At 35.6% G+C, this 51,692-nt stretch overlaps 5 protein-coding genes, 1 long non-coding RNA gene and 1 pseudogene across 9 annotated transcripts; 4 read left to right on the top strand and 3 right to left on the bottom strand.

The window, feature by feature from the left end:
• The first annotated feature begins 20,791 nt into the window (after positions 1–20,791).
• LOC113278129 lies at positions 20,792–21,315 on the top strand. Its single transcript, XR_003325309.1, has 2 exons — positions 20,792–20,921; positions 21,037–21,315. It is a non-coding gene; the product is annotated as an uncharacterized LOC113278129 (long non-coding RNA).
• A 1,316-nt stretch (positions 21,316–22,631) lies between these two features.
• On the top strand, positions 22,632–25,829 carry LOC113280038 (F-box/kelch-repeat protein At3g06240-like). Its single transcript, XM_026528677.1, has 3 exons — positions 22,632–23,002; positions 23,861–24,176; positions 24,991–25,829. Exons 1-3 carry the CDS (start codon positions 22,931–22,933, stop codon positions 25,827–25,829), a joined length of 1,227 nt encoding a protein of 408 aa, XP_026384462.1. The 5' UTR covers positions 22,632–22,930.
• Positions 25,830–28,862: 3,033 nt separating this feature from the next.
• Positions 28,863–31,830, top strand: LOC113283641 (glycerol-3-phosphate dehydrogenase [NAD(+)] 2, chloroplastic). Of its 2 annotated transcripts, XM_026532971.1 has the most exons (9): positions 28,866–29,358; positions 29,539–29,675; positions 29,772–29,877; positions 29,989–30,190; positions 30,292–30,379; positions 30,455–30,602; positions 30,775–30,924; positions 31,028–31,177; positions 31,332–31,830. In XM_026532971.1, exons 1-9 carry the CDS (start codon positions 28,924–28,926, stop codon positions 31,344–31,346), a joined length of 1,431 nt encoding a protein of 476 aa, XP_026388756.1. In that variant the 5' UTR covers positions 28,866–28,923; the 3' UTR covers positions 31,347–31,830. The 2 variants fall into 2 exon arrangements, with proteins under 2 accessions (XP_026388757.1, XP_026388756.1); XM_026532972.1 differs by lacking the exon at positions 31,332–31,830 and having other exon boundaries at positions 28,863–29,358; positions 30,855–30,924; positions 31,028–31,169.
• A 2,043-nt stretch (positions 31,831–33,873) lies between these two features.
• On the bottom strand, positions 33,874–38,228 carry LOC113278128 (protein pleiotropic regulator PRL2-like). 3 transcript variants are annotated; one of them, XM_026527052.1, is made up of 9 exons: positions 38,088–38,228; positions 36,830–37,081; positions 36,457–36,602; positions 35,592–35,660; positions 35,401–35,485; positions 35,075–35,167; positions 34,777–34,840; positions 34,578–34,660; positions 33,874–34,102 (listed from the first exon to the last, which is right to left on the bottom strand). In XM_026527052.1, the coding sequence occupies exons 4-9, from the start codon at positions 35,615–35,617 to the stop codon at positions 34,004–34,006; spliced, it is 450 nt and encodes a 149-aa protein (XP_026382837.1). In that variant the 5' UTR covers positions 35,618–35,660; positions 36,457–36,602; positions 36,830–37,081; positions 38,088–38,228; the 3' UTR covers positions 33,874–34,003. The 3 variants fall into 3 exon arrangements, with proteins under 3 accessions (XP_026382837.1, XP_026382836.1, XP_026382835.1); XM_026527051.1 differs by having other exon boundaries at positions 36,457–37,081; XM_026527050.1 differs by lacking the exons at positions 36,457–36,602; positions 36,830–37,081; positions 38,088–38,228 and adding an exon at positions 36,206–36,310.
• A 4,421-nt stretch (positions 38,229–42,649) lies between these two features.
• LOC113283640 (pentatricopeptide repeat-containing protein At2g40720) lies at positions 42,650–45,288 on the top strand. The gene has a single exon (XM_026532970.1). The coding sequence runs from the start codon at positions 42,675–42,677 to the stop codon at positions 45,243–45,245; it is 2,571 nt and encodes an 856-aa protein (XP_026388755.1). The 5' UTR covers positions 42,650–42,674; the 3' UTR covers positions 45,246–45,288.
• Positions 45,289–45,423: 135 nt separating this feature from the next.
• Positions 45,424–47,031, bottom strand: LOC113280037 (annotated as a pseudogene).
• A 1,055-nt stretch (positions 47,032–48,086) lies between these two features.
• On the bottom strand, positions 48,087–50,171 carry LOC113280036 (salutaridinol 7-O-acetyltransferase-like). Its single transcript, XM_026528675.1, has 2 exons — positions 49,391–50,171; positions 48,087–48,568 (listed from the first exon to the last, which is right to left on the bottom strand). Exons 1-2 carry the CDS (start codon positions 50,169–50,171, stop codon positions 48,087–48,089), a joined length of 1,263 nt encoding a protein of 420 aa, XP_026384460.1.
• Between the last annotated feature and the right edge of the window lie 1,521 nt (positions 50,172–51,692).

The following is a 51,692-nucleotide window of genomic DNA, read 5'->3' as shown; positions in this document are numbered from 1 at the left end:
GTCCGAGCAACGAACTTTTACTACCACTTTCAAAATTACAACAAAATGGCGCCGCCGACGCGGACTTGTGTATAGATTTTTTTTTATTTTTTTTAGGTTTATTTTTTTTTATTATTTGTTCCTTTTTACTTTGTCTTTTTTTCTTTGATTTACAGGTTCGAAGTGGAGCACTAAGGACTTGGAGAGGAAAAAGCTTAAAGCGAAAAGCGAAAAGAGAAGAAAAAAAGGACAATTTTAGGATTTAATTTTTAATTTTTTTTAGAGTGTGTGAGGAAAACTGTAATTTTTTATTTATTTATTTTGGACTTTGGACTTTAAACAATTGGACTTTATTTTTTTAACCCTACGGAAGGGTATTATTATTAAAAAAAATATATATATAAACTGTGTGCAGGGAAGGACGACTTAAATTGGCTAAGCTGGTATGGGTCTCTGTTTCGATTTAAATTGGCTAGAATCATGGATCTGAAGCATCATAGTTTTGGCGGGAAAATGGGTTTTAATGGAACAGAATTAGGGTTGATGTTTTGAAGCTGCTGTACTAAGACTCAGTCGCTGAAATTTCATGGTACGTCTTGATTAAGCTTTACAGGAATGGTATGATCATTATTTTGGATTAGAATTGGCTGGAACTTCAATTTGAATCACACGGGGAGTTACGGGTTTCTTTTTAAAATCCGAGAGCTTATGTGAAGAATTACAGGGAGTTTTGGCGAGATTAAATCGCTGGGGTTGACTTAGAATATCCTGTTTTGACTAAACAGGAGTGGTAATGGTGTTCGAATTGAAAATATTGGGCTGTCCACGTGGCTTGAAGTAAAACATTGAAGATATTGTTTTCTCGAGGATATATCGAGTATACTTATCAGTTAAGATATTTTTGGAGGATTTCGTGCGCTGTAATTAATCAGACTCAATCAAGATACGTGGAACTTCGTGTTTGGAGTGTGTAGTCTTTCAACAGACGTGAGAATGAGATAAAAAAAGGGAACTATTCCCATGAAGAATAATGAAAGTTATTGCGAGATATTGTGGAGTAATTACGAATATTTTGAAGCACTGTGAGTATAAATAGAGTTTCCTGGGAGCAGATAAGATCATCGAGAGTTTGGGGCAGAGACTGAGTGTAAAATAGGAGGTTGCAGAGTGAATCATCACCTGCAGGAAGAATAAGCCACGAAGAAAATAAGACTGCAAACTGCAGTCATTATTTCTAGTGTCTTATTTTTCCAACATCCTAGCGTCTTAAATTTTGTAACAGTCTATTGTAACAAGTAGCTTCAGTTTGCAACAAATATTGTAACAGTGATTTCTGTAACGCCTATACAGCGTTGTAGATTCATTTTTTATTAATAAAAACACCATTTGAGCTATAAATCATATTTTTTGAGTGTGTTTTTATCATGAGAAGCTAGATCACAACACTGGGTCGACGGAGGAAGCCGGACTTCATACATGGGTGAATTTGTTTTAGCTTTTATTTGACTTTTGCACTTAATTAAAATAGAATTATGATTTGAAAAAATTAGTTATTATTTTATTAGATGGGTCATGCTTGCTTAGATGTTTGATGTCCCATGCTTACAATTTATAACTAATTTTTGGAGAATCTACCTTGGCAAGAATAAGAGTCGACGTTGTTTTATTTGTCGAGCGATAATTGTTTGAGAATGAAAAATTGAACCTATTGATATGAGTTTGGCCGAATCCTAGACCCAATAACTCTCTATTTTATTCCTTTAAAATTAATCTTAACAAGTCTTAGAGTTCGAATCCTATTTACTAAAAATACAAAGAAAAATCAAAAAGTTTATCAATAGGCAGGATAAAAAGTAGTCACAAACATCTTCGTATCATCGTTTGTGATTCCAAAATATCTTGTTTCGCTACCATACGATTAAAATTATTGTGAGGTGATTGATATTTCAGTTTGTTTCTTCGGGAATATAAGTCCGGTAAATCAATTGGTTCCTGTTCACCTTGATTTTTCAAAAGACGAAACAAAACTCATAGGTTTATCTGTGGGAGACAGATTTATCTATTCATTAGATTTTTCTGTGTGAGACAGATTGTTTTATCAAGTCTTCGACTTTGGGTCGTACCAACTCTTAGTTGTGGGTGAGATCAGCTAAGGGAATCAAGTGCGCAGAGTCCTGCTGGGATTCAAAGACGTAATGAGCGCAACTGTACCTTGATCAGTGTGAGATTGGTTAGGGCTCAACTACATTCCAGTCTGAAGTTAACTTGGAGTAGGCTAGTGTATGTAGCGGCTTAATACAGTGTGGTGTTAAAATCTGTACTAGGTCCCAGGGTTTTTCTGCACTTGCGGTTTCCTCGTTAACAAATCTTCTGGTGTCTGTGTTATTTATTTTCCGCATTATATTTGTTTATATAACTGAAATATCACAAGTTGTGTATAAGTTCAACCAATTTTGATCCAACCTTTGGTTGTTGATTAAATTGATTAACACTTGGATATTGGTTTTTGATACCGTCCAAGTTATTTCTTATATTCAACCGGGTTCGTAAATTCATATTTGTTTGATTGCAGGTTGAATTGAGAAATTGAGATATAACTCTTTGATATACTTTTCTTAAGATTGAGTCTGACTGTCTAGTTGATTATCTTGAAAGTATATTGGAGTTAGTCCATACAGATTTCTAAGCGAAATATTGGGTGTGGTTGTTAGACCCCTGTTTTTTCAATTGGTATCAGAGCAGGCAAACACTATAAACATGATAAGTTTGTGTTTGACTAATCCCTAAAGTCTGTCCCTATGGGAAATTTCTTTGCGAAACTTGCTCTAGGCATCTGTAACGCACGCCAGAATTTCTTAAAGACTGTTCAGAGTTTATTATCAATTAGACCTCTGGTCTCTCACGATAATCTTGTACCATCTAAGACTTTGGAAAACTAAGATGATGAGAAACAATCTAAAGAAAAAATTAAAAGTTCTTCTAAGAAAAATCGTTCGAGAAAACGTGGTCAACGTTCAAAGATATGAAATCTCACTAGATTAACTCTTAATCTTTTTAAGGAATACTATCGTGAAGGATCAATTGACAAAGATCTATTTAGATCTTTTGAAAGAGTTTTTAAATTCTTAGGAAAGCTTAATTCGATTGGGGAAAAGAATCGTTTTGATAAAAATATTTGTACCTGTCAAATCATGTATTCATGATGTACGAACTATGCTTACTACCAACTCATGTGAAATTGATAAAAAAAAATTATGGTAAGTTCGGTGTAGGTTCTAATTGTCAGAAAACGTCATTCCTTGATCATAAGAAAAATGATTTAAAAAATTCCATTAACCCTGAGTATCATCATTACTATGATTATACTTCTGGTACATTTCAAAAATATCAACCGGAAAAGTTGCACGAGGATCTCTCTTCACATCTAGCCTCTTGGTAACAAGTTTGGCTCTACCCCATTTGTATATAACTTGAGATGGGAAAAGTAACGATTTGATTATTGTTTGTGTTTGTGTTTGGGTTAATTTATTTTTAATCTTTTTCTCTGAGAAAAATTCTTTGACAAGTTTTTTTCTATACCCAAGGTTAATTAAAGTGATGTAGTTTTTTCTACTATCCTTTTACTGCACTATACGAATCCTTTCATTGTGCGAACCTTGGCTGTGGAACGCTTTAAGAAATTCTGCTTTCTTTTTGCGGGTCGCGGTTCATGAACGGGTCCAAGCCCATTTTTGGATATATAAGAAGTATGGTATGCGTACCTTTCTTCTTCCTTCTCTAGTCCGCATACATGAACTTTTCTAGAGTTCATGTATCATCTCTATTAAAATTCATCTCTGGAGATTCAAAAGTGCATGACTAAGGGTTTTATTCATCATCAAGGAGCAAATCAAGTAAGTTCTTCCTTCTCCTTGTACTCTCAATTTCTAGGTCTCGTGGGAAATTTCAAGGTTTCAAAGTAGGTTTCAAAAAACTTGGATTCATCATCTTCTAGCATGACTATACCTCATAATCAAGATTCTATTAGAATTAGATTTGTCAATGATTCTAGTAGTAAGACCTTTGAAAGGATTTCTTCTAGTGGTTTCATTCTAGAAAAGAAATTGGATATGGTTAGCGGTCATAAAGAAGATTTGGTTTGTTTTGAAAAATTTAATCTTGGAAACATCTTTAATGGTCTTTGTGAAGGATTTGACACTCTCACTAGAATCTTCTATGATATCATGCATGATGTTGAGCTTGATGAGATGGAATTCAAGACCATGATAAATAGAGAAAGGATTCTTGTTAACAGAGAAGTGATTTCAAGGATTACCAAAATTCCTTTGGGTAATTTTATCCTTCAGACCAAGGGAAGAAAGACCATCTTATGAAACCATTTCTAATGGTATTTGTGGAAAGAATCTTGATTGGATTGAAGGAAAATTTCCTACTAATTATCTTAGTTTTGCTTTGATGTCTTTTTGAAAACTTGGTATATCTAATCATTGTCCCTCCACAGTTGAGAATTCTCGGTGGAGTCGTGAGTTTGCGGAGTTAGTATATTTCCTTGAATTGGGTTCTAAAAGTCTTGATATTTGTGGATTCATTATTCTCCAAATGCTCTCAATGGCATCATCCAACAAGAAGTTAGGCTTTCCTTGATTAATTGAGAAAATTTGTTGAGCATATTCTATTGCTCCTATTGGAAACTCCATTGAAACTCCCAAGATTGTTCGTCCTTTTACTTTCAAACGTATGAAGGAGAATGCTTGTAAAAGGCAAAGATGCGGTTCCCTTGACGGTTCTTGCGATCCTATCACTTTGAGTCTTTTTCATCTAATTCACAAGGGTGTCTGTAAGATCAATTCCGAGGTAAAATGCTTTCAAGAACAATTACGTTGGATTGCCACTAAGTTTCCCGAGATCAAAAAAGATATGGATAGGATTCAAGCCTCTTGGATGGTTTCCGATGATGATTAAAATCTCTATATGTTGTTATTTTATCTAGGAAACTTATTATGAGAATTTATTCTTGTGTTTTAAGAAGGATAACCAGGGTTTGGAATAACAATTATTGTGAGTACACATAGCTATTTCCAATGATTTTCATCTGGCAATGTTTTTAGATTTATTTATTTAAATTTTAAAGTTTATTTAGAAAAATGATTTTGCAGTATTAATCTTTATGGTTTTATATATTGCAACTTGTTACGGGATATGTGTGTTAGCGTCCGTGAACTATGATTGTCCCATATTTGCTCAAAAGTTAAGTATATCATATGTCTTTATGCAAATATTGATAAAATAATAGAATGAACTTTTGACAACAAAAGTTAAGCCTATTATGTCATTATGCAAATATTGATGGAAGATAGGATGAACTTTTGTATACAAATATTAAGTCTATTACATGTCTTTATGCAAATACTGATGCAAAATAGAATGAATCTTTGAATATTCCGCAGTATTGGTATTTCCCCGATCCACATCTTTGTGTAAGTACTGTGCGGCTCCGTAAGTTCTCTTATGTGAGCATTTCCGATTAAATTAATCATGGGTTCTCTTGTGGTTAATTTAATTGAGTATTTTGGATACAAATTCATGTTTCATGTGATTTGTTAATGTCCAAAGAAATCATTATTTTCTTGTGAAAGTAAGGTCGCTCTTGTTGTTCTTTCGGAAATGACATTTTATGGGGGAGAGTTCTTAATTGAACTTGTGCTTAATTGCCAAATTTTTGCGGGGAATGCGGCTGTGGAATATTTTAGGAGTTTTCTTGTATCTTTATAAATCCTTTATGAATATACTAGTTTCGGCTATGTGAAATCATCTAAACAAAGTTTATATGTTCTCTTTTGGTCATGAAGTATCTCTATTGAAATTTCATTAGGATTCCACTAGTCTTCATACATTTGCCAATTTTTATTGACAAAAAGGGGGAGAATTAATGTGTATTTCACACTACAAATACATATGATTTACAGATCATTATGTAAGGGGGAGTGGTTTTCATGTGAGATGAAGTATTGACTAAGGGGGAGTGATACATATCACTTTAGTATTATTGTCAAAGTTGTGATATAATTGGACTTTGATGTTGTGTAATAATACTATGACACTGTATGACAATGATTGAGAGCTATTGTTTTCTCTTTGTTATAGTTACGGATCTTCAACAACTATGATGTTGAATTGAACGCGTTCAGAATCACTGGAGTACTTGGAAGTGACGAAGATTTCAAGTAATGTTGAAGAACCAAGGAATTCAAGCATTTGGATTGAGAGCTACAAAGTTTATTTATTTTGTATTCCATATGTATTGATAGTTTAGTCACTAAAATTGACAAAGGGGGAGATTGTTAAAGCATTGCTCGGTCGAACTCGCAAGCATTGTTATCTCAAGCTTATTTGTCAAGTTTAGTTGCCAAAACTATATAAGTCTTGATTTCTAGTCTACTTATAGATAAGTCTCGGATTAGGATATAAAGTGTAGTTGAGCATTAGACTTCACGACGTTCATCGATTGAATACGAAGAACTACTAAGGGGAGATTGTGGAACTTCATCAACAAAAGGTATGTGGATACTTGAACTCATCTATCAATCAAAAATCTATCTACTATATATCCTATTTGATACAAAAGTCATATATCTATATAGACTTCAATTATGCACATTTGATATTCCGAATCCTGTTGGTACGCTTTCACTTTAACCAAGTTCATCTTATATTCTTAACGAAAGTCAAAAGATGATCATGTGAAAATCGCCTGGTAACATCTTACATGATTTGTGTGAGACAGACATTTGATCACTAGTGGAAAATAGCAGTTTCGCAACCGTCAAAGCAAGTCATAGATACGAGTTAAATGACTTTCTTTGGCAGTCTGGGAAAGGGTCGCTGTTTGAGCGTCTTTTTTTATCTATGACTAGGCAATGGGGGTCGTGGAAAAACTTGCATAAATGACCGATTCTAACGGTTCAATGGTTAAGGCTGACTGTTGTCCGTCGTGGATATACTTTTTAATATAAAAAAATAATGATTCAGAATTGGCTAATGCCTACACTGAATCTGTCTTGGCTGAGTAAATCTGACCAAATCTCAAAATGAAACTCAAATGAGAACTCAAACCACACTAAAATTCAAATCAAACCTGCACTCATACATCCAAATAATCTTTCCATTTCACATTCATTGATTCACTAGGTTCAAAATTACAAAAAAAAAAGATGTAATGCTTTATTAACATTTGAATCCAATTTACACTTAAGGCAAAAAAACAACCAAAACTTCTAATAAAATAAGTAAAATGATAATGCTTTCTTACAATTGGGTGCAAACTAACCAAGATGACCATGTAGGCTTCAATGTTTCCTCGCTGAAGCCGCCTCACAAACTATAGATCGACATGTTTGTCTCCCTACTTGCTTCAAATCTGAACTACCTGGAAAAGAAACAATAATGACAATGACTCAAGTCTATTTTTTCCTGTGGTAAACATATACACAAGGAAAACCACCATGCATCAACACCAACAAAACAGAGAAAAATATAACCAATAGCTCTACAACAAACCTGCATTAGCATCTCGACTGAAGCGAATTCAAATACCGGCCCCAATAAATAATGTTTGTCCTGAGGTACTAATCTACTTACCACCATATACAAGACCTTTGAACCTAATTAAACAACAGAAATGGAATTACATAAAAGAAACTTTAACAAAAAAATATTCCATAAAGATATATTTCTTGCGAAAATAGGGAAACTGCATGATGCAAGGAATACAAGTATGTAGCTAGTGCATTTGTTGAAGTGGGGTAACCTAAAAAAACATTTTGCTATACCAATAATCATGTGATTCCGTAAAAGTTCAACGACATTTAGCTAGTTGAGTAATATAATTGAATTGGCCATAGAAAATCTAGGAACACAACAAAATACAACAGGGGAGTTAGGGAATGATACATACCCACAAGCTTATTTCACCAATTATTGGGTCCAAAGACCTTGTTGAATTTTCTCCTGCAAAGAGCTGTCGGCTCAATGAACAGTTTGCAACGTGATAAAGATACCTTGTTGAATTGATCCTACAAATAACTGTCGGCTCCCTCAGAACCTGATCCGATTGCTTTTATATGACATTGCAGAATGTGCCATGTAGTATCTCCAAACATAGGCTTCCAGTTTACAAGTTGTTTAAAAAAATACTGATCTGGGTATGCTAAACCAGCAAATGCAAGAGCAATATTTGGCAGGTCATCCTAATTCCTAAATGGACTTGCAGTAAATAAATATCATTAGCACATACAGGTCACCCAGCTATCACTGATCTACCATAATCTACGAAACAACAAAACGAAGAACCATGGATAGTATATTGCACCTAAAAAAATAAACCATAAATACGAAACAACAAGCAGTAGTGCTACTTCAAGCCTACAAACAAGTAAAATCAGGATCAGAGAGAGCATTTTTATTACAATATATTGAAGTTATGTACATATTAGACACTTCTGACATGAAAATCTAACCTGCGAAGTTGGAGTTCAGAGAGCCCTGGTACGACATAGTCAGCTAAGACAGTTCGCTGATATAAACTCATATCTTCATGAACCGTATGTTCCAATGGTTGTTGACAACAAGGAGTTTGGGAATGATGCTGAATTTCTCAAAGGCATTGTCACCTAGGATGTCTTCTTTTTGATTAGTTGTAAGAATAACTAGTGCTTTGAATAGCGAAGATTTTGACTACACATAGCTATTTTTGTTTTCATCTTCTTATGTTTATTTTTTAGGTTTATTTCCTTAAATTCTAAAAATATTTGGAGGATGATGATTATTGCAATATTTTCTTGGTTTGTTATATTGCAATATTTTTATGGGATATGTATTGTTTGCGTCCATGAACTTGAAGGTCCCATATTGCGGTCAAAAGTAAAGTCGTCCATGAATTGGTATTCATATTGATGAAAGGACGAATGGACTTTTGACATATACAAAATTTATGCCTATGCAATCATGAATTTGATGGAAAATAGGATTAAATCTTTTGTGTGACAAGGATAAAGTCTATTATGTTGTTATGCATATAATGATGAAAAAATAAAATAGATCCTTGTATGTTAACCACGGTATTGATCTTCATTGATCCATCTTTCTATGTTTTACCGTGAAGGCTCCATTGTGTATCTTGTGTTGAGCACCTTACAACTAAGTCGATTAACCTTGGCTTTGTTGGTTGTTCCGTAAGATGCTATATGTTGAGCATTATGAATTAAATTAATTAACCTTGGTGATTTAGTTTTGTACTCCATAAATTTTCTTTCTTATGTTGAGTACATGTGCGGTTAAGATGGTCATGTTCCATGATAATCTTAGTCGGGGTTTCATAGTCTCTTATGTTGAGCCCAAAATAATTAAATTGATTACTTCGGTGATTAGTTTGCTTGTTTCCTTTTCGATTAGATTAATTATAGGATCTCTTGTAATTAATCTAGTTGAGTTTTCATATATTCCACAAGCTCTTGTGTTGAGTATATGAACGCCTACACTATCATGTTCTATTGGTTAATGTAGTCACGTATTCCGTAAGGTTTTCCTTATGTTGATTACTTGAATGGTTAAGTTAGTCACCTCCATATGATTAACTTAGTCGTAGCCTGTTGCTCCACGAGTTTACTTATGTTGAGCACTTTCAATTAAATTGATCACTTTTGTGGTTTTGATTTAATTGCGTATTCCAATTAGAATATTCATGGGTTTACTTGTGAGTATTTTGGTTGAGTTTTATATATAAAAATCATTCTCATGGTTTTTGGTGTCCAAATAAAAATCCTTCTTTTCTTTCGAAATTAAGGTCGCTCTTGTTGTTCCTTTGGGAATGACATCAAATGGAGGAGAGTTCCTTTGAACTTGTGCTTAATGGTAATATCTTGCGGGGAGTGCGGCTGTGGAATTTTATAGGGGTTATCTTGCGTCTTAAAACTCCTTGATGAATGCTATTAGATTCGGCTATAAGATTGCATCTAAATTAAGATGATATGTTGTCTTTCTTTTGGTCATGAAATGTCTCTTGTGGAAATTTGATTATGAACCCGTTCTTGTACCTTTGCCAATTTTATTGACAAAAAGGGGGAGAAATATTGTAGGTCACACTACAAATACATATGGTTTTCGAATCATTGTGTAAGGGGGAGTGGTTTCCATGATCGAGATGTAGTATTGACTAAGGGGGAGTGATACATATAAACATAGTATTATTGTTAAATTCGTGATGCAATTGGACTTTGATGTTCATCATAATACTATGACATTGTATAATAATGATCGAGAATCTCGATTTCTCACATTGTTATAGCTACGGATCTTCAACAACGGTGATACTAAACTTACAACCCTTGGTATCATTGGAATATTTGGAAGGACGAAGATTTCAAGGAACGTTGAAGATTGGACCATGGAATAGGAGCCACTAAAGTTTATCTTTTTTTGTGTTCCATATGTATTAATAGTTTTGTCGCTAAAATTGACAAAGGCGAAGATTGTTAGAGCATAGCTCGGTCAACCTCGCATGCGTTGCTATATCAAGCATGTTTGTCAATGTTAGTGATCAAAACTACAAAGTCTTGATTTCTAGCCTATTAGCTAAGTCTCGGACTAGGATAGGAAAAGTGTAGTTGAGCTCAAGGACTTCATGGTGATTCAACGACAATGACGAAGATCTACACCAAGGAACCGTGGAACTTCATCAACAAAAAGGTATGTGAAGACTTGAACTTATCTATCACTCGAAAGTCTATCTATTCTTCTCCTACTTGTTATGAGACAAAAGTCGGATGCTATATAGACTAGATCATATACACTTGATATTTCGAGCTGAATATTCATTGCTTATCTTTTACTCGAAATCATGTGTTGGTAAAGCGTTTCGCTTTGATCAGGTTTATCTTCACCTAGTGACGAAAGTCATGAAAGTTTCAATCACTTTGGAAATTGCTCTGACGAGAAATGATTGTGAATCCAGACTGATACTACTTTTATCGTAGTTGTGTGATCTGATCTTGCATCTTCTCTGGTACGAGTACAATCGATTGATTAGATTGAGATGGTGAGAGTTCTCCGATAGGCAAGATAAGGAAGTCACAAACATCTTCGTCTCGCTGTTTGTGATTCCTCGACAATCCGCTTGTGTATTCAGGAAGGATTGTAGAGAGGTGATTGATTAATCTAGGCTGTTCTTCGGGAATATAAGTCCGGATTATCAATTGGTTCCTGTTACCTTGGTTTTAAATCTAAAGACGGAACAAAACCTAGGGTTTATCCGTGGGAGACAGATTTATCCTTTCGATAGACTTTTCTGTGTGAGACAGATTCGTTTATTATCAAGTATGTGATTTTGGGTTGCAGCGACTCTTAGTTGTGGGTGACATCAGCTAAGGGAATCAAGTACGCAGTGTCCTGCTGGGATCAGAGGCGTAGGAGTACAGTTGTACCTTGTATCAGTGGGAGATTGGTAGGGGTTCATCTATAGATCAGTCCGAAGTTAGTTTGCAGTAGGCTAGTGTCTGTAGTGGCTTAATACAATGTGTATTCAATCTGAACTAGGTCCCTGGGTTTTTCTGCATTTTCGGTTTCCTCGTTAACAAAACTTCTGGTGTCTGTGTTATTTCTTTTCCGCATTATATTTTATATAATAGAAATAATACAGGTTGTGTGTTCGTGATCATCAATTGGAAGTCTAACCTTTGGTTGTTGATTGATATTGATTGATCCTTGGACATTGGTCTTTGGTACCGTCCAAGTTATTCCTTGTATTTGATCAAGACTCACTATTGATTTTAGCTTGAGTAGAAATCAAATCAAGAGAGATATATTAACTCCTTGAGATACTTTTATCTAGATTGAGTCTGAATGTCTAGTTGATTCTCTAGCAAAGTATTTCGGAGTTAGTCCATACAGATTGCTAAGCGAAATATTGGGTGGTGTTGTTAGACCCCCGCTTTTTCACGATGTATGTTACATCTAATTTATTTCTCGACGAAGTAATTTCTATTATGACATACTGCAAGAATGGGTTAAAAATGACAATATGTTATTAGCTGACATGGCTGATTGGATGGTTCTGAAATATGAGAAGTATTGGGCAGTGGATAAAATCAACAAAATGCTATATGTTGCTGTGTTGCTTGACCCAAGACGCAAGGAAGCCTATCTTAGATTTGCTTTGAGAGAGTTGCTGAAAGAGAATCATGTTACAGTTGACAACGAGGTCCATGACATGATGACTACAGTTAAATTTATTTTAACAAATATGTTTGATGAGTATGCACTGTTATATAAAGGGGATGATATGGTTTCAAGATCTACGGCTGAAATACAATCTGATACTTCTCTTTCACAAGAACCTCAGAATCTCGATCAACAGATTTGTTGAGTCTGAAAGACATCAAGAAACAGTAGAGGGAAAAACAGAGCTAGATATCTATTTGTTAGAGAAAAGAGAGGATTTTTATGGACAATTTGATATTTTGAATTGGTGGAAGGTTAACTCTACCAAGTATAAGATCTTGTCCATGATAGATCGAGACGTGATGGCTATGCAAGTATCAACAGTAGCATCAGAATCAGCTTTCTCCACGAGCGGTCGTGTTCTTAATGAGTTTCGAAGTTCTATGCAGCCAAAAACAGTGCAAGCACTGATCTGTGCTGAAAATTGGCTGAAAGACAAACCAGTCAATCTCGAGGAGATAATAGAAGGGATTGAAAAAGTTGACTTAGGTAACTCTCAAACCTTGCTTTCTTTGTTTTTTTTTCTTTTCGCTTACGTATACATTGGTCCTTCTACTTGATCACCCTTTGTTTATACGTCAATAACAGTCAATATCAATTCTTGTATATGTGCTGCTAAAAGTTTGACAGTTCTCTGTCATACACATTTGCTAAAATTTATTTGCTTATGGAATCTCTTCCACAAAACCCATGGAATATCTATGTTATGTGTGATTTCAAATTTATGCTTTGTTACTTTGACATAAGTGTACAATTCTTATTTTGCAACTGTTTACTGACTACTCTATAACTCCTCATTTTACAGATACGGTAGAAATCTTGAAAGATATTCTAGACATATCTATTATGGATTGAATGAACTAGTACTCAAATCAAGGACTTTTTTTTTGGCAGCAGAAGTTCCATTGGCTTGGCACCAGACTTGTTGTATTTGATAGTTTACCTTCGGTTGTTGAGTTAGTACTTGTTTGTTTCCCTAAAAAAGAACACAGTACTCATTTATGTTAACTTCTTTTGTATCAAAATTCTAGTTTCTAAACTTAGTATTTTTTGTTTGTTTTGTTTTATTTTTTTTAATTTTATTTCCCTGACCAAATCTGCGGTTAATCCGCATCTGACCCGTATTATCCGCTGATCGGCGGATGTGAAACCCGCGGATGATTGGACCGGACACATTTTGATTTTTCATATCCGCAACTTTGACGGTTTGGACGCGGATGATCCCTAATCCGTAGTCGTCCGTCCATTGCTCACCCCTATCTCCGACTAAAATTCTGTCAAAATAGGCCCATGGCCCATTTCGAGTCACAAGATAGTTTTGGGCCATGAGCCCATAAAAGTAACATAACAACTTCTGAGTCGTGGTAGATTTTGGATTACCTGACAAATATCTGATTATGATTACAAATTTTGGACGTTCATAGTTATAGTATAGATTTCAGGTGAAACTAATACAAATTTTGGTCATCTCGAGTCGACAAATCTTTGAGTTATTGCCAGGGCCGTCTCAACCATAATTGAGGCTCGGGGCGAATTTTCAAAAACGGGCCTTTTTCTTCCCAAAATACATGGACAGAAATGAAAAATCGACGATTAAATATATTGAACAATCCACTTATGCATGGTAACATCATTGTAAATAGTTGACCCAATTTTTTTAATATTTTTATGCTTCTTTTTGTTGAGAAAGTACCACTAAGACACTGCAAATCAAAAAAAATTAAACTCGGTAACTTATAATAATTTTATAATTTAGCAAATACTATAGACTATAGAGAATAATTTTTAAGGGTTAACAATAGAAAAAAATACCAAAAATTTGTGAAAGCTAACATTACTCAACTATCAATCGAATGAAATCACCCATTTACAATGTTTTCATTGTTCTCTATCATTTCATTTATATCTAGGAAAAAAAATGTTTCAAATAAAAGACTAGAAAAAAATAATAAGCAGGTCATAATTTCTTTTTGGCCCTTACAAAATTTGGGCCTAGGGCGGTCGACCATCTCGCCCTAAGCCTAAGATGGCCCCGGAACTTATTGCATAAATTTGGATCAGGTTACAATTTTTAGGCTAGAGGCCAAATTTTGGATTCTAACATAATTTGTATGTATGAGGAAGATTTTTAGCCTACAATGTATTTTTTGATCGGTAAAGAATTTGATTATGAATTTCGAACTCAGGTCATTGGTATGATCGTTTGGTGACTTTTAGTCCACAATGCAACTTTTGGACTATGATGAGGCAACTTTTAAGGCACAAGAACAATTTTGGGTCACTAAGTAACCGTCAAGCCCGAGGTATATATTATACTCCCTCCGTCTCTAATTAGATGATCTAGTTGTAGTTTGCACAATTTTTAAGACAAGGATGTTAGTAAAACTTAGAAATGATTTATCTCTTAAACTATATCACGTTTTTTCGTAAACTTTATACCGTTGAAAAGTATTTTAAAACACCTACGTAACAAATATAAACATAACTATCAAAATTATACATATTTTTTATAGTAACAAAAATAGGTCATCTATTTATGGGACAAAACTTTAAACCAAATAGGTCATCTAATTAAGGACGTAGGGAGTATTATGTGACGATGCTTTAAATTTTGGATTGCAATGTAACACACATGTAATAAAGCTTGTTAACTACTGCATTCTGAAATCTTCAGAAGTTAATGCGATGCACGTCTTTATATCTCTGCATGCATTACAAACAAGATACTATAATAAATATGATATCTTATGCATTTAAAACAAAACAGATAAGCTTAAAAAAGGATAGTTTGAAGTGTGAACCTGATGAGCCATTATAAATATTTGCAGGAACAATCCTCTTTAGACACCTAGTGAAAACCGACCCCAAAATCTCCAGGAAGAAGATGCCTAATTTGACTACTCGGCTGGTTGTGGCTCTAAGCTTATGCTTGTTGCTTCTGAGTTTTTCCTACTCTACCGAGGCAACTGCAAGACCAATGAGTGGTTAGTATATATATATATATGCACTTTCAATTGAAATCTTAAATGTAATCTTATTTAAGTTTATAACGATCAACTACCTAATGGATGCATGCATAATACTGTTACATAAATGATGCAGGAACAGCAACAAATGATATCCAATGTGATCGCATTGGAGAACCATGTAAAAACGATAATAGTTGTAGTACTAAATGCACACTAGTAGGTTATACTGGAGGCATTTGTGTGCGTCATCATGATGAGAAGATTGATGTTAACCGATACAAAGTTGTAAATCTATATGGTTGTTGTTGTACAAATCCCTCGAGTTGATGGGTATCTAGTCTTGTCTTCACGGTGTCCCAAATAATAATAATAAGAAGAAGAAAAAATGGAAAAAAAATGATAGATTATTCTATTTTACTTCTTCTTTTGATGGATTAATTGACCAAATTTCCTGGCCATCTTTCATTTTGGAAATGCAAATTTATGATGTTCGGTTATGATCTCATCTTTGTGAATTATTCCTAGCGATGTATGCTTTTATTACTCATCTTCGTGAAATTTGCCATTTTTCCAAAACTGTATCCCAAATTGAGGTACTTCTCGAGGTTGAGCCAATTGGCATGCCAAGATATTTGATTGGCAAAATCTCTGTTTTACATCCAAGGAATCGCCAATAATCTCATCCGCACCAACACTTATCATAGTACTTTTATCCAAATTAAGCTTCATACCAGTAAGGGACTCAAACACAGCCAAAATAATAAAAAGTATAGTTACCTCATTGGCATTTGCATCGATAAAGATGAGAGTATCATCCGCAAATTGTAAATGAGAGATCATGCTCCCATTTTCTGCTACTTTAAAGCCGGCAATTTGACCTCTTTGAACAGCATCATTCATCAACTTTTTCAAAATTTCAACCACAAGAAGAAAAAGATAAGGAGAAAGCGAGTCGCCTTGTCTTAATCCCTTAGAAGGCTAGAACCTTTCCGTAGAGCCTCCATTCACCAAAACTGAAAGATGAGAAGTCGTGACACACCACTTTATCCAAGAAGTCCATTTTTCACCGAAACCATGCTTGTGAAGAATACGCAAAAGAGAATGCCAGTCAGGGACGAACCCAAGAAGTCTTAATTCTTTTTCCAGTCCGGGCTAATAGCCTTGGACAACCATAACATTTCACTTTTTTAGGCTGTTGGACTGTGATGGCTACCTGGGCTAAAGCCCAGGTTAGCCCAGCTGTAGGTCCGTCAGTGATGCCAGTTAATATTGTCGAAAGCTTTCTCCATGTCAATTTTACACAAAATTCCAGGCTTCTTCGATTTAAGTCTACTATAAACACATTCATTAGCGATTAGCACACCATCCAAAATTTGCTTTTCATGGATAAACGCCCCTTGGAAATCCGAAATAAGCTTTGGCATAACAATTTTCAGCCTCTCAGCTAGAGCCTTCGGGAGAATTTTATACACACTGACAATTAGACTTAACGGTCTAAAATCCTTTGGAGTACACGAATCTTCTTTCTTTGGGATAAGAGTAGGAAACGAGCAGTTTAACCTCCAGTCTAACTAGCCAAAATGATGAAAGTCATTAAGCATATTCATGAAATCTACTTTGATGATATCCCAACACTTCTTATAAAATTCAGATGTGAAACCATCTGGACCCGAGGCTTTGTTTGAACCCATTTTCTTCGCAACATCCCAGACTTCATCTTCTGTGAAACTTCTCTCCATCCAAACTTTATCATCTTCTCCTACAACCGGGAAAGGCAAACAAGTTGCATGCTAAACAAGTTACTCGTCCACCATTCGCTCACATGAAGACTCTAGTTTCATTGAAAGCTATAGGAGAAGAAAATACGAAAAACATGGAGTCAAATTTGGAAACAAAATGAGATGATAAGCGGAGAAGCAGCAATTGTGTTGAGAAGTAAACCAAGATACTATGAAAAAGATAGAAGGGATCAACAATGTGTGTTGATACAGTGTGAAGAAAGCGATATGGATCAACAATGTGTGTTGATCCAGTATAATATGGATCAACTGGGACAGTTGACATGAAGTGGATGGATCAACAAGAATTGTTGATCCATGATACGGTATTTAGAAGTTTACTTGGGTTTCAAGTATTACTGGTTTTAAGAATTTGTTTACGTGAGAATTGTCTAGAAGTTTCTTGTTAGAGTTTGTTTTCGATTAGGAAAGTCTTTTTACTGGAGAGTCAAGTTTGTGAGTCATATAAATAGGCTGTTGAGCCATGAGACGAAACACATCAATTGAAGAGAGTTTGTTTGAGTTAAGTTTTGTGTTCTTTTCATTAAGTCTTTGATATCATATTTTCTACATCTGGTATCAAACACTGGTATCAGGTTCTAGGACTGTGGGTATGAGAAGTTAAGTTGAACAAGATGACAAGTTTAAGTTCAATCAAGGTGCCGGTGTTTGAAGGTAAAAACTTTGAACACTGGAGGTTGCATATGGAGAATATATTCATATTCCAAGAGGTTTGGGATATTGTGAAGGATGGTTATGTAGAACCAGCAGAAGGAGTTGTACTTGAAGGAGCTGCGCAAACTCAATTAACTGAAAACAAAAAGAAGAATTCTAAAGCAACATATATTCTTCATCAGGGCATTCATGAATTTCTTATGGACAGAGTTATCTATATCAAGCAAGTTAAAGCACCATGGGATGGTTTGGTTAGCTATTATACAGGTTCTGACAAGGTTAACAAGGTTAGGTTACAAACTTTGAAAAGAAAATATGAAATGTTGCAGATGGAGACAACTGAAACAATATCAGATTTTTTCTCAAAAACAATGAATCTTGTCAATGAGATGAAGGCCAATGGTGATACTGTAGAAGATTCAACAGTTTTAGAGAAGAGTTTAAGAAGCTTTCTTGGAAAATTTGAGTCAAAAGTTACTGATATAGAAGAATGCAACACAGTTGCAAGAATGACTCTTAATGAGTTGTTGGGTTCATTACAAGCTTATGAACAAAGGTTGTTGGAGAAGACAGTTGTTGCAAAACAAGTTGAAGAAGCTCTTCAAAGTCAAGTTAGTTGGAGAAATAATCAAGGAAAACCTAATGCTGGAGGTTTTCAAGGAGGATACAATAATATAGGGAGATCAAATAATGGAAGTTATAGGAAGCCATTTGATAGATCAAAAATACACTGTTATAACTGTGGAGATTTTGGACACATTGCTACTGAATGTCCAAAACCTAGAAAGACAATTGCTAATAACTACAAAGCAAATTTCAAAGCTAATATTGTAGAAAGTCAAGAAGAAGATGAAGAAGAAAAGAAAGATGAAAATATGTTGTTGGCTTGTCATACACCTGAAGAATAACCTCAACATAAGTGATATCTAGATACAGGTTGCAGTAATCATATGAGTGGAAGAAAAGATTTTTTTGATAATCTTGATGAATCAGTGCAATCAGCTGTGAAGTTTGGAAACAATTCTACCATTCCAGTTATGGGAAAAGGTAGGATTGGAATTGTTCTGAAAAATGGTGCAAAAATATATATTATGGATGTGTTTTATGTACCAGGTTTGCATCAAAATCTTTTGAGTATGGGTCAATTGTCTGAAAGAGGTTATTCTATAAACATCTTTAATGGTGTTTGTACAATTCGAGATCGTTTTAGAAGACTTATTACAAGAGTGCAGATGACTAAGAATAGATTGTTTCCTTTGAATATTCAGTATCAAAAGAAAAGTTTTTATAGTAGCAGTGTTCATGGTGATTCTTGGTTATGGCATAAAAGGATGGGACATGTAAACTTTAACAGTTTGCAAACTTTAGCAAAGAAGGATATGGTGTCAGGCTTACCCTTTATTGAGGTACCAGAATCAAGATGTGAAAATTGCATTTTTGGCAAGCAGCACAGAGATCCATTCCTAGTCAACAAAGCTAGAAGAGATGATCAACAATTGGAGATTGTTCATAGTGATCTAGGTGGTCCTATTGAAGTAACTTCACATGGAGGTAATAATTATTTTATAACTTTCATTGATGATTTTAATAGGAAATCATGGGTTTATTTGCTTAAACAAAAGAGTGATGCATTTCAAGCTTTTAGAAGTTTCAGAGCTTATGCTGAGAGACAAATTGGTAAGAGTATCAAGATCTTGAGAACTGATAGAGGTAAAGAGTATACTGTTGTTGACAAATTTATGGAAGAGCATGGCATTCAGCATCAACTAACTGCAAGATATACACCACAACAAAATGGAGTTGCAGAGAGGAAGAATAGAACCATAATGAAGATGGCAAGAACTATAAGAAGAACAAAAGATTTACCAATTTTTTTTTGGGGTTATGCAGTTGCTGTGTATTTACTCAATAGATGTCCTACAAATAGTTTGAACAACATAACACCAGAAGAAGCTTGGAGAGGTGTAAGACCAAGTGTAAGACATCTGAAATTTTTTGGGTGTATTGCATATGCACATGTACCCAAAGAACTAAGAAAGAAATTGGATGACAAGAGTGAGAAGTGTATCCTTGTTGGTTATAGTTCAGTAACCAAAGGATATAAATTATACAACCCAGATGCAGGAAAAGTGTTTACAAGTAGAGATGTGATCTTTGATGAAGATTCAAAATGGAACTGGAATAATGGATCAACAAGGGATGTTGATCCACATAATATTGGATCAACAAGGAATGTTGATCCACCTGCTGCTATCAGAACAGTTCCAGTTGAAGTTGAAGAAGAAGTGCAGATTCAAGATAATGTTGAAGAGCAACATGAAGAAGCAAGAACAGAAACAGTACAACAACAAGAAACTACAAAACCAAGAAGAAAATATATCATACCTGCTAGGTTGAATGATTATATTGTATCAAGAGATGATGAAGATACTGATGATGAAGTAGTGAATCTTGCACTATTTGGAGATTGTGATCCTATAACTTATGAAGAAGCATCAAAAGAACTAGGTTGGATTCAAGCTATGAATAAAGAACTGAAGTCAATTGAGAAGAATGATACATGGGAACTAACATAACTTCCAATATGGAAGAAACCCATAGGTGTTAAGTGGGTTTATAAAACAAAATACAAGTCAAATGGTGAAGTGGATAGAAAGAAAACAAGGTTAGTTGCTAAGGGATATAGACAAAGACAAAGAATTACTCAGAAGTTTTTGCACCAGTTGCAAGATTAGACACAATGAGAATGATAATTGCATTAGCTGCACAAAAGATTTTTTGTCTACAATGCAACTTTTAAACTATGGTGAGGCAACTTTTGACGCACAAGAGCAATTTTGGCTCGCTAGATAACCATTAAGCCCGAGGTAAATATTGTGCGACAATGCTTAAAATATTGGATTGCAATGTAACACACATAATTAATTAAAGCTTGCTAATTAATAGCCCGTAGATTATGAAAGTTTCCAGAAGTTAATGCGACGCATATATTTATATCTCTGCATTAGAAATAAGATACTGTGATAAATACGATATCTTACGTGCATTTAAACAATCTAGTGTGAAGCTGAGGAGCCATTATAAATATTTGCATGAACAAACTAATTTAGACTACCAGTGAAATCCGACCCCAAAATCTCAATGAAGATGTTCAATTTGACTACTCAGCTGGTTGTGGCTCTAAGCTTATGTTTACTTCTTCTGAGTTTATCCTACTCTGTCGATGCAACTGCAAGATCAATTGCTGGTTAGTGTATTATACTTTCATTTGAAATTTTATATGTCATCTTAAATATTTAAGTTTATATCGAGCACTTAATTAATGGATGCACGATGTTTATACGGTTACACAAATGATGCAGAAGCAGCAGCGAACGATTTCGAATGTAAACCCATCAGAAAACCATGTAAAAGAGATCGTGATTGTGATTATGAATGCTCAAATATAGGTTATGATATGAGAGGAAGGTGCGTGCGTCATCATGTGGAGAAGATTGATGTTAACCGGTACAAAGTTATAAATTTATCCGGTTGTTGCTGTGAGGTTTAGGGACATTCTCTAAGTTGATGTGTTTCTAGTCTCGTCTTCGCAATGTCCCAAATAAATAATATTAATATAATAAAATGATGGATTTCTTATATTTTATGTTTTCTTAATTTGACGTATTTATTGACCAACTTTCCAGGCCTTCAAAAAAAAAAAAAATTGGAAATAAATATTCACAAAATTGGTTAAAAAGACCAAAATCAGCAATTCCTGGGTGAAATGGACAGTTAGATTTTGATACTGTTTAAATGGACAAAAATGTAAAAATAGGCAGGATGTAACCAGTTTCATCGTGCCCATTTTCAAATATTTTTTCTTATTTTTAATTTACACAGGATGTATCCAGTTTCAACCTTGCTATTTTTTAAATTTAAGGTAGGATGAATCCAGGCTTGCTATTTTTTTTTGGCAATTTCACCCAAACTATTTTTTACTCGTCCATTTGAACCGTGATTTAAAAATATTTGGACAAATGACCCATTTTCCGATAAATATTTATGATTCGGTTCTGTTCTCATTTTTGATAAATTTTGCTAGCCATGCATACTAAGTAATTTTTTTTCTTCTAGCAAGTACCGTAATAATATAGTAGAAATGATCATCTAGTCCTCTTTTTATTTTGCTTCGGCCTCTCTAGTCCTTCGTTTAAAAGAGTTAGATGGTTTAAATGTACCAAATCCAGAAAGAATCGGTCATTTTCTAAAATAATTGAGTTCAAAAGACAAAATGTTATTTTATTTTAATTGAAAAATTAAAGATTAAGATTTAACAGAATAGGTTTTAGTTGGTGTCCGAGCACCAACCCCTTTTTGAATAATATTCATTTATTGGAAATGTTATAATTTTTTCGCACGAATTTTTATTTCTTTGTCTTCGAGTTGAAAAACCTCTCTAGCCCGTGTTGGTGACAAGGTTCTTATTTTTTTCATCTCATTCCATTTTCCTTCTCTATCTATTTAGTTTAATTCATCAAAATATTTTATGACTTTTGCATCCTAAAATAATATTCTTTCTATTCCTAATTAGATGACCTAGTTAAAATTTTCTAGTAAATTTAAAAATAATTTATCTCTCAAACTATACAACGGATTTTCGTAAACTTTGTATCGTTGGAAAACATTTTAAAACACCTACCTAATGAATATAAATATGGCTATCAAATTTTACATATTTTTAATACTAATCTATTACTCCACTTATTTATGGTATATGTCATCTAATCAGGGACGGAGGTAGTAGTTGATTTAAGCTTAGTTTCATAAATAAGGGTTAGTACAGTAGATTTTGGTATCAATTATAAATCAATAATTTTATTTCGAATATTCAAGGTTGACTGAGTCATTCCTATTCCTCGTCTGTATAAAAGCTGGAACTAAGTTTTTTCATTAATTTGTAATCTTGTTACATATATGCTTTTTAAACTTGAATCATGTCGAGAAAGCTTGGGAATCATGAATAAGGATTCCATAGTTTTTTTTCCTATTTCAATTTATCTGGTATTGTACAAGTTTTCCGAATCTAGCTCTTGGTGGAAAAAATATCATTCTAGGCCGTTGGTGGAAAAAATACCATAATATTAGAAAGTGAAACCCCAGTCCCCAGACTCCTCACACACTCTCTCAGAAGTAAATCAGGATGATCATGATGTTTGTGGTGAAGTTAAAGCAGCAATAACGAATGTTCTTGAGGTGGCGGATTACAACAATCCTATGATTGTTGAAGAAGAAGAAGAACCAGACAAGGATCAAAGCAACAGGACTCCTCCTTCTACTCCCGATGAGGTTAGTTAGGGGTTTCGTCGTCTTTCTCTGAATGTGTTCAACCAAATTGTTCTGAGATTTCCTTCAAAAAATCAAATTACTAGGTTAAAATTCTTCCAAAACTCCATTAGATTGATCGGATTTGATGAAATTAAATCTACCATGTAGGAAAAACAAAGCAGAGTTGTTTTCTTTGGTTCCCTCCACAATCTTTCCTATAGAAGAACTTTATGTATTGGTATTATACAATTTCAGGTTTGTTACTTTGATTTGAAGTTTGAGTCTGTGTCAAATTATTTGTTCAATGTGTGGGAATTTCCTGTTTACAATAGGTGTTCGATAAAATGCTACAATTAGAGGTTTTTGTTTATTTGACTATTTGATTCCCACGATATTAGGGATTTAAAAGGATGCTTATGGAGATTAGGTTTTGAGTGTAAATTTCTGATTGTTGGAATGCTATATATGATATTAACTGATGCTACAGTCGAAGATGTACATAAGTTGATATTAACAGCAGTAGGCAGCACTTGTGGTTGACTTTGCCATTGTTTCTGTTTCTGCTATGTACTTGATGGATTATTCTGATCTTTCTTAGCTATCTTACGATGAAGTTATGCAACTGATGTGCTTCCAACACTTTATAAGGTTCTTATATTTGCTCATTGTTCAGCTTACAACTAAAGATAGCAAAACCTTTATTCCATCAAGCCCAAAGGGAATCCTTACAACTTGCATCATAATTCTGCACTACACTTAGTTAGGGGAATAACCTAGTTCTTGTTGCTTCGTCGGCCGTGGCAACGGCCATCTAGTTAATTTTAACTTCTAACTTGACATTTAATTTTGAATTAGTCTGAAATTCTGCTATTTTTTCAGAATGCAGGAATGGGAAAACTGGAACATCTGGATATCCTGTTAAACATCATTGTCAGATTGCCTGTAAAGTCAATCTTGCGGTTCAGGTGTGTTTCGAAAGCCTGGTGCAAGTTGTTGAAAGACCCTCAGTTTGTCAGAGAACACCTAAATCATGCAATTGAAATGAATAAGTTCAGTGTAATGATACTTTCTTATGGATTGCAATATTGTTCTGATAATCATACCGATACCTACATTGTAGCTTATGATCCGTTACTGTCTACACCGAGTAACCACCCTGTTCATATAAATTCTCCTTCGAGATGTGAAGATTGGGGTAGGGGTGTAAATTCGGGCAGGCCGGGCCGCCCGACCCAAAAACTAAGACAGGCCGGGTAGGCCAGGCTTAATATTTGTGAGCCCGTAAACAAATTCAGGCCGGACAGGCCGGGCACAAGTAGATAATTTGCTACCCAAAGATCGCCCAAAGCCCGCTTTTTATACGGGCAGGCCAGATCGGGCCGGACAAGCCACTATTTTTTTTTTAAGTTTAAATTTTCAAATGAACGTTATTAAATACAATATCCTTTCCTTTCCAATATCGCATATCGTAAGTGATAGTATTATTTTATATTTAAATTACACTGACAAATTTTTAATTTTAGCCTATAATAAATAATTAATTAGAGTACAATAAATTTTCTAATAAGAAAATATATTACCATTAATGTTTTGAAAAAGTTAATTATAAGTAAAAACAATTATATATTTTATTTTTCTTGACATAAAATTGACAATTATAAAACTGTAACTTTTAAGTCTTTTTAAGAGGATATTAAATGATTAATGACACATAGAAGGCTTCCAGGCCGGGCACCAGGCTGGGTATCAGGCCGGGCATCATAATTAATCGCAAAGCCCGAGACCGTCCAATAATTTAATCCAGGCCGGGCCGGGTGGTCCATGACGGGCCATAACAGGCTTTGGGCTACTTCGGGTACAGGCGGGCTCGGGCGGATACAGGCATACCGAGTATTTTCGGGTATTATTTACACCCCTAGATTGGGGAATAGCTTTTTGGGGAACTTGTAATGGAGTGATTTGTGGAACCCTTGTTTGTGGTGAGAATTGTGTTTTCCTTTGGATTCCAGCAACTACGGAGTTTAAGGAAGTGCCAGTTTTACCAAATGAGCTAGCAATTGATTATATTTGCTGTAAATATGCATTTGGTTATGATGACGAGGTTGATGATTTTAAGGTTGTAAGTTTTGTGGGGTGGCTTGAGGAGAATTGGGTAGTCCATGTATATACCCTTAAATCTAATTCATGGAGAAGGCTTGAGAATATATCTTCTGAGCTTTGTGCAGAAGATCTCGTTATGTCTCAAGTAAGTGTTAATGGAGCTCCACATTGGTTAGCATCAACTGGCTCTGAGGGACACAAAGTCATAGCCTCTTTTTGTTTCAAGGATGACAGATTCAAGGAGATGCCCCTACCCAACGTTTCTGATGAGTATGTCGAAACACGATTGTGTTCATTGGGAGGGTCCCTCTGCTTACTTGGTTCTATTGGCAGTCGCACTGATTTATGGGAGATGAAGAAGTATGGAGTGGCTGAATCATGGGCTAAACTTTTCACCTTTCCGTACACTTCAGAGTTGGTTTCGCTTCAGTTTGTCAACAATGCTGAGGTTTTATTAGGATATGACACTGATGATAGTTATCGTCTGGATTTGTTTAGCTTAAAGCTGGGAACATCCACAAATCTCAAAGCTTATGCTAAGCAGGATTCATTCAATGCCACTAGCTTTGTCTACGTGGAGAGCCTTGTAGCACTTAATTCAGGAACTTATGTTGGTCAAGTAGACAAAGACTTGGAAAATGACAGTGAGTCAGAAGACGAAGACGAAGACTCAGCAAATGATACTGGGGCGAAAAGGGAAAGACCGCAAAGATGGGGTGAGTATTTATTGCTGTTATGTTTAGTTTGAAACTTGTCACATGGTATCTCATGTATTTGTCATGTGCATTTCTTTATGCAATTTCCATTACTCTGTATATTGTTGCTGTTTTGCCTATTTACTTTACATTTTTCACTACCAAAAATTTAGACTTCTAGGAATAAACTTCTTACATAACCGACTTTAAAGTAGGCTTACGAGTTACAACTTAGTGATCTGATCTAACCTTTTACCTTCAAAACAATATGCGACTTAGTGAATGACATTATTCATGCCAGTCACATGATACTCAATATGTTCTTTCGAAAAATGCACTACATGTTGTTTTGCTTAGTTTCTAAAACTTTTTATTCTCCAGTACATCAAAATAAAAAGTAGATTTTTAGGAACAAACTTGTTTCTAGACCAATTTTAAAGTAGGTTTTACAAGAGGAGGATACAAAAGTATCACTGGTTGTATTTCAGGCACAAAAATGGGAAAAACTGAACTATCTAATACAGCATGTAAGCGTAATGTATTTAAATGTTGTTTTTCTTCTTCACATGTCAATGGCCGATAACCAAAATCGCTGGAATTGCATCGGTACACCAAACTGTATCGAAGCCATTTCCTGTCGAGTGTTGACCACTTCAGATTAGGCCATGGAAACCTCCCATAGTTTTAAGGCATAAATTGATTTTTGGTGGAAATGAAAAATCAAACTAACCAACGTGCATAAAATTTAAAGTAGGTTTTACAACTTAATTGCTATTGGTTCAATGTGCAAGTTTTTTTGCTTTATTCATCCCATTGATAGCAAACATGTTCTTTCCTTTTTATTTTATTTTTTCTTCTGAAATTAGCAGGTTCAGGCCTGGAATAATGATTCTGTTTTGATATTTAAGAAGTAGGGTGTTACAGTGATTCAGTCTGTCCAGTTATGAGTTTACTGAACCAAATAGGTTATATTCAATCCTTACATACTGATCTACTACTAATCTTTACGCAGTCCATGAAGCTAGCGCAAGAACAGTAGATCTGGACAGCACTAATTCAGGTGCTCATGTCTCCAAAGATGATCATGACTTGGAAGAAGAAGAGGGGAAAGAGGATGAGATGGCACAAGGATTTCCTGCGAGTCCCAAATCAGCTAATGAAGCTCGGGAAACAAGTCCTGAAATGAGTCGCGACAGATACAATCATTATGTGGAAGAATATATGGATCTTAAAAGAAGAAAACTAGATTTGGAAACAAAAGAACTAGAATCGAAACATATGAGTTTGGACACATCAAAGATGAATGCTTTACAGTTGAAGTGGTGGCAAATGGGTGCCGAAGAAATTGCACAAAAGCGCGGGTTCTGACATGAGCATTGGTGGTGTGAATTGATGACAAGACAAAGACCGCAATCCAGGGGCGGAGCCAGGAATTTAAGAGAGGGGGTGCAATTTTTTTTTCTTACTGCAACATAAAAAGACCAGCAAAAAAACATTCATAGCAACTAAAGGACATCAAGATAATGAAAATAGAGTAGAAGATGTGATCTTAGATGGAGGGAAACTTACTTTGGAAGTTATAGCTCCTAATGTAACATGTGAAACAAAGGCAGTGGTGCGCCAATGGGGTGCAATTGATTATACCAAGCAGTGGACAACCTACACCAAAAGAAAAAAGTATGCAGGTAGAAAGGGAGATACATTGCAACTTCCTGCTTGCAGTCTAAATTCTTTTGAAGCTTTGTCTGCAGAACATGAAAGCGTTAGGCAGGAGTACTTTGTGTAAGTATAAATAGTGGAGCAGCTGTAGAAAAAATAGGCTCCACTACACACCATCCTTCTCTTTTAAGGCACAGTTAGGTATGGTAGTCAAAACCCTGCAGAATCAAAATAAAACAAAATCAGAATGAGTAGCCAGACTGATCCTACCGATGCATTTAAAACATCTTCCTCAATCGGGAAATTCCTGCCGATAATCAGTTTGCCAAATTCCTCACTTTCTTGAATTCTTCTTGCAGAAATCAATCAAACCAAATAAAAATTCCAAAATTAACCGGAACCCTAAATTTAAACTCCAAAATTAATATGAGAAGGTACCAGGTCCTTATAATCTACACAATTCTGATTATCAATAACACTAGCAAACCTAGTGCCTAAGCACTAAATTTCGTGATAAAATTGGGGGAAAAAAATTGAGAGAAGAAGATATACACTTTATGTTTTTTCTTTTTGTTTCTTCGGTGATGAGATAAAAAAGCAAGGTACTTTCATCAAGACTTTTAGGGGGTGCAAATTTTGTTTCATATTTTTTTTGGCTTGAAAAACGGAAGACTTAGTATAGATTTCAAAAATCAAGGGGGTGCAACCGCCAACCCTTGCAATGGGCAGGCTCCGTCCCTGCCGCAATCCATTTCTTACAAGCCTGTTTTTGTGTTATTGGCTTTATCATGGCAATTTTCTTACATCTTGTTTGTTTGCAGCTGACTCGGCGTCTGGATCTGAGTCAACCTCTGACTCGGGCCGAGTCAGCAGTCAGACCCTTTGTTTTGCATTTTGAGTCAGATCTGACTCGACCTATGACTCAGACATAATCCCTGACTCGGACCTATTTGAGTCAGGTAACAAAATACCCCTGACTCACGGGACCAAACCACTGACTCACATTTTTTGAGTCAGATGAGTTATATCTGACTCAAAACAAACATATCGAATCAGATCCAGATGAGTCAGGTGATTTCACTCAGATCCAGATGACTCAGATCCAGACGACTCAGACAAGTCAGGAGTAAACAAACATAGTGTTATTGGCTTTATAATGGCAATTTTCTTAGTCTGTAATGAATTTACGAGTAACTACTGATTAAATCCCAACATCTTCAATTGTGGTTTTCTGTCAAGTCATGGCCAGATTCAATTTGAAACTTCATTAATGCCTGTATTTTCTTAAATTATGTGCTTAAGATCGGTTCTGGAGATAATGTACTCCAGTAAACTGGCAACCCATTAGCAGCCATGTTTCTTTGGGTCCTTAAAAGCAGATATTGGCCCATGAGGCGCAAGTGGCACCAAGGGCAGGTTCATATATCACAGAACTGTTATCCATGTAACCACACTCAGTGCACGCGACCACCACCACCATCTTCCCAAATGGCGGCTCTGTTAGAACCTCCTCCGCCATTTTCAAATCTTCATCTCTCCTCCTCCTCTTCTTCAATATCTTTCCATACCCAGAAACCCAATTTTCTTAGACTTCAGAACAACCAGTCAAAACCCATTTTACTTTATCTACATTCTCCTCCTCCTCTTCTTCTTAAACCCTTGTATTGTTCCGCTTTGTCTTCTGGAGCTATAGATCCCCCACAACCTAAACCACCACCAATTGAAGATATCCCTAATCCCAATCCCAGTGGAGGAGAAAGAAGAGACTCCATTTCCATTCCCAGCTCATCTTCTGGTTCTACTACTGAGAGCCGTAAAAAAGATCGAAGAAAGACTGTGAAACTTGCTTGGGAGAAATTAGTTCGATGGTCTCGTTCTTGGAGAAACAAAAACAAGACTGATGTTCTTCAACGCACCAAAAAGGTTCAATCTTTTTTTCACCCTTTCTCTATCAATTTCATTGTTTAATTTCAAAATTGGATAAATTTTACTGCCCCAATTGGATTTTTTATTCTGAAAATTGGGGCAATTGCCCATTTATAGGCATATTATTGGTGTTTTATGAATTAAAATGAAGAAAATTTTAATCTCATTTGTGATTAGGTTGTGGTACTTGGAGGTGGGTCATTTGGTACAGCAATGGCTGCTCATGTTGCAAACAATAAAGCTGAAATGGAGGTCACAATGCTTTTACGAGACCCTGTCGTTTGCTTATCAATTAATGAGAGTCACTATAACTGGTAATTGCTTGAAATGAGCTTATGAAATCATTGAAATGAGCTTCGGCGTTTTAATTGTGTGTGATGGAAGACATTGTTCTCATGTTGTCACCGCAGCAAGTATTTTCCTGAGCACAAGCTACCGGATAACGTCATTGCAACAACCGATGCAAAGACTGCTTTAGATGATGCTGATTTTTGCTTACACGCTGTTCCTGTGCAGGTCTGTTGATCCCTCTTTTCATTGGGTTTCCTCTATGTTAATCCACGGGTGTTGTTGTTTTGATTCTCTAATTTTGGTAGTGTACCCTTAATCCAGTTTTTCTTGATGCAGTTCAGTTCATCTTTTCTTGAGGACATATCGGAGCATGTTAACTCGAGCCTACCAATCATATCCCTCAGTAAGGGTTTAGAGTTGAATACTCTGAGGATGATGTCTCAGATTATTCCTCAAGCATTGGGGAACCCTCGCCAGCCGTTTGTTGCACTATCAGGGCCGTCTTTTGCGTTAGAGTTGATGAAGAAATTGCCAACAGGTTTTCGAAAACTCTACACCAGATTTGACTACGAGATATTGTGGTGAACTGAAGTAAGTACTCATAAATGTTTTTGTTTTTTGTTTATTTTTAATTTTCAGCAATGGTGGTGGCATCAAAAGATCGGAAACTGGCAAGTTCTGTTCAGCAACTACTATCTTCTCAGCATCTAAGGATCAGCACATCAAGGTAGAAAGCTCCTAGTCTACACCTGATACTTGCTATACGGACAGCAGATCTGATTCATAACCTGTTATATTTCAGTGATGTTACAGGAGTGGAAATTGCAGGTGCACTAAAGAATGTTCTTGCAATAGCCGCTGGAATCGTAGAAGGGATGGATCTTGGGAACAATTCTATGGCAGCTCTTGTAGCACAAGGTTGTTCAGAGATACGCTGGTTAGCAACTAAGGTATTCTGTTTTTGTTTCGTTTCAGATTTTGAGAATTCTCTTTGTCAGACAGGCCATTTGCTTATGAAAGTAGCAAGGAAATCTATCTATTGAATACTTGTTGACCTGAATCTTGTAATGAGTATAAGAAATAAATTTGTCTAAACTTGCTTTCTGTTCTATGGATTTCAAGATGGGTGGAAAGGCAGCAACAATCACTGGATTATCAGGAAGCGGCGACATTATGCTTACATGTTTTGTTAATCTCTCCAGAAACAGAACACTAGGAGTACGTCTTGGGAAGGGGGAGACTCTTGATGATATATTGAGTTCCATGAATCAGGTGTGTACGAAGCTGGGTACTTTTCTTCTTGGTTTCTAGCATTTTGATAATGGAATGATAATGAAATGTGAGTGTTTACTTACTCGTATTGACTTGGTTTTAGGTAGCTGAAGGCGTATCAACAGCTGGAGCTGTGATTGCATTGGCCCAGAAATATAATGTAAAGATGCCAGTATTGACAGCGGTTGCTCGCATAATCGACAATGAACTAACACCACAAAAAGCCGTTCTCGAGTTAATGGGCCTCCCTCAGGTCACTACAATCATTCTCATCTGGTTTATTATACTTCGTTTCATTTTAGGAGGATCTATATAACCGGCAGAATGCAACTCTGCACTCTCAAACACACACACACCAATCATACAAGTTGAATCCACATTAACTTCTTGGTTGTTTTGAATTGCAGGTTGAAGAAGTTTGAAATTTCCTACAAAGAATGAAAAACGAATTCAAACGTGACAATGGAACCCTAAGAAGAATATATCAATTTTCAGTTCCTGTAGTTATGATCTGTACAAAGTCACAAACACATGAGAAGTATGAACTGGTGCCTGGAGAAGCTCTAGTTTGAGACAGAGTAGTAGCAAACTACACGGAGACGCCATTGTCTAGACGCCAGAGATATCTGATCAAGACTCCAGCCTCCAGAGGGCAATTAACCATTCCATGTTTGGTACATATACAATTGAAAGAAGTAGTTCTGACTTTGCCGTTTCTCTGCTTCGCCATTCTGCATATTTATCTTCACTGTAATAGTGCAAGGCAGCCGAGTCGATTCTGTCTTTTCTCTGGTCATTTCTCAAAAATTTCAAGATTTATTTCATTTTGACCATACTTGTACAAGCTAAAACGAAGAGTCCAATAAGGCTATAAACTGTTCCGGGCCGTCCGACCCATTATTACCAGTTTACTTCTTTATTCTGTTTCTCCCTCTCGTACTCTTGTAAATTTTCAACATCAGCCCTTCTAAGGCATATTCCTATGCACATGGCAAACATCAGATGTTGCCATATATGTACCCACTATGGGTATGCCAAAGTGCCAAACATGTATGCCTATATGTTATACATATAGGCATATACGACAGACGAGTGATAGAGTGTCCATCGCTAGATGGTTTAAAAAATCGCCCGTCGGTCATTCCAGCGCCAGCCTTAGTTAAGCTGCCGCTCGCTGATTTGAACATCGCTTATCAGTTCCTCGTCCAGTAGCTTTCATTTTCCCCTTCCATAACCAATTTCAAACTCATTTCAACTCACACCAGAATTTCTGAATCTTTCTAGAATTTCTCAGTCTCCAATTCTTTTCATCACTCTTCCAATTCCTCAGAGAGCATGGCTGATAATACGAACATGACTGAGTTCATAGCAAACCAACCTGCTGCCAAAAATCAAAGAGCCGTTAATCGTGCCAATGTGCGAAGTCGAATTAGGAGGCCATTACCAAAGTTTACTACCGAGGAAGATGAATGTATTTGCAGAAGTTATGTTTTTTGTACTGAGATTATATTCAGTGAAGAATCCCGCCACCAAATTTTTTGGGAAAGGATATTTAGAAAATTTCAAGAACAAACAACGAACCCCAACAATCGTGATGTTTCATTGTTGTCTCAACGCTTTACTGTAATAAATACGGAAATTAGTAAGTATCTTTTTTTACTTCAACAAGAAGGTCAAAACTTGAGGGATGGTGAAACCATGATCGAACTTGAACAAAGGTATCGTGTGGAATAGCGATGCATCTACGGAAAAGACTTCCAATTTGGAAGTTGTTTGTAGATTTTAAGAGAGTTGCCAAAATATAATCCAATATTTATGTTTTAATTTCTTAATTGTCCACTTAAGTCATTAAGTTTGAAAGTTGTTTTAAGTATTAAGTTTTGATATTTTTGGTATTTTTGTTTAAACAAAAATGTATCCATAGTTAAAATGTAAGATTGGATAAAGAATATAACTAAGCTTAATTTTCAACAATACGAGTCAAATTTTCAAAGTCATTAAACTTCCAATTAATCATTAATAGTCATTTTAGAAGACATAAAACTAGATAAAAATGTATTAAGTTTGGGTTTCCTAGCTTTCTCTACTCTAGGAGAGTTGGGTGAGGATACTTTGTGTTTTTTCAAGCGTTTGAAGAATTGTTTAATTAGCAACGACGCTAGTAGTGGTTTTGGTAGTTTTATTTTTCATAAATTAAGCATTGCTATTCAACAAGATGTTGGAGCCCAGATTGTTGTTAGGATGCCAATGAAAAGCTTTGTTTAATTTTCATAATGCAAAAAACGTGAGTTTCACGTTAAAATATATTTTGTAAAATCAATGTTTTGATTTTGAAAAGAATAATAATTTGATGAAATATAGACTTTAAAAATAAAAATTTGGGACAATGTTCTTCATCTTGTTAATCTTCTTCATTTCACCAAACTTCCCATCAATGCGCTCATAAACAAAGTTTCCTTTGTTTGTCTTCTTCTTTGGCTTCATTTGTTTTGCATTGATTTCTTTCACTACACCAAAAACATCCTATTTGGGACGCATATAGGCGTTGCAATGAATTGTACCAACGCATATATCTGTTGGAAATCTGGCGTAGCAAATTTGTGTGCAACGAGAAAATCTGTTGGGAAAATTAATTTTCCCAACGAATAAAAATGTTGGTCAACCGGCTTACAAACGGATTCCTTAATTTGTGCAACGGCTAAAATAATTTAGGCAACGTATTACTCTAATTTGAGCAACACTTATTTAAAACCCATTTACAGTTTAAAGAAAATATTCCGACGATAATTCCTGGTAAAATAAATAAATTCCGATGATAATTCCGGCAAATTTCTGCACCTTCATATACCATTGTACAAGACAGAATTATAACCAAAGTTGATACATAAGCCTCATAGTTTATTGAGGAAACCAAAGTGTTGACACTTCAATTCAATTTAATGGCTCAGAACATATGAAATAAAAAAAAATCGCAACAGAACACTTACTTCGTAAAAAATGTTAATCTAAAATTTAAGTTGAGGCCTGAAATGAGGTAGAAGTTGAAGTTAATGGTAAAATTCAATGTGTTAATGGCAGATCAATCAGAATCTGAGGGTACTATTGGCACCTTATATGGAAACATGACCCGCAATTGCCTTCCATAATGGCTGGGCATCTCCTCATCGACTGCGTACATCTGAACAAGAATAAAAGAGAAACAAGCTCTGTTAATTACGGCGACGAACATGGTAATTACTAAATGTTCAGATTCCTAGAGTAATGAAGTAGTGGTGGTCATCTACATAGTTAACAAGAAGAAAATCATAAAGATGAATAATTAACTATAGTAGCTTTAGTGAGAAAACACAATTAACGTGCAAAAAAATTTCACCCAACCTACAAGCATCCACAGAAATAATTGTATTTAAGATATAAAAACACATCAAGAAAAAGAACATACTTGCTAGAGTGCAAGCATGATCTGTGAATTCTGGATTTCTCAGTAGAACACTGAGAAGTTAAGAGCAAGTCTAAGCTTTATTGGGTTAGTGGGACTCAATTTATCCAAAGCAATACATTAGCAGAGACCAAGATCAATACCAAATTAAAAAAGACAGGCAGATCCTACTTTACATACAGTTTTTAAGAAAGTTTTAAAGATGTTTCTTCACCTGAGTAGACTTGTAAGCCCACAACGTACTCTCAGCAGCTTCTGTCCTGTCACTACCAGATTTCATCTCAGCCAAATAAATACCTACGATAACCAAGAATAGCCAATTAGGTGTCTTTGATGCGAGCTCACAGCAAGGCCTATAACAAAATACAGATATGTTATGCATTGTCCTCAATAATTATGACAAAAGAACTAACCCCTAACTTGCTCGATATGTCCTGTTAACGTGAGCTTTAGCCTTCCAGATCCTAGGTCCCATATCTAGTTAAAAAGAAACAATCAAAAAACAAGGATCAGAGGACACAAATACAGGAGTATGTTTTCTGCTACAAACGAGTTAGTTAAGAAATTTATATAAAAAATATATTGAAAGGTGGCTTAACCCTAAAAGTAACTAAAGAAAGATTGGATATTGTTCAGAAGCATACAATAAACTTTTCTGAATCACCAGCCACATAAATGTAGCATTTAGGAAGATAGATGTGTTCCAAAAACCTTTATTGTATGATCTGCAGAGCCGGTACAAAACCACGAATTGCTAGGGTCAAATGCAATAGATCTCACCCACCCCAAATGACCACTTATGACCTAAAAAAAGTAAAACAAATGATATTAGTTAGCTACAGTTCCATTATAGAAATACTGCAGATTGAAGTTCAACGGAATCTTCGGAGAAAATTGACAATTATGGTAATTTCACTAATTTGCAATTAGCAAAGAATAATAACTCATACTTAGTTTATGACTGTGTATGCTGGTCAATATAAAATTAACGTGTTGTTTTTTAAGACAAGTAAACATAGAAGTTATGCCAGACTTACTCTGTAATTCCTCCATGGAGCATGCAATTCTGGACGTGGCCATTTGCTAGGGATCCTTTCCATGAGGGCGGAAGTAGATTGATTCCTAGTCAAAACAAAAACCCAGCGGTTAAACAGATAAGCAAAAAGCCTGCAAGCAAGACGAGTGCCAAGGGTGTCTAATGAAGCATGCGAAGTCATAAAATAAGCACCTTTCTGATGAGCCTGGAGCAGACATGAGTGCTCCTGATGTGTTTCTAGATGGAACACCTGTTTGGTTTCTGCATAACATAGAACCTATAAGCATTTCCACGGAAGAAGACATACCTTCACAAATAATTTAGTGCACTCATAAGCACATTCATATGTCGAACTAGACCCACAAAGTACAGGAACAACCAGATGCATACTAAACTGAAAGAACTAAAGATTGATCAATAGTAACCTTGACTACCTTAGCTATTGAATCTCTCTTCTTTGCATTGCTCTGAATTTTTCTGCTGGCATAATCCTCTATATGTTTCAACTAGAACATTCCGATAAAGTGGATATTCTCCCCACATTGGAATTTCTCCCCACACTGGAAATTCTAAGGAAAGTTCTATATGACTAATGTTTTTGTTTCGGTCAGATATGGCTAATGTTAAGTAAAGTAAGACTCCAGCTTTAGAATAGTATCCTAAACAGCTCTAGTATTTTACCCATATGATTAGTATCCTAAACATCTCTTATGTTCTCCTTTACGAACAGAATTCTAAATCTAAGACGACCTATAACAATGGATATCCAACTTAACGGACTGAAATAACAAGCAAAAGGAACTTACATCCATGCTTGCAAAGTAGGGGCCAATACATAAAGCATCAATATCTGAATCAGAGCCATTAATTCATCGAGGTTGCAGGATTCTAAAGAGTCGTCTATGGTAAGAATCCAAACCGTCGTTGCATTGAGAAGAACTGGAGTGTTCTAACAGATGTGAATAGCATGTCTTAAGATATCCTATTCAGATTGAAACTATTGGAAGCACTAAAATATGAGACAGTATCAAAACTGTACAAAGGGAAAGACACATACCAAGTTGTTTCAAGAAGCATCTTTCTTTGCGAACTATAGGACCAGTTTCCATCCAGCACGATATCATTTGTTTCCAGACTTTTTGTAAACATATGGGTACTCCTTACTCATGCTTTAAAATTAGATCATACTTCCGCTTGTCATACCTAAAAAGAAACATTTTCGTTCAGAATAAGGCAAGTGTCATTGTCGATCATGAAATGCCACATTGCAGTATGTATTGCAGCTGGGGGATCCTATCAGGGAGGCGCTGAACTATTTGCTTCATTATTTAGCTAAGAAATCTGCATAAACGTTAGCTCCCCCTATATGTGAAAACCAAAAATTTAAAAAAAGCAAGTTCTCGAAAGTCGTTGCTCATAAACCCTTTAACCTGGTTATCCATTTCCCCAACGAATATTTTTGATAGTGGCTTGCTGTAGAGGTGTGCAAGAGCGATTGAATCTTATTGGTTGAGACACCACCAGTCCCTCTTCAGTGGTACACAAGCCTCCCATATTCTTGCAAAATCCACATGATGTTGCTGCCTTGGGATACCATATTTCGTAAGCATCTTCTAAAGAAACATCCTGGTAGCTGTTACCATTTCAGAGGATATTGCGACTCATATGAATGGCCATAGGAACTGAACAAATCAAAGCAATTACGGGGGGATTAAGATTCAAGCTGTCTAGCTGCCCATTACCTGAAAATCATGTCTAGCTAAGAAAACATACATTCTATACATTGATAATTCTATTTCTTGGATGCAGTTCATTAAACTTCCAGTTGAATTCAAAATAAATCCTATGATTCCTATGAACTCCTACATACAAAGGATTATGCCTACATTTGATTTACAGGTGAAATAGCAAATACATAACACAATTACTTTGAGGCATTTCAACAAACATTTACCCTGCCTGATTTTTCTCTATTCTTTTTCTTCTTTATCTGATAACAAGAAATAAACCACAGACATGTAAATGATGGACTAAACTGCTCGCCTTGGTGGACTAAATTGACGAGCATGGTGGACTAAACTGATAAAAAAAAAAACGGACAAAGGCAAATTCATAACATGGTGAGGTTTTGTAAGAAAAAGGACTAAACTGATTTTTCTCTACAGCCAGCAGGTTTACTCAACCTGTGCTTCTGCACCTGCTAAAAACTATGGACCCTCAGAAAACTTCTACTGATTCAACACCTAAATCCTACAAATTTCTACTGATTCAAAGTAGGAGCAACCTTAGTCAGACTAGAACCTGACCGCTTGCTTCAAAATTTAACACTGAGAGCAAATTCATTCACTTTTACAAGAGACTTTACATAAAACCAACTTCAACAAACCATTAAATTAAAAGCAAAACACACCCAGGCCTTAAAATTTTACATAATACAAAAAAAAAAAAAAAAATCTATACAGCAAGACTCCAAAGTAAAACCCCTAACTCCAAACAACTACAAAAATACATTCACCTGAAATCTAAATACACCCCATGCTTTAAAATTACATTAAGTAAAAAAAGAACACCAAAAGCTATACATGCAGTAAGACTCAACTTCCCAGAGTTAGGCCAAACAATATCTCAAAAGATAACCAACAAAATCAAAATTAAACAACACTAGTAGTAGTAGATAATAGTTTATACCTGATGATAATCAACAAACCCATCAGCTATTAAATGAATTGATTTTGGTTTTTAGGAACAAAATTGATTTTCTAGGTTTAGGAATTTTTTAAAATATTAGAGAATAGATCGAGTTTTCTGATTACGAATGAAAGATTTTGATTTGGTTAGTAAAGCTAAAGAGATCTCTGGGTTTTGATTAGAAAAAAATTGGGTTTGATTCGTTTTTTTTTTTCCGGAAGAAAAACTCTCTGAGATGATAACGAAAATATTTTGTGAAAACAAGAGAGACCGAAGGAAAGAATATTTGGTGAACTATATTTGAGATTTTCTAAAAAAGAAAGATAATACTAATAAAAAAGAATATCCGAGATTAAAAAGACAGACTACTAAAAGCCCAGAGAAATATATGATATTACAAGAATGCCATTGATGTACAACTTTTTTATACGTTTTACAGACGTTGGTCAATTAATTTTATTTAATAAACCAACCAATATAACTTATTTTGTGCAACGTATTTTTAGGTGCGCAACGGATATTGGCGTTGCGTCATTGTGCAACGTCAATATCTGTTGCACAACCCAAAATTGATATGTCGCAAAAAGTTTTTTTTTGGCTAAATTTTTTTTTTTTTTGCAAAAAGAAGGATATGGTGTAGTGTTTCCTTAGAACTTTTCTTTGCCTTTTCTAAGTTTCATTTTTGACTTGGTTAATATCCAACTCTTGAAAACTTCTTTGCTTTTTACCTATTTCTTTATAAATATCACATATCTTCTTAACGACACCTTCAAGCACTACTCTAGAAAAATCAAGTTGGGTTGCCAAATCAAGTTGGGTTTGAAATTGTCCCATTTGGAAAATTTGAAAAAATAAATTAGATTGAGAAAGAGATAAATAGACAAATTAGATCGAGAAAGAGAGAAATAGAGAATTTTTTTTTACACAAAACTTTTGGGGTAAGTTTTGAGTTTGAAAATTATATATTTATAGGCTATAAAGAAACAACAGTTGGCGCTAGATTCAATATCGAACAATATTCATGGCAGCACTGGCGATAAAGACTTTATCGTTGACGATATTATCAATATCGTTCGCTAGAAATTCTGTCGTTCAATGGTTTTTCCATAATAGTACAACTCGTTTGGCATGCCACCTGGTATGTCAAACAGATATTTTTTTATTTGGCATATGCATAGGAATAGGACTAAGATCAAGACCGTTGTTCAGCATGGACAATATTTTGAATCCTTATATTTGTATGCTAATAATCATGAAAAAAAGAAACTACTGACAAGTGTACTTTGCCTTATCTTCTCAAGACATGTTCTCTATCTTGCATTGGAAAAAGGATCCCTGGTTCTATTACTGTCTTGGGGTCACAATATGATTCTTGCATTTGCACTTCTCTCCTCCACATGTACGTGGAATGTGGATCGATATGTTCTAGAAGGAGATAGCAAAGGGTAATAAATGCTTCAAAATGGAAATCTTGGAGCAGTTAAATGACCAATGCAACTCACTTTATCTTATTAATAATTTTAGCAATCGGAAATGTTCTTTTGTTTATCGTGAGGGTAATAATGTTGTAGACACTATAACTAAGAAGTCTTTATTTTTCTCTAGAGTATAAGAATGGCAACTTTACATGCCATCTTGGCGAAGCTCAGTAGTTTCAGCTGATGAAAACTATTCGGCATTGCCTAAGTTTAATAAAAAAAAAAATCCATAGTAAAAAAAGAGAGATCTGTAAAGATATTGAAAGAATTCTAGAGACTTGTGAAATATCTTGATAGTCAATAGAGAGTTTCTAAAAGTCTTCATAATTCTCTGTTATTGGATTTGGAATTTTGAAATCAATGACTTATGGTTTTGAGAGACTTGTAGAGACTTTGAGAGACTTTTTTCTTTCAAGATTAAATATCAAAATATTAAAAAAAATAAATACTCAAATAAGATGCAATTAAACTCTTAAAAAGTGAAAAAAATATTTTCTTCCCAAACCTAATAAGTTCACTAGAAATACAAATCCTTTATATTCGCCTCCTTTTGATTTTATTGGCAAAATGGTTACAATTTCTATTAACCATGCATGTATAAATACATTTTCATTGACTTATTTATATATTCATTTTGTAAAATAAATAAATATATTGTTCATATATGTTTTTTTTTTTTTTGTATTTATGAATCACCATAATTCTTTGAAAATCATTCAGAGAGTCTCCCAAATCTTCAAACTCATAGAGAGTTACCTAAAATACCTTGCATAAAAAGTCTCTCAATATCTCTACTAATCTAAGTTTACTAACATCCAGTGTGAACAACATCTACTTCAAGAGCTTATAAATGTTGAAGTTTTTGGATCTAAAGAATTATTGTTTCCCTATCTGCATGGAGCAATTCATGTTGTTCCTTTAGTTTGTCCCTCTGGACTTGATGATCATGAAATTTGTTTCTTTAGATCAACCTATTCATTTTCTCTCCTTCTCTGTCCAATAAAGGTATGAAGGGGGAGTTCTAGCTTTCACTTTTTGATTGTCATTGCTTAGTGTTCAATGTTATTGTATTTTCCATTGAGTTTTAACATTTCTTTAGAGTTTCACTGAATCACGTATAAGTGCGGATTTGTTAATTTTAACTTATATTTTTATCAATGGATTTGTTAGTTCTTTAAAGTGAATTTCTGGTGCTGTAGGTCATAACTTTCTACTGTTTCTTTTCTCACTTTTATTTCTTGTTGTTTATTGCTTATCGACTATTTTCCAATAAAAAAATGTTAAATTGTATTTAGATATGTTGATTATCAATCGGATCTTCTTATATGTGTAGACTCGTCAAACATAGCAATTAGTAAATTTCTCATTGATCCATGCCAATCATTTGTTTATCATAGAAAATAACACGAAAATAATATATAAGTATATATAGGGTCTGAGATACATTTGACTTAATTATCTAGATTATGTGAAGATTTTCTTAAAAATTTGAGAAGAAATACAGTTAATATAAAAGTAAATGGAAAAATTATTGAAGTAGCAACACTTGTAAATTTTTAGATCCATATGCATGACTTTCTTTGTACGTGTTTTTCTTTTTTTTTGGTCTCATCTAATTTATCTTTTTAGTCAGCTATATCATTTAATTTATTACTCCAGATAATTTTATTTCATCTTTTATACAAACTCAAATATGTTCGATACATTTTTTAAAAACAATATCTTATTGGCATTTCTTTTTGCTTAAGCAAAATTATATTGCTTTAATAAATATACAATCCATATATCCATTTATTTTATTTTCCTTTGTTGTCTTTCAACTGAAAGCTTTTCAAATATCTTCTTAAGTATTTTGATCTCGTCGTGTATGTTTATCTATCTGTTAACAAACAGTGAAGATAACATAGATTCTTGAACAATAAACACAGTGTGAAGAATATGCCATTTCTAATTATCAATCTTCAGTTCCTATAATTCTGATCTATACAATTTCTTTAATGATTAAGGATTTTCGCCCAAAACAACTTCTTTTACTTTTATTTTCTTTGAAAGATCCGGACAAAGAAAACGAGAGGATGATAATGTGATGCCATTAATTACCTTCAAACTTCATCGTCAAAAGAAAATAAGGTTACGGCAAATGGTATCACAATTACCCAACTTTCCTCACATTACTTAATGAATAATGATGATAGATGACACATATTTTTCTTTACAGATTATGTCAGACTAGAAGAGAGTCAATGAGATACATATACAATCGAAAGAAGTAGTTTCAACTTCGGCGTTTCACTAGTTCCTCCGTTCAGCATATTCCTCTTCACTGTAATAGTGCAAGGCAACCGAGCCCCGTCTTACTGGAGTCTGCCTTTTCTCTGTTCGGTTCTCAAAATAATATCAACATTTTATGTATATATTTTTTTTTTTGCAAATAGGAATTTAATTAAAAGACTAAATTAGGGAGTTGGTAACTTTTAAAACATGACTAGTAGAGCCATCTAATGTGGACTGACCATACTCTTTCCTAGCATTGGATTTATCTACTGATAGAGCTGTTTCAATACAAGAAGGTGGGATGTAATCCCAATTTAAATTACATCTGAAATGTTTTGCCTCCTTAGCTAAAATATTTGCCACATTGTTTGTTGTTCTGTGAGCAAAATTAAACCTAGAAAATTAGAATAAAAATTGACTTTTTTTTTGACTTCCTCCATTATCGCTTGGTTCTGCCAAGATATGTCTCAATGTTCCCGTTAGATACTCCAAAAGATTTATGCAATCTCCTTCAATGTAGAAATTGTTGAAGTTGTGTTCCTTAGCCCATTTAGCTGCCTGCAGTCCTAATGCTTCTACTTCTTCCGGGAATGTTGCATTGCAAGGTCCTGTTCTTTCCTGTTCGAATTCACCTGTAACCCTTCATGTACATTATATTTCATTTTGGACATACCTGTACAAGCTAAAACTAAAATTCCGGGCCGTCCTGCCCGTTAGTTATATGGGTCCGGATTATTTGGCATTAGGCCCATTAACACCAGTTCACTTCTTTATTCTGTTTCTTGAATTTTCCCTTTCATACTGCAATGACATACATTCACCTCCGGAAGATGACATGCATTTCTATGTATCATCATTGTCGTCGTCTTCAATCATCTTCTCTCGTAAATTTTCAACGTCAGTAACTTCTAAGATTAAGACCCTTGTTCAGCATGGTCAATATTTCGAAGCTTTACATTTGTATGCTAATAATCATGAAAAACAAACTACCGACAAGTTCACTTTCCCTTCTCTTCTCAAGGCATGTGCTTCTCTTTCGCAACTGAACATTGGAAGAAATATCCATGGATCTATTACTGTCTTGGGATTACAGTATGATCCGTATATATCCACTTCTCTCATCAACATGTACATCAAATGTGGCTCGATCGGTTATGCATCACTCGTGTTTGATAAAATTACTGAAAGCGAAGATAATGTACATGATGTTACTTTATGGAACTCGATAATCGATGGTTACTTTCGATATGGGTGTACCAGTAATGGGTTTGTTCAGTTTCGTCGAATGCAGTCATTGGGTGTTAAGCCAGATGCATACTCCATCAGTATCGTTCTGCGGATGGATAATTCTGATTTGTTGCGAGGTAAGGAAATTCATGGGTATCTTTTGAGAAACATATATCATCATGACCATTTCTTGGATACTGCACTCATTGATATGTATGTTAAATGTGGTCGAATCATGGAAGCGCGGAAGATATTTGATAACTTAGTAAATAAGAGCAACTCTGTAACATGGAACACCATTATGAGCGGTTTTCACAGGAATGGACTTTGGGATAAGAGCTTGGAGTATTTTGTGCTCATGAAAAATAGTGGTTGCTGCAAACTTGAGAGTTCGACATTTTCGATTGTTTTGACAGCTTGTTCAGATGGAGAAGATGTGGTTTTTGGGAGTGGAGTTCATTGTGATCTGATAAAGTTGGGGTTTGAGAAAGACCCATATGTGTCTACTTCACTATTAACCTTGTATTCAAAGAACGGGTTAGTGAAAGATGCCCAGACAGTTTTTGATCAGAATTTAACAGTTAAAGGAATTGAGCTGTGGAATGCGATGATCTCTGCTTACGTCTGCAACGGTTATGTTTATAAAGCCTTGGCCATTTATCTAAGGATGAGGTTAAGTGGTTTGAAATGCGACACTTTTACATTAACAAATGTCTTATCAGGATGTAGTTTGGTTTTACGACATGATATTGGCAGGATAGTTCATGGAGACTTGATCAAAAGACCATTACAGAATGATACTGCTGTTCAGAGTTCTCTGTTGACAATGTACGCCAAATGTGGAACCATAGAGGACGCTAATTTGGTTTTTCGTGCAATCGAGGAAAAGGATGTGATTACTTGGGGCTCCATGGCATCTGGTTTCAGCCAAAATAAGAAGTTTTTGGAGGCTTTGAGTTTGTTCAAAGAGATCAAAGCCAAAGGTATGACACCAGACTCGACTATCGTGGCAAGCGTAGTCATTGCTTGTGCTGGTCTACTGAATATAGATTTGGGATGTGCAATCCATGGGTACATCACCAAGAACGGCACTGGTTGTGATGTGTTTGTAGTTAGCTCTCTCGTAGATATGTACGGTAAATTCGGGTTGCCAGAGATGGCTGGAAGCATTTTTACTGACATGCCAGAGAAAAACTTGGTGGCTTGGAATTCGATGATCTCCTGCTACAACAGAAATAACCTTCCTGAATTGTCCATTAATCTTTTCCCTCAGATTATGCAGCACGGACTGATGCCAGATTCTGTTTCCATCACAAATTTACTAGTTTCAGTTTCCTCACTGGCTGCATTGCAGAAAGGTAAAACTGTTCATGCGTATTTAATGAGACTCGAGATTCAGTCAGATGTTCAGGTGGAAAACGCATTTCTGGACATGTACATTAAGTGTGGAAGCTTAAAATGTGCACAGTTCATCTTCGAAAACATGAGAGACAGAAGTCTAGTAACATGGAATTCAATGATCTCTGGCTATGGATCCCATGGAGATTGTTTAAAAGCTCTCAAACTCTTCGATGAGATGAAAGGATCCGGAGTTGTTCCTGACGATATAACTTTTCTTGTCTTGATCTCATCTTGTAGTCATTCAGGATTGATTGATGAAGGCCAAAGATTATTCCAGTCCATGAAGCGAGATTACGGGATTGAGCCCAAAATGGAGCATTATGTAAACATGGTCAGTCTTTTAGGACGTGGTGGTCGTTTGGATGAAGCTTACCAGTTCATTCAGACCATGCCTATTGAACCTGAGTATGGTGTTTGGTTGAGTCTGCTGTGTGCATGTCGAACTCATTGTAACATAGAACTTGGAGAATTAGCGGCGAATGAGTTATTGAAGTTGGATCCTGATAGAGGGAGCAATTACGCTCAGTTGTTAAATTTATACGGAGATGGAGAGCTGTGGGACAAGGCAGCCAACCTGAGGATGAGAATGAAGGAGAAAGGGTTGAGAAAGAACCCAGGGTGCAGTTGGATCGAGATTAAAGAGAAAGTAGATGTGTTCCACTCGGGGGATTCATCTTCGCGGTGGACATCAGAGATATATGAGATATTGTCAGATCTCAGTAGAAGCATGGAAGAGGACAACTCTTCAGAGGAGAATGGACTTCAGCTTTGTGTTTAAAACATCAGAATATCAATACAGAATCGGGTGTAGTTCATGTTCACAGCTAAATACTGACACTACCATCATTTTTTTTTTTTGTGTGGATCTGACTCACTTAGGTCCTTTTTTAGACTGAGATCTGACTCAGACTCAAAAATATATGAGAGTGGCATTTTGCTACCTGACTCAAAATGGGTCCGAGTCAGGTAGCGAGTCAGATCTGACCCAATAAAAAGCGAATTGTCTGACTCGTGACTCGCGTCGAGTCAGTAATTAACTCAGATCTAGACATCGAGTCAGATGCAGACAACCATGCTGCAACAACAAAAGTAACTAAACACAGGTGCTCAAAGCCTCAAACTAATCAACAGTTATCTCCTGTTATCCTTCACCACTTCTCAGCTTAACCTTCACTGCATATTTAACCCGTGTCAACACAATTAAACTCAGCAATGCTGAAATCAAAGACGCGATATGGGTTCTTTCTTTGTGTTTACCTGACCGAGAAATGGATACTCTACAAACCCAACAACTGGGTCTGGGGTACTAATAATTTTAGCATATTGGAGAAGATCTTGATCCTCCTCGAATACAGCCATGTCTTCCTTTTCTAAACTCACCCATGCTTCTATACCTGTACCACATTTCGTGCCAACCAGAGAAACAGAGTTTTTATATTCTGAAAATGTATTCAAGGCAAACCATAGTGGTTTTCCCCACCCAAAACCAAGCTCATAAAATGGATATCTAAATAAACTACTTATCCAACAAATATGAACCTTCTCAGCTGGCTTATTAAACCATCTAGCTTGTCGACGAACCCCAGAGTATCCTCATCGTTGCCAACTATCGTCGACTCTGCTGCTGCTGCTGCTGCTGCTGCTGCTGCTGTGATAATATTTCCGAATGATTCATTTGGCAATGGTGGGTTAAGCTTTGTCCGCAAATTCACAGCAAAGTTTGCTTTAGATCTCATGATGGGTTTTGTTGAGGAAAGTTCGTATTCGGGGGTTACTTTCACTCTATTTGCCTCCATGAATGACTTCCATACCAAAGCAGCTATTGCCTCAGTACGAGTTGGATATTTTGACAACATATTACTACTTCTTGACTCAGCAATCCGCGCACGAAGGGAAGTGATCTTGGAAGCATTAAACAGGAACAGTTTCGTTACGACGTTTTCTCCTCTGATGGAATCATACGACTCGAGTGATGATACTGGAACTCCAGCTGGTAGTGCAGGGAAGATAGCCGCTGAATCAAAAGTTGGATACAGGACTTCTTGATCGACTGCTGCACGAGCAGTGACAGCCCAGCTACCGCTGAAGATCCATCAATTATCTTGTGTGATACACATATACTGATTGCGATTCCACCACAATCAAACAAATTGACTTGAACTGCCATTTGCGCTTGTTTAGCTACATTTTCATCTATAATGTATGACGGGTGAAGTTGATGAACTACGTCGACACTCATAAACTCAGACATTACAGCATGAACTTTTGCTTCTATATAGTCTATGCCTTCGTCATTGCACTCGATTGAGATGTTATCTTTTAATCTACCCGCCATTGGGTAGAATCGTGCCAGGGTTTCCGATAACGATTTCTTCAGTATATTGGTTTTACTACTATAATCATTATTATCAGGTTCGTGAACACCATTAGCCGGAAAGAATATAACTACGGGATTGTAAACTGGTAGAAGAAGTTGATCAATAAGTGAAAGCTTGAAATCTAAGATGGGGTGGTGTTGGTGTTGAAGGTTTAATGATCTCTTTTGATATAACCTGGACCTTCATTTTCAAAATTTTCTGATGCTTTTCTTTCAAATGATTTGCTGATGATCATTTATAGTTTAACAATTTATAAATGGTTTAGAAAATTATAATTTTTAAAATGGGTTGGCAGTTGGAGTAAGGTTGGCTTGGCGAAGAGAGCAGCTTTAGATTCTGCCTACATGAGTTATTTTTATGATTCGAATATAATTAACGATGGTTGTCTGAGTCTCCACTAACTGTTCTCAAGAACCATCTGGTATAGTCAGTACTCAGTGCCGGCTGCTTTTGAAACCCTAGTGTAGTTTCCTATGCTAATAATTAAAGAAAATCTAGTACAAGTTAGTTTGGTTTTCATTTGTTTCATCTTTATGGATTGAAAGAAACCTTCCATCAACATAGAACCAAATAATTCTCCACAAAATAATTGTTTTGAGTTGTTTATTTTTGGTTGTCTACAAAGAATTTTGGTTCTTTAAGAATGACTGGTTAGCTTCATTTTAATATATAGTGATGAATCTCAAATTACATGGACAATCAAAAAAATCTTAAATTAGAGATTGATTAGTATTTTTGTTTTAAATGTATTAGATAGTCGTCACTGTAATAGACGACTACCAAACGTTAAACATATTAGATTAGGTTTTTTTTATTAGTTAATATATTTAATCGGTACGAGGACAAAGCATTAAAAGGATGTTGTGTTTACTACCTACTTGCTTATAAAAAAAAAGGTTATTTGGTCTACCGTAAATGGCTAACACATTAGAGCAAAGACAGCAGGATGTGCAAATGAGTAGATTTGCTTGAAATGGGAACTAGTTGTCAATTTCTTTTAATCGGCAATGAAAAGTAGTTGTCAATCCAGCTTGAAGTGAAAACTGATAATTTTCTTGTTTTTGGTGAATAAAAATTTATTACAATAACATTCCAAGGTAAAATTCCATCAAAAAGGAATAAAACAAACATTTCAAGTTAAAAGCACCCAAGAGGCCAAGGCCATCTGACATTTCTATTCAGTAAAGCTAGTACATTACAAGATTACACAACTAGCAATAATCAACTCAGATATGTTGAAATCAAAGACGCGACAAGGCCGGTTCTTCCAGTGTGTTTCCATGACGGAGAAATGGGGTATACAGTGTAGCATATTGGAGAATATCTTGATCTTTTTCGAATATGACCATGTCTTCCTCTTCTAAACTCACCCATGCTTCTATACCTGCACCACATTTCGCGTCCACCAGAAAAAGAGAGTTCTTGAATTCTGAAAATGTATTCAAGACAAACCATGATGGCTTTCCCCACCCAAAGTCAGTCTCATATAATGGAAGACTATATAAACTACTTATCCAACAAATTTGAACCTTCTCAGCATTTTCGCCATTTGAATGATGAGAGGCTTCTTCAAGTGCTTTTATGAACTCAACATCACCCTCTTGGAATTTCCCTATGTATTCATCGTCGATCATACTTACCCCTAATCTCAGCTGGCTTATCAAACCATCTAACGTCTCACTGAACCCTGGAGGATTCTCATTGTAGACGATTATCGTTGACTCTGTAGTTACCAAAGTATAAGCCGACACGCGGCCATAGGAAGGCGCGGGAATCTGGTGAAAATATCTTACTTCAAGCCCCGAGATTCGTCGTCAGGGACTTGTCAAATCAAGTCAGAATTATCCTTATCCGCATGGCAGCGAAGTAAAGATGGGGACGAGGTAACTCACCAAAGGGGGAGTAGAGCGCGAGAAGAATCAGATGTCCGTTGCGAAATAACCACGAAATAATGTGACTTAGCTTGGAAGAAAAGCTACCCCCACGAAGTAGATGAATTATCGAGCAAGAATGGGACAGGTGTCCCAACAAGACCACGTGAATTCAACGAAAGTTGGGGAAAAACTTTATGGAATATGCTCCAGGCGAAGCATAAAGTAACCTCGGCGAGATGATATGAGTTGTATACCACTAGGGTTGCTTAGGCCTATAAATAGAGACCTTTGGACAATGTAAAGGAGAGATCTTTCGGAAGGGAGAGGTCTAGAATAGGAGAGAGAAAGAGTTAGGGTTTCCTTGTAATTCATAGGCTTGGAAAGGAATTAGGGTTTCCTAGAACCACGAGTGTAACTTGTATTTCTCTTGAGATTAATAAATAAATTTAAGTTCTTGTGTTATCATGTGTTAGACCTTATTCACTTTCCATTTGGGTGTGTTGCTGGATTTCCAGTAATCACAGACTCTGCTAATGCATCCGTGATGATATTGTCAAATGATACATGTGGCAACGGTGGGTTTAACCATGGTCGTAAATTCAGAACGAAGTTTGCTTTAGATCTTATTATGATGGGTTTTGTTGATGAAGAACGGGTTACTTTCACTCTACTTGTCTCCATGAAGGACTTCCATACCAAAGCGGATATTGCCTCACTTCGCGTCGAATATTTTGACAACACGTTACTGCTCCTTGACGCAGAAATCCGTGCACGAACGGCACTGATCTTGGAAGCATTAAATAGGAACAACTTCGTAACCACATTTTCCTCTCGGATGGAATCATTCGATTCAAGTGATGATACTTGGACTTCTGGTGGTAGTGCCGGGAAGATAGCTGCTGAATCAAAAGTTGGATACACGATTTCTTGGTTGAGTGCTACATGAGCAGTGGCAACCCAGCTGTTTATAAATGTTATCACCATACATCCATCAGCTATCTTATGTGATAAACATATACTGATTGCAATTCCACCCCATGCAAACAACTTGACTTGAACCGCTAATTGGGCTTCTTTAGCGACAACGTCTACCGTAATGTGTAACGGGTGAATTTGGTGAACTACATCAACACTCATAAAATCATACATTACAGCATTAACTTTTGCTTCGATATAGTCAACGCTTTCGTCATTACACTCAATTGAGATGTTATCTCCCATTCGACCCGCAATTGGGTAGAATCGTGTCAGGGTTTCTGGTAATGATTTTTTAAGTATATTAGCTTTACTCCTTTGATTATTATGTCCATCGTTAGCTGGGTAGAATATAACTATGGGAATGTAAAATGGAGGAAGAAGTTGATCAAGAAGTGAAAGCTTGAAATTTCTAAGATGTGGAGGTGTCGGGGTTGAAGGTTTAATGATCTCTTTTGATATAATTTGGACCTTCATTTTCGTTATATATGTAGAGGCAAAATATCGCATAGGTCTTTTGTTAGTGTGCGAGATGGATTCATTTCTTAGTGTGCGAGAATGTCGCACAAGATCCGAAAATAGGAGAAATATTAGTTGTACCCCACTATATGTGAGCTGTCATCCACTATGTAAATATCTATATAGACACTTTAGAGAGGACACATTAGTAGAGAGAGAAACATAATTTGTATTATTATTATCTTCTTCTTCTTCTTTCAAGAAACTAGAGCTCCAAATACTCATTAATGAAGTCCCAATTGTTATCCATATGTAATTCAATAATCATAGTGAAACCTAACCCCGTGGATGTAGATCACATTGATCGAACCACGTAAATCCTTGTGTCTCTCTTTACAATTTAGCATTTTAATCTTTATTTTGATTGTGAAATAGATTTAGATCTAGAATTTAATAATGGGGTGTGTTGTAGGATTTCCTGCAACTGCATTTTTGGCGCTAGAAACACGACCTGCTTGTGAGATTCGAGAAGATTCAAAGAAATTAGCAATTGTTGGTGATAAATTCAACTGGATTTGTGAGCTACAAGGGAAACTATGGAAGTTTTGGGCGAGATTTGGAAGAACAGAAGAAGAGTTGAATAAATATCCAAGAAATCCGACCAAACTACATCAACAATATGTTCAACAGGAGAAATATCTTCCACATATTTGTGATTCTGCGTACAATTGTCTAGATCTGGGAATTTTCAAGCAAAAATTTTAGAAAAAATTCATTACAAAATTAGATTGTTCATGCGAACAACTTGTGAAGCTGCGAAGAAGTAATCTGTTGAGATGAGCTACCAATTAACCGTGAAGAAAAGGTGGATTAAAAGCATCTTGGCAAAAAAGAGATATATGCGACGACAGCAACACGGGAAGAAGCGAAGAATAACCATTTTCATTGTGCTACAAGTGATTGGAAGATTTCTGCACGTGAGATGTAAAAGACAGAGGAAAAAATCAACGGACCCCAGCTGAAATCCTACAATGACCTTGTGATAGCATCGCTCAAGAGAAAAGACCAGAAAAGTATCATTTGACAAAATTTAGTGGAGAACTTTATCAGTAATATGAATTTAATTTGTTGCAAGCGAACAAGATAGCACATGAGGAATCACCATCAATAACTAGTGCGAAGAAAACACACGTGTAAACAAGAAATCAGATTTGGAAAAGATGAATAAAGTCTACGCAGGTTCACAACACGAAGAAATAAAACGTAACATCAAGGAAGAGGAATGGATAGTGCGATAAATTCGCACAGTAGAATTCGAGTTTGACACAGCGCGATAGCAGCTATTGGAATCAGATTCTTGCAGAGAAGAACTGTTCAAACCATAGAGCAAAGTTTTGTGAAACAAGAAATCTGCTAACTTCGTAGAGAAATCTTTGCAGCTGATAGATGAAAACTTAGAATAACATGCAACGTTAGAAAAGAAGTTGACAGGTGGAGGAGAGCATCGTTGTTGCGCGAAAGAACCCAGGCAGAGCTATA

This window comes from Papaver somniferum, chromosome 5 (assembly GCF_003573695.1).
Source record: "Papaver somniferum cultivar HN1 chromosome 5, ASM357369v1, whole genome shotgun sequence".
Lineage (NCBI taxonomy): Eukaryota > Viridiplantae > Streptophyta > Magnoliopsida > Ranunculales > Papaveraceae > Papaver > Papaver somniferum.
This window is presented reverse-complemented; position numbering and strand designations above follow the sequence as displayed.

What these genes read in the sequence shown, in the direction of transcription:
- LOC113280038 (XM_026528677.1), top strand. Translation starts at nt 22,931, where the DNA reads ATGATTGTTGAAGAAGAAGAAGAACCAGACAAGGATCAAAGCAACAGG. An exon ending in CTCCTTCTACTCCCGATGAG is followed by an intron (nt 23,003 to 23,860) that starts GTTAGTTAGGGG and finishes CTATTTTTTCAG; the next exon opens with AATGCAGGAATGGGAAAACT. An exon ending in TTCGAGATGTGAAGATTGGG is followed by an intron (nt 24,177 to 24,990) that starts GTAGGGGTGTAA and finishes TTTGGATTCCAG; the next exon opens with CAACTACGGAGTTTAAGGAA.
- LOC113283641 (XM_026532971.1), top strand. Translation starts at nt 28,924, where the DNA reads ATGGCGGCTCTGTTAGAACCTCCTCCGCCATTTTCAAATCTTCATCTC. An exon ending in GATGAAGAAATTGCCAACAG is followed by an intron (nt 30,191 to 30,291) that starts GTTTTCGAAAAC and finishes TTTAATTTTCAG; the next exon opens with CAATGGTGGTGGCATCAAAA. An exon ending in TACGCTGGTTAGCAACTAAG is followed by an intron (nt 30,603 to 30,774) that starts GTATTCTGTTTT and finishes ATGGATTTCAAG; the next exon opens with ATGGGTGGAAAGGCAGCAAC.
- LOC113278128 (XM_026527050.1), bottom strand. Translation starts at nt 36,264, where the DNA reads ATGGCTCTGATTCAGATATTGATGCTTTATGTATTGGCCCCTACTTTG. An exon ending in GCTCCAGGCTCATCAGAAAG is followed by an intron (nt 35,486 to 35,591) that starts GTGCTTATTTTA and finishes TGTTTTGACTAG; the next exon opens with GAATCAATCTACTTCCGCCC. An exon ending in CTCCATGGAGGAATTACAGA is followed by an intron (nt 35,168 to 35,400) that starts GTAAGTCTGGCA and finishes TACTTTTTTTAG; the next exon opens with GTCATAAGTGGTCATTTGGG.
- LOC113283640 (XM_026532970.1), top strand. Translation starts at nt 42,675, where the DNA reads ATGCATTTCTATGTATCATCATTGTCGTCGTCTTCAATCATCTTCTCT.
- LOC113280036 (XM_026528675.1), bottom strand. Translation starts at nt 50,171, where the DNA reads ATGAAGGTCCAAATTATATCAAAAGAGATCATTAAACCTTCAACCCCG. An exon ending in GAAGTCCTTCATGGAGACAA is followed by an intron (nt 48,569 to 49,390) that starts GTAGAGTGAAAG and finishes TGGTAACTACAG; the next exon opens with AGTCAACGATAATCGTCTAC.